Source organism: Dromiciops gliroides, chromosome 4 (assembly GCF_019393635.1).
Source record: "Dromiciops gliroides isolate mDroGli1 chromosome 4, mDroGli1.pri, whole genome shotgun sequence".
Classification (NCBI taxonomy): Eukaryota; Metazoa; Chordata; class Mammalia; order Microbiotheria; family Microbiotheriidae; genus Dromiciops; species Dromiciops gliroides.
This window is the reverse complement of record NC_057864.1, coordinates 61,182,229-61,254,317: the sequence shown is the minus strand read 5'-3', so window position 1 is coordinate 61,254,317 and position 72,089 is coordinate 61,182,229. Positions and strand designations below refer to the sequence as shown.

The 72,089-nt window shown below is 41.2% G+C and overlaps 1 protein-coding gene across 3 annotated transcripts; it reads left to right on the top strand.

The window, feature by feature from the left end:
• Nucleotides 1-18,094: 18,094 nt before the first annotated feature.
• Nucleotides 18,095-58,804, top strand: SLC19A2 (solute carrier family 19 member 2). Of its 3 annotated transcripts, none has more exons than XM_043963652.1 (7): nt 18,095-18,516; nt 26,810-27,409; nt 38,029-38,070; nt 49,284-49,506; nt 52,475-52,667; nt 53,813-53,954; nt 55,687-58,804. In XM_043963652.1, the coding sequence occupies exons 1-7, from the start codon at nt 18,295-18,297 to the stop codon at nt 55,696-55,698; spliced, it is 1,434 nt and encodes a 477-aa protein (XP_043819587.1). In that variant the 5' UTR covers nt 18,095-18,294; the 3' UTR covers nt 55,699-58,804. The 3 variants fall into 3 exon arrangements, with proteins under 3 accessions (XP_043819587.1, XP_043819585.1, XP_043819586.1); XM_043963650.1 differs by having other exon boundaries at nt 55,626-58,804; XM_043963651.1 differs by lacking the exon at nt 38,029-38,070 and having other exon boundaries at nt 55,626-58,804.
• The last annotated feature ends 13,285 nt before the right edge of the window (nt 58,805-72,089 follow it).

The window sequence follows — 72,089 nt, the reverse complement described above, 5'->3', positions numbered from 1 at the left end:
TGGAGCATTCTGACCACCCCAGGGTATTCTCAGAGGAGCCCTCCATTCTTACTGCCTCTGGCCACAGAGCATTGCAAGCTACATATATCCCTAACTATGTCTGATTGTGTCAGGAGATTACCCTTCACTGATGCTGATTTTGCTGGGTGAGGTTGTTGGTACAATGACATTTTGTGCAGTTCTGGTGTCAAAGTCAGTTACTATAGTTTCTTATTGGATTCCTTCATTATTATTTGATCTGCTACAAACTTTAGGGTTTTGTTGTGGGAGCTGGGCAGCTTGCCTCTAATTCAGGCACCCATCTTGGTAGAAAAATATGAGTTCATCCCTGAGTTCTTTGTGTAGCCAAGTCTGTCTCTTTGTATACTTCCCACTTTTGTAGAAAAGGTACTGCCTTTGGTCTCAGAAGACCAGGAGTTCTAATCATGATTTTGCTATTTATTGTTCAGGTTACTTCACCTCTCTGTTCCTCAGTTTCTTTGTTAGTAAAATAAGAGGTTGGACTTCTCACATAGACTAGGGAAAGAGAGAGTCTAGGGAGGGCTGGAGTAGGGTCATGTTTGGGCTTCATATATAAAATAATACAAAGTAAGTTCAGGAGGGATAGGGCTTTAACAGGTACTGTGAGGTGGTCCACTGATGGAATCAAGAAAGACCCTTTTAAGAAGCGGTATCTGAATTGTTTTGAATAAGGCTCGGAGTTCTTTGAGGTGGGAGTAGAAATTAAAGTGTGAAAGAAATAGTCAAGAGGAGGGAATTACTGCTCCTCTTTCAATGTATCAGAGAATGTTGGGATGTTACATTTGGATACCAAGAAAGCCTTCAAGGGAAGAGGTAAAGCAAAATAGACTTTCCTAACTTTAGAAGTTTTTAATAGAGTCTGGATTTTTTTTAAAAGGTTGAAGAAGTTGGAGTAAAACTAGAGAAAATCAAAGAGAGGTCTGTCTAGACAGAGTCACGGTGATCAAGGAAGAAAAGCAGGTTAGGCAAGAATAAAGGTATTCCCTACAGATCTCTTAGAGTATGTAAGAAAAGGGATAATGTTAGACTTAAGAGAGAAATATTGTAATAGTGTTGAAAGAGAAACTAAGAATAGTGGACGAGTGCTTTATATAACTATCCAAGGTCAAGAAAAAAAGTATGGGGGTGGGGGACAAAGGATGTGAGTTAATGTCAAAGTACCAAAGGATTTTAAAAAAGGTGATTTAACAGCCAGGATCATAGGTCAGGAAGCAAGCACTACAATCAAGCTGGTGAAAAAGGGAAGTATCCTTGGGTTTAATGGCCTCCTCGCTGAGTTCAAGACTTTCAAAAATTTCCTAAGACTGTTAGCTACTACTTTCCATGGCACAAAGAAGGAAGAAGAAGAAATGATTGTACCATTGAAGAACTTAATATTTTAAAGGTGGTAGAAGGATAGCTATTAGAAGTCACTGGTTGGGGACAGCTAGGTGGCACAGTGGTAGAGGACCAGCCCTGGATTCAGGAGGACCTGAGTTCAAATCCGGCCTCAGACACCAGACACTTATTAGCTGTGTGACCCTGGGTAAGTCACTTAACCCTCATTGCCTTGCCAAAAAAAATCACTAAATGTGAGTTTTGCAGGAATTCCTAGAATGATAAAAGAAAGGAACAAGACACAAGATGTAGTCACAAGGGGGGTGGGAAAACTGCTTAGCATTGGGTTTGCTTAAGAGAAACCAGTGGCTATGTCAAAGGAATGAGATGAGAAAGTAAATGCTTCAATAGACAAACCATGATTTTCTCTTTAAAGTGGAAATATGGTAGTCCACATAAATTGCTGAATATATGATGACACTTTAAACAGTACAGCAGAGGAAACGCCTTACAAGTCCAGTCCCTATTTCTAATCCTATCCTATTATATATCATCATTATCAGGATCCCCACCTATGGGTGGAGAAAGAAATTAAAGCAATAAGGGGAATGACAGTGGGTTGCCCATGTGGTCCTTTAAATGAAATGTGATCTGTTGTGAATATCTGTATCCAATTTGAGAGAAAAAGAGCAGAAAGCTAAAAGAGAAATGGTGATAAACTTTAGGAAAGTGGTATTTTACTGATATCAATGAAAGAAGAGTCAAGAGTGTTTAAACCATATAAAAAACACATCAAAGAAAGCAAAGCAAAGAGTCAATGAAATTTTTTAAAGACATAAATAGGAGAAATGAAAGGAAATGCCAAAGGTATGAGGGTAGGCAGTAGGTCACTGGGAATTCTTCCCTTCTATAGCATCCCATGTAAGTAGTCATCCAGCCTTTACATAAAGACCCCCAGTTAGGGGGAGCCCATTATATATCAAGGCAAGCCATTCCATCTTTGTATATGTAGTTCTAATTGTCTGGAATACTTGCTTTACATTGATCTAGAATATGACTCCCTGAAACTTCCATTCATTTCTCCTAATTCTTCCCTCTAGGGTCAAACAGTACAAGTCAAATCTCACTTCTATATGTAACCCACTGTGTTGTTTCTTCTTCACCCTAAATGCCCATGGTTCCTTCAAATGATCCTTCCAATGAGATTAAACTGTCAATTCTCTGTAGACAACTCCCAGATCTATATATTGAGCTCCAGTCTCTCTCCTGAGTTTCATTTCCATACCCCCAATTGTCTGATTACACATGGTTGTCTCAGTGACAACTTAAACTCAACATTTCTCAAACTAAACTCATTATCTAGTCCTCCAAACTCTCTCTTCTTCCAAACTTCTCTGTTCCTGTCAGAGATACCACCATCCTTTCTTTCTCCCAGATTCATAACCTCAGTATTGTCCTGGATTCTTCACTGGCCCTTACACCATATATCCAATCAGTTGACAAATCTCACCGTTTCTACTTTCCAACATCAGATCCCTTCTCTCCACTTACAGAGCTACCACCTCCGTTCAGGCCCTCATCACCTCTTGACTAGACTATATACACAGCCTCATAACTGGTCTCCCTGTCTAAAATTTCTCCCTGCTCCAGACCATCCTACATACTGCTGCCAAAGTGATTCTCCTTTTACAAAGATCTGGTCGTTTCAGTCCTTTACCTAATGCCAGTGCTTCTGGGATAATATACAGCCTCCTCCATTTGGCTTTTGAAGCCCTGCATAACCTGGCCCAAATCTATCTTTCCCATCTCATTGAACATCACTCCTCCTCCCATACCCTGTGATCTAGCCCAAGCAGCTTGCTCTCTGTCATTTCTCTATGTCCCTCACACTATACTTCTCCCATCACCATGTCTTTGCATTGGAAGTGCCACACGCCTGGAATGCATGTCCTCCTTAACGCTATTTCAGAGAACCCTCTTCCTTTAAGACACAGACAATTCAACATCCTTTGCACAAAGCCTTTCCTGAACCCTCCAACTGCTTGTGCCCTCCCTCCCAAATGACCTTGTATGTCACTACTTTGTACATGTTTCTTAACTTTAGATTTCTTCTCTGTACATTTTTGTATGTTCTTCTTGTCTCCCCCATTATAATGTAAGTGCATTATAAGTAGAGAAAGTTTTATTTTTTGTACTTGTAGCTCCATCACTTAGCCTAGCACCCGGTACACAGTAAGAGCTTAATAAATACTGGATTGTTTGTTTGATTGATTGATTGTAATGACATGGACTCAAGGTCCTTCACTATCCTGGTTACCCTTCTTTAAATTCTCTCTTCCTTATCAAAGTCCTTCTTAAACAATGATACCCAGAACTGCACACAATACTTCATGCATGTCCTAAAATTAAATAGAGTCACTACTACCTTCTTATTCTTGGAAGATATGCCTCCCTTAGTGAAGCCCAATATCACTTTAGCTTTTTTGGGTTTTTTTGGCTGCCACATCACATCGTCCACCAAAACCCCAAGGTCTTCTTCAGATGAATTGCTGCTTAACTATATCTCTTCAAGGTTATAATTGTGTCCAACAATTAGCATAGTCCCTGGTACAAAATAGGTGCTTAATAAATGCTTATTGACTTATGGACTATTGTTCTTGTGCAGTTGACTTAATGTAAGTTTTTATCTTTTATCCTTATTAAATTTCATCTCATTTGATGAAACTCAGTGCTCTAGCCCAGAAGTAACAGACTTGTGGTATGTTGGATACAAGCGATCTTCAAAACTCCCTAGCACTGTGAGGACCAGATTAAAATGTAATTTGGGCAATGTTTAGCAAAATAAATAAAAATGCAATGCAACATAGATTATGTTAATCTGTAGCTTTCTAAGTCAATATATGGTCCTGCAGGGATGTGTTTCTATTTGAGTTTGACACTACTGCCCTAGTCTGTGAGGGTCAAGATCTTTCTGGATCCTGACTCTTTCTTCCAGAGCATTATTTATCTCTTCTGGCTTTGTGTTATCTGCAAATTTGTGCAGGCTCATCAGATCTTCAAATGACCCAAAGCTCATAACAAGCTAAGCAGCAGGAGACTGAAAAGATGACTGGAGCAAGGACCCCACTGGAAACTTCCTTCCAGGCTGACCCTGAACCATTAAGAACTATTCTTTGAGTCCAGTCTTTCAACCAGTCCCAAATCCATCTAATTATACCGTTGTTCTAGTTCAGGTAGATAAGATTCAAAGGCTATGACCATGAACCTGGGAGACCAAATGAATAGTGGTAGCACAGACAGGAATAATAGAGTAAGAAGCACTGCTATAGCAACATGATTGGGGAAAGGAGAATGATCAGGTGATTTTGTGGTACTAAAGTATATTAGACTGTGATGTCTTGAAGGAAGTTAGAGATGCAGGGCTGAAGTCCAAAATAGAGTGTTGGACTGGGATTGGGGATTTGGGGATCTTCGGCCTTGGAGTGGTCATGGAAGCTACGAGGGTGCCTGAGATTGCTAAGGGAGAAGGTATAAAGAAAGAGAAGGGAGCTAAGAATAGATAGCCCTTTGTGGAACTCCCACAATATGGAGCTGAGAAGAGTATGAGGAATCAGTGAAGAAGACAAAAGAGTTATTAATGAGACAGAAAGGGAGGGCAGAGAGAATGAGAATAAATATTAATGAGGTCACTGGATCCTTGAGGAGGGCATGTAGAACCAATGGGAGAGGGGGAGGAAGCCAAAGAAAAGCTGAGGCTGGGACTTCACTGATTTGACAATGTTTTCTCAGGCTGCCCTTAAGTGTAAGAAATTGGTATGGGGTTCTGGGTATATCCATGCTTATCTTCCTTCCACCACTGAGTTTTCTCCATCATTAAAAAAAACCCTTAATCTGCTCTTGCCATGCCCTCCAGTTATCATCCTATAACTTTCTTCCCTTTCACATTCCTAGAGGGAAAATATATTATATATATATATATATATAAATTTTTCTCTGCCGTGACTTTCCCACTCAGTTCCTTGTTATCCGCATTATGACCCCATGACTAGACTGAAACTGTTTTCTTCAAGACTAATAATCATACCATAATTACTAGATCCTTTTCTCAGTCCTTATCTTCTTTGACATTTCTTCAGCTTTTTATGCTACTGACTACCTTCTCGTCCACAGGCTCCCCTCCTTGAGTTTCCTTGACAGTGCTCTCTAAGGGTTCTCTTTCTACCTATCTAAATGTTCCTTTCAGGTACCCTCGGCTGGATCCATAGCCCACCTCCTAAGGAAAAATGTCACCCAATTCTCTATCCTCAGTCCTCTTTTTCTCTACTCTCTCTACAATCTTTCCCTTGGTAATTGCATAAGTGCCTATGGATCCACTTATCATCTTTATGCATATGGCTCCCAAATCTATACGAACTGTGAGGGCCAAAAATTGATATACGGAGTGCTATTTGGGTGACTCGCCTTAATATTGAGGTCCTGGAAATATGAGGGACCTTTGAGGTTCACCCTGCCCTCTGAGCTGCCCTTTTTAGATATTTCTCCCAGGCCAATAAGAAAGGAGCCTCTAAGCTTTAGTTCACAAAAAGATCAGATTTTACTATTTGGGAATTAATTCAACAACAAAGGTAAAACTAATAAAAATCAAAGATAAGGAAATAGGAAAATAGAAATACAGAGAAATACTCTTAACTCTAAACTTAACCTATGCACTCCCCAGGCCATTTCCAATTAAGCTAGTTCAAAGGAATTTGGGGTTTTCCTTAATTAACTCACCAACACCTGGAAGTCTACAGTTGCTCGTGCCACCCGGAAAAGCAGTCACCCGAGACAGAAGGTATACGCGCCACCACCAAAAGGGGAGAAGAAAAAGAGACTGCCAGACCGCTAGCATTCTGGAAGAACCCTCTGCCTCCCCTCAGGGAGCATTCAATCTTTCCTCCCCCAAAAGGGGAGGTCGTTCAAAAACCACCAATGGAGAGTTGTCCTTCTGACCTTAATAGCATATGTAACCTCAGAATGGGCCAGGTGTGGCCCATCCCAAATAAGTCAGCTAAAAACTGCAATATTAATCTTTACCACAAATAATTTTTACCACAATACCATTGTAATCCTTCTCTTGAACTCCAGCCTTGTATTGCTAACTAGCTGATGGATGTCTCCACTTGGATATCCTATAAGCATCTCAAACTTAACATATCTAAAACAGAGTTCGTCTTCCCCCATCCCTGTAACTTCTGCCAACAACTTCCCTTTCAATGTAGAGGGCACTACCAACCTCTTGATCACCCAGATTTACAAACTTTGAGTCATCTTAGACTTCTTTTTGTATTTCACCTTCTATATCTAATCAGTTGCCAAGTCTTCCTTCAACAACATCTCCCACATATACCCCTTTGTCTCTACTCACAGGACTAGCATCTTGGTTTACACCCTCATCACTTCTTATCAGCACTTATGTAATAGCTTCCATGTTTCCTGTCTCTACTGTCCAACCCATCCTCCACACAGCTATCAGAGTAATTGTCTTGAGTCACAAATCTGACCAAGTCACTCCTCTGCTCAGAAAACCTTTTGTAGCTTCTTATGACCTCTGGGATAAAATATAAACTCTTCAGTCTGGCATTTAAGAGTCTCCACAACTTGGCCCCAACCCACCTTTCTAGCCTTATTGCCCTTCATACTTTCCACATTATAACGAAATTGGCCTACTAGCTGCTCCCTGGACTTGGTATTCTGTCTCCCACCCCTATTCATTTGCATAAGATGTCTTATTTCAGGAATGCACCCTCTCCTTATCTGTGATGAATTCTCCTCTCCCTTCAGATTGCAGCTCAGGAAGCCTTCTTGTACTTTCTTTCTTCAAATCGCCTTTTACCTCTGTAAGCGGTATATCTTCCTAGTACAATATAAACCCCATGAGGACAAAAACTGATTCTCTGTCTGTCTCAGACTCTGTCTGTTTCTCTCTCCCTCTATCTCTGTCTGTCTCTGTCTGTCTCTGTCTTTCTCTGTCTCTGTCTCGCTCCTCTCTCTCTGTTTCTCTCTCATTTGAGATGTTAAAAAGTCTCCTCCCCCCCCCTTCCCAGTAGAAGGAAAGTGGAGAATAAGGTGGCACTGTGTGTTGTTGTGGGTTCTGGAGGAGTGTATGAGTGGGAACACCCTCTCCCCCATGGATTTCCAATGTCTAACACTGGAGGAAAAGCCTGGGTCTTTCTTTGGCAGATCTTCTAATGGGAATGAAAGAATAGAGCAAAATATGAAATTTGCAGTCTCCCCTCCAACCAAGGACAATATCCAATCAATCAATCAATCAATAAATCAATCATTTAATAAACAGTTAAGTGGCTACGTGCCAGGCATTGTGCTAAGCACTGAGAATACAAAAAGAGGTAAAAGCCTTTGAGGAGCTCACGATCTAATGGGGGGGGGGGTCAGGGGACTGACAACATGCAAACAAATATATACAAAGCAAGCTGTATACAGTATAAATAAGAAAGAATTAACAGAGGGAAAGCATTGGAATTAAGAAGGGTCAGAGAAGACTTCCCATAGAAGGTGAAATTTTAGCCTGGGACTTAAAGGAAGTTGGGAGGTCAGTAGTCTGAGAAGAGGGGGGGGGGGGGGAAGAGCATTCTAGACATGAAAGGCAGACATAGAAAATGTGCAGAGCCAAGAGATGGAGTGTCTTGTTCATGGAACAGGCAGGAGACCAGTATCACTGGATCAAAGAATACGTGTCGAAGAGTAAGGGGCAAGAAGACTGGAAAGGTGGGAGGGGGCTAGGTTATGAAGGGTTTTCAATACCAATTTGATCCTAGAAGCAATAGGAAGCCATAGGAGTTCATTGGAGGGAGAGGGGGGGTTGACATGATGGGACCTATGCTTTAGGAAAATCACTTTAGCATTGCTACAAGGATGATTTTAAGAGATTTTAAAAAAGTATTAATTAAGGGTTGGCATGTTTCTCACATAATCTTTTTTTCTTCTTCTTGAAGTTATCTGTGAATTCTTTCAATCAGTATTTCATTATCTGTGTTTAGAAGTTCTGGGTAGTTCTCTTGTATTATTTCCTGCATTATCATGTTAAGGTTTTTTGTCTTCTGGGAACCCTTCCAATCTTTAGGTTGTTTCTATGCATCCTACCTTTGCTTCGTTGGTTTTCTTTGTTGTTATTGTTGTTTTGTTTTGTTTTTCGAGGGGCAATGAGGGTTAAGTGACTTGCCCAGGGTCACACAGCTAGTGAGTGTCAAGTGTCTCAGGTCCTCCTGACTCCAGGGCCGGTGCTTTATCTGCATCTTACCTTTGAAATCAGTATTTTGCTTGCATGTTTTCTTTTCTTTCTTTCTTTCTTTTTTTTTTGCTTCTCTCCTTTTAGCTTATCCTTTACTTCTATATATTTTCATTCCCAATCTATTGTTTTCTTTTTTCTTTCTCTGGTGAGACTTGCCATCATATATTCCAATGTTCTGTTCTGCTTATTATTTTTGCTGTGTAGGCTATGAAGTCTGCTTTCACAATTCTCTTTTCTCTGTTGGACATTTTAGGAAAAGCGTGTTGTAGCTCTATGTTCACCTCACATTCCATAGGGCCCTTTGACTCATCAAGCATTGGGTCATTTTCCTTTGTTTTACAGTATTCATAGATGATTGAACTTGTTTATTAGATCTGGAGGTCATATTTCTTTCTGCTGTTAGTGTTTTCCCTTTTGATTTATTTGCTTATGTTCAAGGTCTTTGATCTTCTTCCAAAGAATTTTGGTAATTTTTTTGTCATTTCCACCCCCCCCCCCTCTCCAATTTTCAACTATTAACCTTCTGACTCTGTCTCCTTTGTTGGTGATTTCCTTGGAGGCTGGGTCTCAAGGAGGAGGTCTCAGTCCCCTCTGGTTCTGGGCAAGTCACAATTCACTAGCCTAGGTCTCTGATCATTAAGTGACTTTTGGGTGGTCAGCACTGGTCCCATCTTGATGCCGTTCCTTCCCTCAAGCTTAATGGAATGCTGCACCCCCTCCCCCCCAAACCTGCATACATGGTGTTATGTCCTGGTGTCCTGTCTGACCCCTCTGTTCTTTAGTTCTCTGACCAGAGCTGCCATTGCTGGTGCTGTGGACCACAGTCCAAGGCTTTGCAGTTCTGATGGTATTGGGCTGTGGCCTGGGCTGGCTTTTGCTCTTAAAGGGTTGCAGCCATATTGGCCATCTGCCCTGGGGAGGCAGACTTCCTGCAGACTTCTGCATCCTTGAGCCAGGGTACTGGAAATAGGGAAGGGGGACCAAGGTATAGGGCTGGGTTTTGTTGTAAGCCTGTGTCGGGTCCTTGGATCTGCTAGTTTAGGCTTGTTGCCAGTTATGGGGGAGGTAGGGGAAGGGTGCTGAGTGAGCTCAGCGTGAGAAAGCATCAGTTCATGGGTTTTTGTTTTTGTTTTTATCTTCTTTTGGATTCTGAGTATCCTAGACCATGGACCCTGTTTTAGAGAGGTCTGAGAGGTCATGGGAATCAGAGAAAATGTCTAGTCCTTCGTCTTATTGCTCATGTGTCCTTTCCCCATGTAATCTTCCAACAAACTACTTTTTGTATTTAAAAGCCAAGTCTTATCAGCGATAGGGAAATGGGGACACAGACTGTGTGGCCATATTGCTCAATATTTGCATACCTGACCAAGGCTCCCAGGAGCTAGAGGGAGCCTCATGGAGGCCCATTAAGCGGCCAGGACTCTGGGACAGTGGTGAGCCTAGCTAAGAATTTCTTGCGAGGTCATGTTATGGGAGAGCCTTTAGATGTCTACATAGAGATTGAAGCCGTGGGGTGCTGCTCAACTCTGGTGATTTAGGAATAAGGGTGGATTCTTCCCTCCTTATAAATCTTATTAGGGACTAGGAAATTTTATTCAAACTGTCTGAAGGATTTTTTTCCCCCTGAGCCCTCAGTTACATATGTCAAAGTATACTATGCCCTACCTAGGCAAAAAAAGGGATTGTTACCCTAGTCTATGGAGAAAGTGGAGATAGGGAGTGGGGAATTTGTTGAATAAATACATTCAATAAGTAGGACAAGGTTAGAGAAAGAGGGCAATGGTTAGGATCATATATATTTAACCTCAGCATGTCTTCTTTTCAGTGTCTGTGAGAATGCTAAAAACATAACTGAGGCTCATCCAGGCCAATCATGTCACCACAAATGAAGACTAGATGACAGAAATCAACACACCCTTAACTTAGCTTTTTTATGGTTTTCTAAACATGTGACTCACTTATACATGAGCCTGCATGGCCTGTTTGGAGGCTGCCATCAGCAACTGCACTGATCTATAATAAGGACATAAAAATACTTTAGGAAAGACAATGAGGCATTAATATGTATGTATATATGCTTTTATTGTGGGTATATTTTACCCACAAAAGAGTTTTATTTCATTATATTGTTAAGATGCATATTTATGAATAGGGACTTGGCACAGTGCCTGGCATATGGTAGGCCTTAATAAATGTTGATTGATTGAATGACTTGTGATTTCACTGATATAAGGAACTATTCCTACCAATGTAGACTGGCACCTTCAGTGTACCTTATAGTCTTAGAGAGTTGCTTAGGCTCTTTGAGTGTCAAATTCAAATAGAAACAATCCATGCCAGAAGATCTGAATTCAAATCCAGCCTCAGATGCTTACTATCTGTGTGACCCTGGGCAAGTGACTTAACCCCTATTTGCCTCAGTTCCTCATCTGGAAAATGAGGGCACACTGGAGAACAAAATGGCAAACCACTCCAGTATCTTTGCCAAGAAACAGGGGGTCATGTAGAGTCAGACACCACTGAACAACAGCAACGAAAACACAATGTATTGTATTATTATTTATTTTGTTAAACATTTCTCAATTACATTTTAATCTGGTTCAGGCAGGTTTCCCAGGAGTTTTGCTGGTCATGAGTTTTACACCTCTGCTGTAGAGCACTGAGGTGTTAAGGGGCTTGTTCAGGATCAAGGTCCCATATAGGAATAAAAAAAAAAAAAGGGATACACTGAAGTTTGACTACACCCAGCCTCTACTGAGTCATACACAGGCCTGACTAACTAGCTGGGTGACTGGGCTAAACTATCATCGTTACATGTCTGCTTTCTATAATGCCCTAGATAACTTGGGAAAACCCTGGGAACCCTCAAGGGCAGGCCTTGTACTCAAAGTCATATTAATGCACAACAAAATCTTTTTTTGTTGTTGTTTTATCTGAACAAGAGGGTCTTATTTCTTTTAAATTTTTTCCCTGAGTTACATGTAAATGAAAGTTTTTTACATTTGTTTATTACATTTTTGAGCTCCAAATTCTCTCCCTCTCTACCCTCATTGAGAAGGCAAGTGATTGTGCACAACAAAATTTTATAGCACCTGAACCCCTGAAAAATTATATTCCCATGAGTAAGCCTTTCCCATGGAGCACCAACTTTCCAAGCCAACCAAGCCACACTGGTTTTCACAACCCTCTCCCAATTTCTGTCAAAGTAACACAACTGTTAGTCCTAACCTGCTAGGGTTAAGGGAGACAGAGGACAGTGAGAATGCCAGAGGCAAGAGATGATGAGAGGTAAGGTTCAGGTGGCACAGAGTTATGACTGTACCCTCCCTCCATCTACATCCACACAGGCACACACTTCCTTTTTATTGACTGTCCTGCATGTCATACCCTGCTGGGAAGGGTCAATGGCCAAGGCCATTCATTGGGTGTTGGGAAATGCCTGACCACCTGTCTGCCACATCGAAAAGTTCCCCTTTCCAGTTTGCCTGGCGCTGTTTATTACTTTGGACAACTCATTTAACTTTAACCTGTCTCAGTTTCCTCATGTATAAAATAAGTACATTGGACTCAATTCTAATATTCCATTTTGTTCTTCAGCCTGTTTCTACTGGTTGTCTATACCTTCTCGACTGAATCAAGGACACATCATTTTTACATCACTCCCAGTGGATCAGTAAGCATATATTCAGATATTACCCACTCAGCAAATTCTCCAATATATCCAAATATGTGCCTGATCACAGTTGGAGTCTCATTTGGCTGTGTTAACCCGGAAATTAATGAAACAATCAATATAGGAGAAATAAGGCCCTTAATCAGGGCAGAGGAGCTGTAACTCCAGGTATCCCAAAGCAAGAATGCTAGGAATACCCAAAGATGGGGACTGAGGACAGGGTTTATATGGGGTAACCAAACAAAAGGAACTATAAGACTGCCCTTGAGTTAAGTATAGAAACTACTTAATTCTAAATAGAAACTACTTAATGTAAATGGATTCTTTTACATAATAACCTAAAGTCTGGGGGGAGTGAGGTGGGGAATCTTTGGGTGGGGATAGTTTGTTTGGGGGAGATCCATAAGACAATCAAGAGTCTAGAATTGGGGCAACCATAGATCTGTCATCCGGTGTTGAACTTATTTGTCCCACCAGACCCAAGTGAAATGAATGTTTTGGGGAATTTGTGAGCAATACTTCTCCAACACTCCCTGAAAGGAAGGAGGAGTAGGCAAGAGGCACACCCTCTACTGAGTACCTCCTTAGGGCACTCTCACAAAGGGTTATGTTGGTGTAGCAACAACTTGATTGTTCAGTTGGGAATTCCCAAACTCCATCAGCTTAGAAACCCAGTGGGGACAGATTGCTTCTAGGGTCTTACTCAGAGGTGATGCCATGATGACTGGGTATGCCCTTCTGGATCACACGTTGGAGAAACAGGATGGAAAGTCACTTGTGGGCTGAGTTGGCCTTTTCATAAATAGTCTGAAATTCATATGGTAATTTTCCTACTGTAGGGGCACAACTGGCTTATGTTTGTGAAATAGGTCATCTATTCAGAGCATTTTAGCAGCCACTGCTTGAAGCAGAATCAATCAATTTGACTCTGCTAATAACCAACCAAGAGAGTTGCTTGAGAAAGGTGACATCAGAAACAAGGGTTGTTTCTATTTTATGCCCTACAGCATCTATCATAGTGCCTTGCAGATAATAGTGAAGGATTTTTGTTGGCTCTGTGAATGAATGTGACCTTGAGGTCTCCCTGTGCCTCAATTATTCCATCTGTAAACTGGCCAAATTTAATATGTGCCCTCAACCTACCTTATAGGGCCTTTGTGAAGATTGGTGACAGAATGGAAATTTCTAGCTACATAAATGTGAAAGGTAGTGACCAGAATTGTGGAATTTTCTATAGTGATAACAAAGATAACATAGATGACATTCATACAGTTCTTTAAGGTTCATAAAGTACTTTACATATATGATCTCATATGATCCTAACAATAGCTCTTGTGAGATAGGTGCTATTATTGTCTCTATTTACACATGAAGAAACTGAGACTGAGATAGCATCAATGACTTGCCCAGGGTCATACAGCTAGAATCAGAGCAGGCAGGGTTCAAACTCATGTCTTCCTGAATCTACAGCCACCACTCTATCCACTATGCAACAACAATCAATTCAATGAAATGCTGTAATTGCTTTTTATTATATCTTTTTATGAACCAAAGTTCAAACTGGGCTGATGAAACACAATTCCAATTTCATCATGATAATCTGTAGGTGTCACTTAGCCTTTTTGAAGAATTATGACAATGACATGTATATATGTGTGTGTGTGTGTGTGTGTGAGAGAGAGAGAGAGAGAGAGAGAGATTAATAGGTAAAGGAAAGAGGACATTTATCTTGCTGAGTCTTTATTTCTTCACCTCAAACACAGGTTATTGGAGCAATCTATAAGATTCCTCTCAGCTCCAAAATAATATGATTTTATGAAACTAGCAGCTTTTTTTTCTAGTCTTCCAGAATGAATTAGAATATGCAGTGGCCAAGCAAATAATTATCATCTAAATGGACAGAAAATATTAAAATAAAAAATAAAATAAAAATTTCAGGACTGCCATGCTACCCATTGCTATCTCTATACATCATGCTTAGGAAAATGAATTCTATTCCTTGATAGCCAACTGGCTGAGATTCTTACGCTTTCCCTATTTATCTTTGCTATAGTTATTTAGAGCAAAGAATACAAGGTTTCAGTGTGTTTACTGTTTGTTAATTACAAAAAAAAAAAAAAAAAAAAAAGCACTCACATTACCAAGAATGAATGGCTTATTCAAGCAGTTGTAGAAAAAATATCTTAGGAAATGTATGATTGACTAAGGAGGTAGGTGGGTTATGTAGAGAGAATAAGAGGATGCCTCATGGATAGCTTGATAGCTACGTCAGTATCCACAAAGACTAAAGACTAAGAGGGAGGTTTCTAGCATTTGAGATGGGTCCTCAGGGGAGAACTACAGGAAGATCAGCACAGGATGAGAAAGTATAAATGGATCACAACTAATGACTTTTTTTTTTAAGTGAGGCAATTGGGGTTAAGTGACTTACCCAGGGTCACACAGCTAGTAAGTGTTAAGTGTCTGAGGCTGGATTTGAACTCAGGTACTCCTGACTCCAGGGCCGGTGCTCTATCCACTGCGCCACCTAGCTGCCCCACAACTAATGCCTTTTGAGAGAATACCTAAACAATGATATCATTGACTCTTGATGTATAATTACCTCCTATTGTCTGAAGGGTTGTCATATGGAAGAGTGCTCAAAGCCAGACCTAGGACCAATATGCACATAGAAGGTTCAGGGAAGCAGATTTTAGTTCAGTCTAATGGGTTTTCTAATCATTAGAAATATACAATGACAGAATGATATTAACTTACTACCATGAGACAAGACTTTCCTGCCTTCCCTATAACATGTGTGACTGTTATCTATCATTACTATGTCATTAAATATATGTTATTATGTGTCTTTATATTATGTTATTAGTGTTATATATTTTTACTACTCTATGTTATTAATGTTATGTTATACTATCTTCTACATGTATTGTTGTTGTTGATATTCTTCTTAGATGATGTCTACATAAACTTTTATTGCCTGCCAGAGATTGGAACTCAGACTATATGGATAATCTGACTTCATGTATCATTGCAGATCTGATATTCCTAATGTTTGGGTCTGTTTGTTTTTAATGTTGTGCTTCTCTCTGGTTATGTGAAGATGCATATACAGGGCTGGGATATGGAGCCCAATCCTGCCACACAGATATGCCCTGAGATACTACTACTGTTCATCAAGTTCATCTTGGCAGCATTTCAGCTAGAGGCCTTAGCCTCAGTCCTGGGATCCTCAGCTTTGTCTGCTCTTATTTTGCACCACTCCCTTCTGTATGGATTCCATCTGAACTGGCTCTCCTCCTGACTCCGTTTCCAGTGATTTCCTGACTCTGTCTTTGCTCACACCATTCCCTTTGCCAGGAATGCCCTCTCCATATTTTAACCTTTTGAAACCTATCTGTAATTTATGACCCTGTATCAATGAAAATTCAAATGATTTCCCCACTCCCCTTCACATACATATACACACACATACATACATGCCCTAGTCATTAATGATCTTAGAGTTCATAACATTTAGAGCTGAAGGAGATAATTTAGTACAACCCCTTCCTTATACTGAGTCCCAGAAAGGCAGAAGACTGGCCCAAGGTCATACAGCTAATTAGTGGCAGAGCAGAGACTTGGACCCTGGTTTCCTTCCTCCCAGTCTCATCAGGGGCCATGTGTTATTTCTCTGTGTAGCTCCCACAGCACCCAGCCCAGAGCTCTGCACAATCAATAAAGGCGGGGCAGCTAGGTGGCACAGTGGATAAAGCACTGGCCCTGGATTCAGGAGGACCTGAGTTCAAATCTGGCCTCAGACCCTTGACATTTACTAGCTGTGTGACTCTGGGCAAGTCACTTAACCCCAATTGCCTCACCAAATAAATAAATAAATAAAGGCTCATTAAAGTTGGCTGGATGGTGGAAAGGTAGATGAACCCCTCCTTAAGGTTCTTCACAAAGTCCACACCAGTGGGACAGTGACTGAGGCCCAAGCCACTCTGGCACAGCCTGCTCCTTCCCACAGAAGGAGTCAGCTGTGGCATCATGAAGGGTCAGAATGACAAGAGGATCCAGGCTCTGCCATTCCCCAGCTGCCTAATAGGGATGGCCCTGGAACAGCAGGGCACACTCATCTACAAAGCCCCTAGCCTGCACCGAGCACTATGCAAAATGCTACTGCTTCTACTAGAGGCATCTGAGAGGTTAACTGACTTCTCCGGCCCCCGACAGGATAGGAGGGCAGGGATATTGAGGGGAAGACCAGAACTCGGGTCTTCCTGGCTCTCTCTCCACTACACCATGCTGCTTCCACCTTGCAGGGAGAACTTTGGCAAAACGTTTGACTACGCAGTCTCCATTTCCTTGTCTCTACAATGAGTTTAGTAATAGCTGGACTGGCTTACCTTATTGGAGGAACACTTTCTCTAAGAGAAAGATAAATTCTGCAGTGCTTCCTAATCTCTACATTGACATATGTGTATACATGTGTGGATACAGGCAAATGCACACACACACACAAGTGACATGTGTGTACCTGTACATAGAATGATGTATATGAATAAAGTATACATCACAACATACACACGCACATATATATGGATACACACATATAACATGATGTATGTACACATACATATATCATATTATGTAAGCACATGACATAATGTGTATTGCAGTGATACATGTATACTACACGTGCATGCATATACATGCGTGCTGTGTCTACATGTATGTATATATAATGCACTCTTGGGATACGTGTGTATATACATAGACATGAAGTGATATGTGTGATCATACACACATATATAGTCACACACTTGTATATGCACAAATGTATACATAAAATGCTATATATGAACAGAACAAATGTATATATTTGTATATATGAAGTGATGTGTGCATATGTGTATGCATACATATGTGTATATGTTGTGGGTATCATAATAAAGCACATGCATCTACAGTTATACACAAAGTGTATATATATACATAAAGATATGTGTGCATACATACACATGCCTATAAAGTGATAGATGTATGCTTCCATATGATATATATGTATCTATGTTTTAAGTGATAGGTGTTTACAGGCAGCTAGGTGGCACAGTGGATAGAATGCCAGGTGTGGAGTCATCTTCCTGAGTTCAAATATGGCCTCAGACACTTACTAGCCGTGTGACCTTGGGCAAGGGGTTTACCTTCAGTTTCATTATCTGTAAAATGATCTGGAGAAGGAAATGGCAAACCACTCCAGCATCTTTACCAAGAAATCCCCAAATGAACAACAAACATATTTGTAAATCCGTCTGTATATAGACACACATTTTTGCATTATATATGAAGCAATATATGTGTACACGTACGTGTGTGCATACACATCTGTATGTATACACATATTGGGTGTATACACACGCATGTGTACAACATATGTTATCTATGTATATATGTATATGTTGGTTATTACGCAGCTGACTCCTGCAAGGAGTTCCCTCCAAGCAGGGGCAGCCCAGGACACTAAGCCCTGGAGGGGAAAACCTCAAGCTCTCCTAGCCTGGGCCTTCCCTTTGCCTTCCCCATCCCCCTGCCCCAGCTGACAGAGTTGCAATAGACCTTCACTCTGGAGGGAAGACGTTAGCCAGCGGCGCGGTATTCTCCCGTCTCTGATTTGCTGCTCGAAAAGTGGGAGTGTAGGCACAGACCAATAGGAAGATGAGAAGGAAACCTTCGCCCGCTTCTGATTGGCTCCGGGGCAGCGAGGGGATGACTCCTCCGGGCCGGGAGACTGTGACACGTGGGGGCCGCGGCAAAAAGAGCAGAGCTGCCCTTGCGAACGGGCTGTGGACCAAGCCGCGTGTAACCCCCCGGGCGGCGTGGCTCGGGAGGGGCCGCGACCTTGGGTCCATGAGCTGCGGCTGAGCCTCCGTGGGGCCGGAGGCGGAGCAGGAGCAGAAGCGGGAGGAGCAGGAAGGGGTCGGGCCCGAGTCCCCGCCCCGCCGCTCTGCGGATGGATGTGCCGGGGCCGGGGGCCCACCGAGCAGCAGCGGCGGCCACGGCCACGGCCACGGCGGCCACCATGCTGCTGCGCACGGCCCGCGTCCCGCGCGAGTGCTGGTTCCTGCCCACCGCCCTGCTCTGCGCCTACGGCTTCTTCGCCAGCCTGCGGCCGTCGGAGCCCTTCCTGACCCCCTACCTGCTGGGAAGCGACAAGAACCTCACCGAGAGAGAGGTAGCGGCCCCAAGCGCCCCGGAGGGGCTGGGGGGGACACGCGGGTCGGGGGGCCCGGGGGTGGGGGGCGAAGGAGCGCGCGCCGAGGGGCGCTGTGACCGAGCTCCCGGGGGCTTTTCCGGGCTGCTTTGGGTAGGTCTGGGCCAGGAGTCGGTGGGCTCGGCCACGAGGACTAGTGTGCCCCGCACGGGACTCAGCGCTGGGGACAGAGCAAGGCAAAAGCGGGGTCTCTGCCCTCCGGGAGCTCTCGGTGTAACGCGGGGGCGGGGGCGGGGGCGGGGTTGTGCGGACTGGATGGATGCGGCTTTGACCCCGCAAGTCTGGGAGGAGGCTGCGTCTGGCCACATCTCGATCGAATGGTAAAGACAATGGACTTCATTTCTAAACTTATAGGACTCAACTCACTACTTCTGAAAGTACTTTACAGCCGCTGCTACCATTTCCCTCCTCCCCAAGTGGGGGAGAAACCCAGACACCCACTTTGGGCTGGTCCTGGCTGCAGTGATGGAGAAAGCCCAGTGAAACGAGGGCAAGCCTGAACTTGATTGAATTGCCTTATTAAGGGGTTCCTAGGCACATCCTGATTTTTCCCCTTTGAGGCCCAACCTCAAATCACATTTTTCAATTAATTTTTCATTTAATTACATTTAATTTTTGTGTCCTTGAAGTTGTTTCAAGTGAATTAGATTCTCACCTCACCCCCAACCCCCATTAGCTTATAAATCCACATGAAGAGTACCGTGTTGTGTTTTCTACTCCTGGTCCTCACCCCCAGACCGGTTCAGAACATATAGTAGGCCTTGAAATAAGGACCTCTCCATCAAGTTCCTTGATAGGTGTGGTCTGGAAAAAATATGACCCAAAGTGCTTTCTTTATCCACCTTAGAGCCTGATGCTTTTATGTAGTGGAAAGATACTCTCAATTAACCTAATATTTAAATCCAAAGTGCTGTGGAAAGACTAAAAGGATAGAGGCTATGTAGTGTAGTGGAAGGAAGACAAAACTTGTAGACAAAGGTTGTGGATTCAGAGTTCACCTGTGTAACCTTGGACAAGTCACCTACTGTGCCTCAGTTTCCTGATATGTAAAATGAGGGATTTGGACCAGAATAGAATGCCCCCAAATTTCCCTCTAGCTCTAAATCTATAATCAATTAACAACCATTTATTAAGGTACTGTTTGGGGGGGGGGGAGGGCAGCTAGGTGGCGCAGTGGATAAAGCACCGGCCCTGGATTCAGGAGTACCTGAGTTCAAATCTGGCCTCAGACACTTGACACTTACTAGCTGTGTGACCCTGGGCAAGTCACTTAACCCCCATTGCCCCGCAAAAAAAAAAAAAAAGTACTGTTTTACTGGGGCACAGTTAATGGTTATGATGGTCTGAGAGGCTCCCCTCTTCCTCATCACCACCAGGTGAATAGTAGGGCCATAAAATCTCCCTACCCCCTTTCCCTCATTCTACTCCCCACCCCACCCAATCCTGGGATGCTATGAGATAATCTTCTCATTTAAACCTGGCTCTTCACTCCTGACTGGTCACCTCTTAACTAGAGATTCATTCACCCAGCACAACAGGTCAGGTCAGAAGTGGCACAACTAGGATAATTTGTAAATCAACAAGGTGTAATTACTCCCATTTATCAACAACCGTCTTCTTTGATCCATTCTTAGGGTCACCAAAGTGGGTCGTTTTGCTGTTTGCTGTTTGCTTTTAGGCATGTTTGAGGAAAGGAACATGAGAAGTTAAGAGTTCCTTGTGATCCCAGCATGAAAGGAAAATACAATATTTTATCTAAGACTCAGCCTCTGCCTCCTTGGAGCATACATCTCACAACCCATCATTCCCCTGAAAATAAGCTGTAAAAATCATTGCTTATCTTAATATTTTTTTTAAAAAATTAGATGAAAGGTGCCCATATTGAGATAGCAGGATAATGTATGTGAAACAGTTGCAAACTTTAAGGCACTATTTAATTTATGATTGTAATTATTACTGTTATTATTATTGCTTGAGGAGTCAGCATTTTCTGCCCAGTATATTCACAACAGGAAGCCTCAGCTATGAGAGGCCTGTTCTGAGTCACTTGTCCCTGTTGAGGTAGAGGACCGGGGGATCCTAGATCTACCTGGGACTCATTTCCTAGAGACAGAACGTTTTGTAGTAGAAGGACCTCTGAGATCATATAGCCTGGTCTTCTAATTTTACAGGTGAGGAAGCTGAGACCTTCAGAGGCAAAATAAGCCTCATTGGGACCGGCTCCACTAACATCAAAGGTTTTCTTTTCACTTTCCCATAGGTTGCCATTCATTTCCTAGAGCCGCATGCTATTTTAGTGTGGGAGGGGCCTCAGAAATCGCCTGGCCCCCTCATGTTTCCTTCAGGTGAGGTGACTAAGACCCAGATGATATCCGGGAGAGCAGCTGTGGGATCAGCACTCGTCCAGGGCACCTTCCGTGTCAGAGATGTGTAGTGGGGGTGGGGAGGGGAAGTGTCCGGCTCTTCAGTGTTGATATTTGACAACTGATCTGTTGGATCACATGTGCTGGACCCGGGGCTGTTCTCTGGTATGCCATCATGCGGCCAATGTTGTCTCAGAGCTTCCTGGGGATAAGGAAGGCATGTTTGGAGTTGCGACTTCAAAATAGACCTGGAGTGCTGGGCACAGTCAGTGTTTGCTTATTGTGTAATGAGAGCACACCACTCCTACTGCAGAATGGACAAAGAAAGGAGGTGCAGGGTTTTTAGGGCCAGATGTAGCCGGCGGAGGGGAGCAGTGACTGCCTGGTGAGGAAGGTTTTCCTGGATCATTGAGTCATTTCTGTAATGACTGATACTGTCCTGCTCGGAGAGACTTTTCCCACCTGGGATTTTTGAATACCTAATAACTGAAATGAAAACAGAGCAATTCCTGCTCCTTCCTTCTTTCTCCCGTCTTTCTGTAACATGTTGTAATCACTAGATACGGGCAACTAAACAAACAAAAATGTTACAGAATTCCTAAGTAAAGGCATTTGCCACGATTTGTAAAAACTTGGCAATATCACCTTAAGAATTAAAGTGTACATTTCTTCCAGTTGATGGCTGAAATGCCAACGTGGATATTTAAAAATAAAACTATTATTCCTTTTGTCCAAAGGGGATAAAAAGGCAGGATTTACCTGTCATTTCATTAACCTCCAAAAAGTGACCTTTGGATGGTCAGACACAACCTGATCAGAACGTGTTATGTGGTCAAAGCCAACATTTCAAATGGAATAGTGCCCATCAGCTTAAGGGGAGACCTGGCCTCAAACACAGACTTCCCTGGGTAACTTGCTGCCCTTGTGATCACTTAATCTCCGTGTGCCTCAGGCCTCTGTTATGGAAAGTGAGGGGGTTACTAGATGAGTTCTCTGGTTATCTTCCAGTTCTAAAATCTGTGAACCTATAGAGTGTGAAGAATTCGTCATCTTTTCGAAAATATATTGTTTGAGATACCTTTAAAAGAACAATACACCAGACCTGCAGTTTTATTGGCGTAGTTGAGGAACATTGGTGAGGAGCTTTATGGAGCCAAATCAACATAGTCTTGGACAGACGCCTTAAGCCCAGAGAGGGTAAAACATTTGCCCAGCATCATGCAGCTGGTGCATGTCAGGAGATCCTCCGAGGCCAACCGTCTGTTCTCTAGGCCCAAATAACCTTGACTATCACATCTTTCTCTTTGGGGCATTGGTTCCTAGTTTGAGTTGGTTTGTTTTGTTTTTCCTTTCAAGAAGGACAGAACAATCTCCAAGAATGGACTCAAACCAGACTATCCTAAAACTAGTCCTCTAGCTTGCCTCGGTGTGTCTAGCAGAGAAGGGAGAAGACAAGCTTAGATCCATGACTTGGTGCAGGGAAAGGTAATTTCACTTGGTGTGGTAGATTTTGCCCCAGATACCCTGGTGGGGGAAGTGAGCCATGAAAGAAGAAGCTAATACAACTGGTACATTTTGCCTGGGGGAAAATTCCCCTCCCACTCTTACCTGAGATTCTGGGTCATCCTTCTAAAAGCAATTCCTGGTCTGAAGTCATTTTTTTCCTGGACACCGAAGGACATGAACTGTTCTCGACCACGCAGCTGTAGTAAAGCAGTTACCTTGGGCTCTGGAAGAAGCTTTTCCTCCTTGTTCCACAAAGGGCCCCCCCCCCCCCATATTACCTTACTTGTGAATTGCAGAAAGAGCAAGGCCAGGGAGATTCTTCTTCCCATGACCACTCTGGTAATTAATTAGCTTCCCGTGGTCAGGGTACATTAAAAGATGCCAGTCTGATTGTTTTATGTGAGTTCTGTTAGACTTCCTGCTTGGTCACACAGATCTGTAGCTTTTAATTGGTCCTTGCTTTTTCTTTCTAGCAGTGGTTATGTATATGGTGGTTAGGAAGGGAAAGGATTCAATTGATTCTGTCCCAAATCGATCAATTAAATCAAGCCTTTGGGGACAGCTAGTACAATCAATATACAATGTCTAGATCCCGAAGGGAGTGTTGGGAGTGGAGAACGTGAGAGGCTTGAGGTGAAATGGAAGAGGAGCTTGAAAAGGAACAAATAAATACTAAAGGATATTTTTAAAGGAACTTGATAGTGATCAGTGGTGGAAAGAAAGTTGAGGAAGATGTTTTGAAGGTAAAGAAACACTGAGTCAGGTGAAAGGGGTTATAAACCTGATACAATGTGAATTAAGTTCTTGGTCCAAAAGCCTTCTCATCCTGAAAAGGCTGGTGAAGCTACAGATCTAAACACTCCCAAAAACTTGGGGCAACTTTCACCTTCGCTTTCAGTGCCTTTACTGTCTTGGAGTGGTCTTGAGGTTATCCCTCCCTATTTTATTTTATTTTCTGCATTTTCAAGGGTGAGCAGTTTCCCAGTGTGGCATTATCAGTTCCTCATCTGCTAAAATTTCCCTGCTTTGGCCTGAAAATTGCAAAATTTTCTCAGTTATTCTTCTGCATTTTGTAAATTTGATTGACAAAACAGACAGACTGGTTCAGTAAACTGAGTATGGTTATCAGCCATTGCTGTTAAGCTCAGTCACAGATGTTTGGAATATAATGATTTTTATAACTACATAGGATTATACTTTTGTTTTTATACAAGCCATTTTTGCAGTCATTGGCTTTATCACGCCTTGATTTGAGATATGGTTTAGTTCTGTTTTATAGATGAAAGAACTGAGGCCCATGAGGTTTAAATAAAATTTTCCAGACTTTCCAGGTTGTTAAGCCACCTCTTGGAAAGAGCCAAGGTTCTTGTTATTGTCAGCATGATGCAGTGATGTTGGATTTGGCCAGAGAATCTGGACTCTCATCTTGGCTTTGCCACCTACTCCCACCACCTGTGTAATCTTGGGTGAGGCACCACTTCCTCATCTGTAAAATGAGGAGGTTGGACTGAATGGTCTCTAAGGACCTTTTCACAGTTCATGGCTTTGACTAGGAAATGAATTCTTAACCAAGCAAGAGAGAGGGGTGATTACAAAGAAGAAAATAAATAATTTCAGTTCTCTTAAATTGAAAATGGAAAATCTTGGCATGAACAAAATCAATGCAAATAGGATGAGAAAGGGAGTGGCTGACTGGGGGAAATCTTTGAATCAGATATCAGTGGATATCATTGATAAGGGTCTGATAGCCAGGTTACATATAGGTAACTGACATGTATGAAACCCAAAGCCATTACCCATTAGGTAACCAGTAAAAGGGTATGAACAAGCAAATGCTCAAAAGGAGAATTGTAAATTATTAACAGTCATATAAAAACATACTCCAAATCACTCATTATAAGAAAAATTAAATTAAAACAGCTCTAAAGTTTTACCTCTTACTCAGCAAATTGACCAAGTGACAAAAGAGGAAAACAGTCAATGTTGGAAGAGTTGAGAAAAGATGGACACGCTAATATATTGTGGGAACTATCAATCAGTCTAACCATCCTGGAAAGCAGTTTGAAATTATGAGAATAACTAAAATCGCTGTCCTTTTTGACCCAGAGATTCCACTGCTAGGTATATGCCCCATAGAGCAGTGATAAAAAAAAGAAATTGCCCATATACATGAAAATATTTATAGGAGCACTTTTTCTGGTAGCAAAGAAGTAGACACAAAGTTGGTGCCCATCAATTGGGGAACGTCTTCATAAACCATGGTACATGAATGTAAGGGACTATTACTGTGTTGTGAGAAACAATGAATACAGGAAATATGGGAAGACTTATGTGAACTTATGAAAAATGAAGCATGCAGAACCAGGAATACATTATGTACAGTAATTATAACAAAAGCAATGGAAAGAACCATGACAGGGAAACAAAACTGAATGGTATGAAGTGGGAATGACCCCAGAGAAGGGGTGAAAAGTCATATCATGGGCTGCTTTGCAGAGGCCACCTGAGTGGCTTGCAACATTACTGATAACATTAGACTTTTTCTAAGTCTAATGTGTTGGTTAATTTTGCAGGGCTTTTTTCTCTTTTATATTTCTTGTCATAAGGGATATCTTTTTAAAAAATGCAGTATAATTTTGTTCTAAAAATCAAGTTAACACGTACTTACTTAGACCCTTCTGGCTCTTGCGTGGCCTAGAGCCCTGCCAGAAGTTGGTATGGGCATGAAGAAACAAAACGAATACAGTGAAAACAGAATTGCTGCTTTGCATGTTGGGAAATTGGGGTCTGTCAGTTTGCACAGTTAACTGAGAGTTAGTTCGTGTCTCCGGTCATCTACCTCTTATGTTTCACTCTTTTTCTCCCCCATTTTTAATCACTTTTAAGTAAAGGAAATAGCCTGTCAGTAATGTAGGGATGCCTAAGTGTACCGAGGCCATAACCCCTCGCTACTTGGAGACTTTTCCTCTCCTACTCCCTCCCTGGAGCACCTCTGGGGCCAGATGAAAGAGCCGAATGTGGGGATTGTCAGGGCTCTGAGATGTTAGCTCTTCCAGCTTGTGTTCGATGTCCAGTGTCCTGATGGGTTGCTGCAGGAATGAAGGAATGAATGGTAACACACTTATTTGTTTAGTGTTAGTAGACCTTAAAAGCATCTAGTGCAACCTCCTCATTTTACAAGTGAGGAAACTGAGACCCAAAGAAGTTAAGTTGTTTGGCCAAGGTTATATAGGTAGTTATTTGCAAGATTTGAACCCAGGTCCTCTTACTTAAAAGGCAAAGCTCTTCTCACTGTACCACACTCAGTGCAGTCTCCCTCTTTGTCTTATCCTTTCCTGAAGGTGACCCCAGGTTCTCAAAGATTGTACCAGTGGAACACAAGCTCTGACAGGTCCTCCCAAGCTAGAAAGGCTTAGAGCACAGGCTTAATGATGGGCAGTGTTGTCTGCCCTTTGAACCAGGCCATCATCTGTTTGAAGAGGCTTATTACTAGGTTAACCTTACAGCGATTTTTTCTTTTAAAGGCATTAAGTACCTACTAGGTGCCAGGCACTGTGCTAAACACTTTTACACATAGTTCATTGGATTCTCATGACAACCTTGTGAGGCAGGTGCTATTATTATCCTCTGTTGTTAAAGTTGAAGAAACTGAGGTAGAGAGAGGTCAAGTGACTTGCCTAGCTAATAGGAATCTGAAACCACATTTGAACTTGGTTCTTCCTGACTCCAGGCCCAGCACACTATTGACTGCCCCATCTAGTTTCCTCTGAATTCTTTTGCTGTAGCAGCCCTCAGAGGTCCACTCTACCATATTGTAGGAGGCTACAGTATATGTTGGGGAGGAGAGAGCACCCACACTGCCAATCATGGATCCCCAAGCTTAACCCTAAAGAAGAGAGTTCTCTAAAAAAAATGTTCCTTCCTTCTTTTTTTGCAGAGATGGAGGACTGTGGTTATGGAACATTGCATATACTGACAGACCCAATTAATATGTTGGCTAGTTTTTGCAAGCTACCTTTTTTGGATCTTTTTTCTTTTTCTTTTTCCTTTTTTTTTTTTTTTTGTGGGGCAGTAAGGGTTAAGTGACTTGTCCAGTGTCACATAGCTAGTGTCAAGTGTCTGACGTCAGATTTGAACTCAGGTCCTCCTGAATCCAGGGCCCATGCTTTATCCACTGAGCCACTTAGCTGCCCTCCTTTTTCTTTTTTCTAAGTTTTGTTGCAGGGAATGGCCCCAGGTAGAGGAAAGGCTGTATCTAGAAATTATAAGGTATTAGTAAGAATTAAAAATAAGAGAAAAATCACAGATCCAGGGGGTATTGAAATTGTGATGACTAACCAGGGTCTGAAGATGATCATTCTGATTTCCTGTTGTTCTCCCACCAGGTTTTCAATGAAATTTACCCAGTGTGGACCTATTCCTATTTGGTGCTGCTGTTTCCGGTATTCCTCGCCACAGACTACCTCCGATACAAGCCTGTCATTCTGCTGCAGGGATTCAGCCTTATTGTCACATGGTTCATGCTGCTTTATGCCCAGGGGCTGCTGGCCATTCAGTTTCTAGAATTTTTCTATGGCATTGCCACAGCCACGGAAATTGCCTACTACTCCTACATCTATAGTGTGGTGGACCTGGGCATGTACCAGAAAGTCACCAGCTACTGCAGAAGTGCCACCCTTGTGGGTTTCACTGTGGGCTCTGTCTTGGGCCAGATCCTGGTCTCCGTGGCGAACTGGTCTCTGTTCAGCTTAAATGTCATCTCCTTGACCTGTGTATCAGTGGCTTTTGCTCTGGCCTGGTTTCTGCCCATGCCACAGAAAAGCCTCTTCTTCCACCATGTTGATTCAACCTGCCGAGGAGTGAATGGCATCAAAATCCAGAATGGCAGCATCAGGAACAACCCAGCCTCCGGTCATCTTCCTGGGTGGGAGGACATGGAGTCAAAGATTCCTTTAAATACGGAAGAGCCTTCTTCAGAAGAGCCGGTAGGTAGAACCTCTATTTTTAGGGCTAATATGTAGGAGACACACCTCTGCTGAGAAAAGCAAAGCTGAAGAGATTGTTTTGAGCTTTTTTTCCTTTTAATTTTGTAAATAATCACATATATACACCTTTGCCCACCTTTCCCTCATTGCTTCACTTCCTCTTACTTAAAAACCGTTGAGTAGGGTTGATGTTGATACAACTGGGACAGGAGATTGGGGGAAAAGATAGGAAGCCTGTTTGGCCAGGCCTAAGAATTTCCTTTCTTTTATAGCTCTTAAACATTTCCACATTAGCCCATCTTCGTATCACTCCTCTCCTTTGCTGCTAAACTTTTAGAAAAGTAGTGGGTGTTTCTTGTCTTCATTTGTCTCCTTACTCTCTCTCCACTCTCTCCTTAGTCGTGTGTGTGTGTGTGTGTGTGTGTGTGTGTGTGTGTGTGTGTGTGTGTGTGTGTGTGAGAGAGAGAGAGAGAGAGAGAGAGAGAGAGAGAGAGAGGCAGGCAGGCAATTGGGGTTAAATGACTTGCCCAGGGTCACAGCTAGTAAGTGTCAAGTGCCTGAGACCAGATTTGAACTCAGGTCCTCCTGAATCCAGGGCTGGTGCTCTATCCACTGTGCCACCTCGCTGCCCCTCTCTCATTCTTTTGCCACCAGGCTCCCACCAGTCTGCCAGTAACTGCCTTTTCCAAGGTCACCAGTGACCTCTTAATGGCTAAATCTCAATTTTTGTTGACAATACCCCTATTTCCCCAGGCTTGCAACTTTTGAGTCATTCTTAATGCTTCACATGAGATATTTGTCAAGTGTGCCTGGCACATAGTAGGTACTGAATAAATGCTTGTGTCCCCCCTCCCCTTTTCCACCTCTCTCTGTCCCTCTCTCACCCTGCGCTTTCATCCATCTGCCCAGTGCTTTGAAGTCTGCTTCCACCATCGCTGTCGTCCTTCCTCCGTTCTTCCCTCATGGCTGCCAAAAGATTCATCCTAATAGAAAAGTCTGCTCCCCAGAAAAGGGAAGGGCAGAGGGCCCGTGGCACTGCCTGCCTGATGGCAGCTTCAGCACGGACATAAAAGGTGTGCGTACAAGAGGTAAATGGAGTGGACAAAGAAAGTGGCTTGGGTTTGTTGACTGCACGTTTTCTGGACGAGGCCTGGGGAAAAGGGACATGTTTTTCCCCTCTCTGATCGCACGTCATGCCCGTCTTTGCAGATATGGAGTATTTAATAAAGCGATGGAGCTGCATAGCTGCACAGTAATCACTGAGAAGGTTACCAGCATCTCCCAGCTCCTCCCTCTGGTAGCAGAGCTCTGTGAGCAGCCTTCACCTTGGGCCTAACGGAATCGGTCCAGCTTTCTCTCTACAGAGCTGGGAAAGAAGCCTATTTACATTCCACCTATTTAATTGGACTCAAGTTACCTGCTATAAAACAAGCCTCCTGTCCTTGCTCTGGGCTGCTGAGGAGCCGGGCCCTGCTCCAGGTGCTCATCACCACAAGGTAGCCCAGGGCCGTGAGCTGGAATGTGATGCGTTGGTTTATCCACACCTTTCCCTTGTGCTGAACCTGCCTGTTTTCCCTTGCCCACTGCTGCTGGTTCAGATTCTAGCTGCAGTTGTCTGGTGCCTGCCCAGCGTGAGATGGATGAATCTTAGTCACTCACACCTTGTGAGAATATTAGCGCTTGCAGGGTGCTAGGGCTTCATTTTGAAGACCAGGAAACAGATGCCAGGCCAGCTGAAGTGATCCGCTCAAGGTCATGAGCCCATTATGCCCATCGTGAAACATCCTGATTGCTGGGCTGTGCACAGCTGCAGTCAGTTTGACAGGGGTTTGAGTGACCAGTGAAATTGAGACCTTCCTTCCGTTTGGTGATGGAGCCAAAGGTGGGGAAGAGAGCAGGGAGAAATAAATCAGACATCATAGGAGGGACAAAGACTTCCAGTTTGAGCTGTGTTTAGAACGTAGATCATGATTTGTAGGGGCAAGGCCTCAAGCAAAATGTGAGTCTCATACCAAAGGGCATACATTAAATACTGGTGCATTACTTGGGCATATTGGGAAGGGAATCCTTGTTTAAGTCTGGGTTGTACTGATCATGTCTGAGGTCTCTTTCAACTTCCTGAGATTCTAGGTTTTGAAATGTTATAGGGAATTAATAAGTAATTAGCATAGGGTGATTATAAATGACTATTGTTTAAATAAACATTACCATATTTACTTATTAGGTGTACTTTAAAACAAGCAAGTAAATAAATAGTGAGGCATCAGGCTCTGTCACAGGGGTTTGGAATATGTGGTTATAAAGGCACAAAATTATAATATAGTACTTGGTTAAGAATCATAGAATTAGAGTAGGAAAGACTCTAAAGGACCAAGAAAGGGCAAAAAATAGTTCGGCTAGAGGCCAGAAACCTGCCATTTAGTAGCTTGTGACCTTGGGAAGGTTGCCTGATCTGCAGACTTTAATTTCCTAATCTGTATCAGGGGAAAGGAGAGCATTGTAATGATAGAGTCCTCGAAATGAAATCGACCCTAGAGGATGAACGAAGTTTTTACTAAGCACTTATGGTGTACAAAGCTCTAAGCTAAGTGCTGGGGTTAGAATTAGGTAATTAACAGTCCCTGTTTTCAAGGAGCTCTCGTTCTAATCAGGGGATCATGCCTGTGGAATGTTTCATCACAGAATTGGTCAGTGACTTGTCCAAAGTCTCGTAGCTCCTAGACTTAGAATTGGAAGGGACTTGGAGTTCACCTAGTCCGGGCCCTTCATTTTGGAGAGGAAGAAACAGAGACTTAGAGAAATGAAGTGATTTGCCCAAGGTCATGTAGATGGTTAAGTGGGAGAGCTAAGATTTGAACTGAAGGCCTTTGATACCCACATGGAGCATTATTTCTACTTCTAGATAGGAGTCTTCCTCTTAAATAGAGTGGGTTGAGCTACATATGTATGTATATGCATACGTGTGTATATTATGTACATGTATGCATCCATACTTATTTGTGCATATACATATAGAATATAAGTACTTGTGTGTATACATACATTTGTATATGCAGACTTTAATGAGCATCCCTTGTATGTTTTTCCAAAGCTGATGGTCAACATAGGTGATATCTGTGCTTTCTTTCCTCCTCAGTCTGCACCTTGGCCTTTAGTAGGGGGGCAGAAATGCTCTGCCGGCCCCTTCTGGCCTGTTGCCTGCATTCTTTCTCTGGGCAGCAGGATTCTGCTGAACACGGTGTTATGTGTGCTTCAGTTTTGCTGTTGGCCCAAGGCTTTGGAGGAGGACTGCACTGATGTGAGTGAGGGATGGACAACTCCCTCAAGCGTTGCTGGGTTTCTCCCAGAGTTCATAAAGGGGATGGTGCCATTTTAAGAAGACAAAGCCTGGGAATTAACATGATTCCTTTTCACAACTCAAGTAGTGAATTTATCTTTGCCGATTAATATGTTGTTGTTGAGTCACTTCTGACTCTTCCTGACCCCATTTGGAGTTTTCTTGGCAAAGGTACCGGAGTGGTTTGCCATTTCCTTTTTCAGTTCATTTTACAGATCAGGAACTGAGGCAAACAACAGGGTGAAGTGACTTACCAAGGGTCACATAGCTATCAAGTGTCTGAGGCTGGATTTGAACTCAGGTCCTTCTCACTGTGAAGAGGAAAAGGGAGATTGGGGTGGGGTGGGGGAAGGTGTTGTGACCAAAAGGCAAAGTCTGAGTGGCCAAGACTCCGACACTGCCCGTCCCCCCTCCCCCCAGTTTGGGCAGAAGGAATTAAAGCCATAACCAGAGGCTTAGTGCTGTGGGTTCTTTTCTGAAGGAGCCTATTGTTTTGGGTACTTAAGTTTGCATTAAGGGCTTGAGGATTGGCTGTATGGAAGAGGGCTCCCTCTCTTCACCGAGCATCCAACTCAGGCACTTGTAGAACTGGCTTTGTGTCTGTGGCTTTTCAGTTGGGTCTTATCCCAGAGACCTAGAATTTTAGGGCTGGAGGGTACTACAGCAGCTCTTCTGAAAATAACCCCCAGGAGTCCTTTTTAGTAGTTCCTGTCTTAACACTTTTCAAAATGGAGAGCTCCCCACCTTTCAAGACAGCCCATTCCATTTTTAGAAATCTCTGCCAATTAGGAAATTCTTTATATTGAACCGAAATCTATCCATGGAACTTCTATCCCTGGTCCTAGTTCCTCCCTTGGAGCCACAGTGAATTAGTTTGATTCTTTTTCATTTATTTATTTTTTTTGCGGGGCAATGAGGGTAAGTGACTTGCCCAGGGTCACACAGCTAGTAAGTGTCAAGTGTCTGAGGCTGGATTTGAACTCAGCCTCCTGAATCGAGGGTCAGTGCTTTATCCATTGTACCACCTAGCTGCCCCCAATTTGATTCTTTTGTGGGGGAAAGGGTTTCAAATATTTGATGGCGGTAACCATTTTCCCCCCTTATCCCTCATCTGTCCCCATCAAGTCTTTTTTTGAGTCTGAACATCCCCAATCCCTTCAGTCATTATTCTTGTGAACAGATTTCAAGACCCTTCAGCATCCTGGTTGCTCTCCTTCCATTTTGTCAGTGTGCCCATGACTGACCCTACCCCAGACCTGAACCGACTGGTGTAAGAGTACACAGGACTGCCGGCCCCTTGCTTTCAGATACTTTGTTCCTATTGATGTAGCTTCAGAATATATTACCTTTTTTCTTTTGATGGGGCTGTCACCCTGCTGGATCACATTAGGCTTATAGGCAGCTTAAACACTGAAGTATCTTTCATATGAATTTATGTTGAGTCATTACTCTGATTCTGTCTGTCTTTGGCTGACTTTTTCTTTTTAATTTTAGTATGGAATTCAAACCCCAGCTTTTATATGTGTGACCTTGAGCAAATTACTCAAGTGCCCAGGCCTCAACCCCGTCATCTGTAAAATGAGGGGGTTTGGACTAGGTGGCCTGTAAGATGCCTCCCAGCCCTAGGTCTCTGGTCACCATATCTTATAAGGCAGTGAGCTTGTGATGTTACTTTATTTCCCCATCAGAATCCATTTTATTAGAATTGGTCCATTATCCCAGGCTTCTAAGACCTTTTTAGATCCCAGATGTGTTATCCAGTGTGTTAGCTCTCTCTGTCCTCCACAGATTTGAAAAGCACACCATTAAAGTCTTCATTCCAGTCCTTAATAAAAATGGTAAACCAGGTCAAGGGCAGAGCCCTATGACAGTGTCTCTTAGAAACCTCCTTCCAGATTAACCTCAAGCTATTAAGCAACTTTTTGACATTTATTCAGTCCTGTTCTAATTTACCTTGGGGGAAAGAATCCTGCTCACTTATGGTGGTATAGGGCATGTTTGTGAATGTATTTGATTTTGTTACACAGAATGATAGCAACAAAATGTACTTTGGAGGATTCTCCTCTGGGGAGAGAGGCCTAAACAGGGCTAGTCACTCATGACTTTGAGGTAGGGAAATGATTGGATCCTTGTCTAAGAACTAGTAAAAAAGGGCTCAATCTCTGTTGGCTCATGAATATGACCATTGGCTTAGCACAGCCATTCGAGTACCTGGAAATATAAGTTCAGGCTAAGGAAGCAGGTTAGTCTGTAGAGCTATTAGAGCACAAATAAGAAAGAAACAGACCCCATAAGGGCCGAAAGTCTCCAAAGGTCAGTTCTGGCTAGCTAGCTACAGAGCCATGTGACTTGAACTGAGTTAATACCAAGGCTTAGGCCAAGAAAACATTTAGGCAGGAGGGATTCAAGAAAGGAGGAAGAAAAGCAATGAGTGTTTGTTCAGCACCCGCTCTGCTCAAAGTTCTGTCGAAAACAGATTTAGAACACATTCTGTGTGCCTCTGTCTCCCACAGAGGAAATTAAAATGTTCAAAAAACTAGCACAGCCCAAATATTTTACAAATATTGTCTCATTTGACCCCTGCAATAACCCTAGCCCCTCGTGCTATTATTATCCCATTTTATACTAGGAAATTGAGTAAAAAAAGGTTAAGTGACTTGCCCAGGGTCATACAGATAATAAGTGTCTGAGGTCAGATTTGAATTTAGGTCTTCCTGACTGTAGGCCTAGCTCTCTCTCCATCATACCATCCAGCTGCCTAGGCAGAAAATGTGACTGGAGGACCAGAATTTAAAAATATCAAAACCTGATGGGGTTTGAGAGGTGGAAGGGACAGTGGAGAATGTTTCTTAGTATTGTTTGTTCTTCTGTGGTACTTCCTATGAAATACCCAAGAGGCAGATGTGCTCTTTGTCAATGGGCAGGTGATGGATTCTTAAAGAACCTCAACGTCAGCACTTGCACAGTGTTCTGCTGGGAGAGATGCAGTGACGTAGTGAGGAACGCTCCAGCCTTTGGAGCCAGGAAGGCCTGGGTTCAGGTCCCTTCTTTGATCTGTATTATCTGCCCCCCCCCAACTCCAAGGGGCTAAGACCCTCGCCTTCCAGTGCTCTGGACCCCTTTCTTAGTACAAAGTTACAAACAAGACATTTTCCTGTAATGGCAGGAGTTTTCTCACACAGGAGTGTCCCCTGGCTGTAATAACAAAATCAGGGGTCTATCCTCTATCCTTATCTATCCTTTCATGGATACAATTAGAAAGTTTGGAGACATAAGAGAACAAAGTGTCAATGAGTAAATTGACCAGGGAAGCCAACCCCACTTAATCTAGTTGGAGACCAGCTCCCTAATGTAGGAGAAGGCAGAGGGATGACAGTCCTCTCTTCAGTTGGGGTTTACTGCTAGGGACCCTGCAGTGGTGTGTGTTTGGTTATCAGATTTTGAAAAAGAGTTTAATGGGCCCAAAGGTATCTACAAACCAAACAGTGATTTTTTTTTTCAAGTCTTAATTTTAAAATTGAAAATTCACTGAACTGAAACAATTCTCCAAAGTACCAATAGCATGTACCAAGTAAAATCAGACTAAGTGGAAGAAAAATGGAAGTCATTGTTAAGCATCTTTAGTGATGAACTCCCCTACCCAGCATTCTTCCTGGGTCAGAAACAGGGAATTGAGGCCAAGTAGTTATTTCCTTTCCACCATCAGTTCATCATTTTGGTAGAGTCTATGATTGGTTTTCCCTCTTGTCATCTTCACCTATTTGGGTACCATTGACAGCATACGGTTTTTTCATTTTGTTTTGTTTTTTTACGTCACTTTAAGAGCTCTAGCTTCAAAGTTTCCTTGGAATCTTGGTTAAGGTGAAGGGTCCCCCCACTGCCGCGGTGTTAGAGCTGACTCTGTAAGGGTGGTCCCCACTTGGCTTCTTGGGATATGAAGGAAGAGCTTCCCTCTTATTATTGGTGCCTGGAGTCCCTTCTGGGATTCAGCCTTTCCTCCCTCTGGTTCTTATTTTAATGATACTGTTACTGGCCATGTTCTGTCGAAAACAGATTTAGAACACATTCTATGTGCCTCTGTCTCCCACAGAGGAAATTAAAATGTTCAAAAAACTAGCACAGCCCAAACTCCAATAATTAAGTTAAAATAGGGCATATTTAGGAAATGAAATGAGACTTCAGGGAGCTTTAGCCAGTTATTCTAAATGTGTCCAGTTTTGATCATCATTTTTAAATAGGTATCGTTTTGGCACCATCTGATTTCCCCCTATGAGTCATTCGAATGATCCTGCTTGGGCCTTCCTTTTCAAGGATGTAGGGGAGATGGAGTGAGGGAGAAGGAAAGGCGGGCAGACAGCCATATGGTGAGTGGATCATTTGGAGGGGCTGGGGGTTGGGAGTGGGGGGTGTTAGCCCAGGGAAGACTTAAGATGGACACACTTGATCTTTTCAAGTACATTGAAGGATCGCTATAGGGAAAAGGAAATCGAGCCCTCCTTGGCCCAGCGACCATGACTCGCAGCAATGAGTTGGCAGAGGCAGGTTTCCTGTCCATGTGTGGAGGATCTTCCTCATGAGAAGAGCTCGCCCAGGGGCCCGGCCTCCTGCAGGTTAGGTAGCCTGTTCGAATGTAAGCTGCTTGAGAGTCGGCTAGTTTCATGCTGTCTGTGTGTGTGCCTGGCACATCGGAGGGACTTCAGAAAGGCCGGTTTTTATGTTGATGATGTGTGTTCTGTCACCAGGGCTCAGTTTAGAAGGAGGAAAGGCCTAGGCCGAGATGGCTCCATATGGTCACAGAATGAAAACGGACCTTAGGGATCATTTAACCTGAGCCTCCATTTTACAGATGGAGAAGCTTGAGTTCCCAGCCAATGAATAGAGTGACTTCTCAGGTTATATTGTCCTGCTATGGACAGAGCTGGCACTAGGGAGCCATGCCTCCCATTTCACTCTTGCCCTGGTGCTCCCTACATGGCCCTACCACGGGCCAGAGAATCTAGAGGTGGAAGAGAGATCCAGTGGTTTGCTCAAGGGGCAGGAGCCCACGTTCAGTTTCTTTTCCCCTCCTGCATCGCTGCCTTTTATGTGAGCCCCGTCTTCCTGGCCCAGGCTCCCCTTGGCTCTAAGACATCTGTTAGCCAGCCAGTTACCCTCGTTCCATCCCAGGTATAAAAGAGCCATTGTCCGTTTCACTGCCCAGCTTGCTAATAGCATTGCTCTCCAGGTTCCCTGGCCACTGCCCTGGCCTAGACAGTTCCTGCTGAATTCTTTTCACCAGCCCACGACCCTCTTCCTTCATTAGCCGTTCTCCGTTCCCCTTCCACTAGGACACCTTTCATGTTGATTACTCTTGGTCCTGAGATTACTATTGTAAGTGAACCCACACAACCAGTCATTCAAGGTGTTCGACTCTAGCGACATCAAGGCTTTCAAGGTAGCCTTCTTCAAGGTAGCACATAAGACAGGCTCTCCCCTCCTGCATGTGGGGAAAAGGCAGTTATGGAGACCCTGGATGAAATCTGTCTTCTGGATGAAATCTGTCTTCTGAGAGCATTCAGGAAGCCAGAGGAGAGGTTATTAAAGCAGTCCGTAGCTTTGCATGAATATCAAGTATCTGTCCAGAAAGAGGGGAATCGGATTAATCTGTGCCAGAGAATTCTAATTTCTCAGTAATTAAAGTGCCTTATCACAGGACCTTTGCACTGGGATTCCTCCTTCAGGTGCTCTGAATTCAGTGAGCTTTGACTGTGGGGTTAAGGACCTGCTGTTCAAAATTCGAATCCCTTGCTTTCCTGGGAAAGGCCTTATTTCTCATTCAGCTCTATATGGTGTTCCCCTTGCGTTCCTTTTCCTTACCATACCTCCTACAGGGAAGGGATGAGGGGTCTAGCAACCTTGGAAAGGTTATTTGTACCATTTAAAAGTGTTCTGTGAAGAGCCTTGAGCTCTCAGAAAATGGAAACTCCTTAGATTTCTAATATGAGGGGATGAGCATTGTGCATGTAAGCAGCAGATGCTTTCTGGGTTTTCTTTTGAAGAAAGAGGAGAGGCCACATACCTAAGAGCCCTAGAACTGTGACTAGAGCCAGTTAATATGTTGTTGATTAATTCACACCGTCTGTAGTAGACACTAGCACTTTGGGTACACATGATGAGAGAATCAGACTCAGTGACACAATTTTGTCTGTGATAAGCTTGCTTTTTTTTTTTTAAATTTTAAAAAGCTATTTTGGGGGCACCTAGGTGGTGCAGTGGATAAAGCACTGGTTCTAGATTCAGAAGGACCTGAGTTCAAATCCGGCCTCAGACACTTGATACTTCCTAGCTGTGTGACCCTGAGCAAGTCACCTAACCCTCATTGCCCCACAAAAACAAACCAAAAAAAAAGCTATTTTAAAGTTAATGAAAAATCTTCCATTTCTTTATTTTTAGTGTGTGGTTTTAATGTAAAAGAGTGCTGCATTTTTTATTAAAGGTCTTTTCTCCCTGTTTTTTTCCCCCTCTGTTTTTAATATCTTCCAATGATATGATTTGTTATACTGATTGTTTTACTAATACTGAACCAAACTTGTATGTCTGATATAAATATTGGTTGATCCAACTGGATTTTTAATTCAGCTCAATAAGAATAGTTTCAATAAGGAATTATTAAGAACCTAATATGTGCCAGGAACTGGGAAATGCTATAGGAATACCAAGATAAAAACAAAACATCTACAGAGATAAATGTGAAACAAATGCAAATTAATTGGTGGGTAGAACACTAACTACTCGGTGGGGAATAAGGAGAGGCCTGTCACAAGAAGCAGCACACTCAAAGAGGCCGAGCTGGCCAGGGAAGGCATCCAGACATGGGCTGTAACCTGTGCCAAAGCTCTAGGCAGGAGATGGAATTTTGTGTACGGTAAACTCAGATAGGTCTCTGAGACCATAACAATGAGAATACATTAGGAGGAGTAATGAGGAATTAGTTTTGAAAGATAGGAGTCAGATTGCCGAACAGGACTTTCTGTTTTATCCTCCAGACACTTACGGGCCACAAAAGCTTCTTGTGGAGAATGACATTACCAGACCTGTGCTAAGACAGGCCAAGATCAGTTATTGCATTAAAGATTCTTCATTCCATTGTTCAGCAAATTAAATTGAACTTAGTAAATTTATTATTAAGCACTTACTTTGGCCCTCTATCCTTGTTTGCCAATATTTTATTCGATACTTTTGCCTTGTTATTCACTAATAATACTTACATATCTTTCTCTTTCTCTTTTTCTATTCTTGCCAGGTTTGGGGATCAGAACGACGTTTGACTTCTAGAAAGAATGAGGTAGAATATTATCCCTCACCCTTTTCTCAAATCAGTTTGTATGGAATAGAACTGAGTCTCAGAATATTTGAAGTAATTCATTTGTGCCTCAATCTGGCTCTAGTTCCTTTTTGCAAGACTTTTTATTAATGACCCATCACATTTTTTCTGAGTAGGACGTGTTTAGATTGTCTGAGTCTACTTTCAAAGCCTACTTTGACATTTTCTAGTTTTGTAAATATTTGCCATTTCTTTTAGAACCTCAGTTTTGTTTTCCTATAAGTAGGACATGGGCTAACTATGACTTAGAACACAGTCATGTGGCACATAGAGTGGCATGGTAGAAAGACCACTTAATGTGGAGTCACAGGACCCCTTTTTAAATTCCAGCCCTGCTCCTCGTTAACTTTATGAGTCACTTAATCTGAGCCTCAGTTTCCTTATCTTTGCAATCAAGGGGTTATATTGCATGAATGCCTGATGTCCCCACTAGCTCTAGATCCATGATCTGGTGGCCACTTGACGGTTTTCATTTCTTTTTAATTCATTGTGAACATCATTACTCACTTCTTTTCTGAGTAATTTGATTCCCCCCCCCCGCCTTCTTTTGATGAAATAACTTTTAAAGTTTTCTATTTTATTGACTTTTCAGCTTACTTTTAACCATTTCCTGCTTTGTGCTTGCTTTTGGTGTACTAATTTGCTGTTTTTCTACTTTCTTTGAACCACAAACAACTAATTTTCACTCTTTTTTAATGTGTTCAAGGGTATGACTTTGCCCCATAATATTGCTTTGACTGTATCCCATCAATTTTTAAAAATTCAACTTAAATTTTTAAAAAATTTTACATGGAAAGATATTTTTTTGAGTTGCAAATTGTTCTCCCACCCTCCCTTTTCTCCCCCCTCCCAAAGCCAGCAAACAATTTGATATAGGTTATACAATACCATCATGTTAAACATATTTCTATATTAGTCATGTTGTAAGAGAAGAATCAGAACAAAAGGAAAAAAATTCAAGAAAGAATAAACAACGACAACAAAAAAAGGCAACAACAAAAGTGAAAATAGTATGCTTCAATCTGCATTCAGACTCCAAAGTTATTTTTCTGAATGTGGAGAGCATTTTCCACCATGAGTCTTTTGGCATTGTATTGCTGAGAAAAGCTAAATCTGTCACAGCTGATCATCACACAATGGTGTTGATACTGTGTACAATGTTCTTTTGGTTCTGCTCATTTCACTCAGCATTCATGTAAGTCTTTCCAGTTTCTTCTGAAATCCACCTGCTCATTGTTTCTTACAGCACAATAATATTCCATTACATTCATATACCACAACTTGTTCAGCCACTCCCGAATTGATGGGTATCCCCTCAGTTTCCAATTCTTTGCCACCATAAAAAGAGCAGCTATAAATATTTTTGTACATGTGGGTCCTTTTCCCTTTTTTATGATCTCTTTAAGAGATAGACCTAGTAGTGATATCGCTGGGTCAAAGGGTATGCACAGTTTTGTATCTCATCAATTTTGACAGAGATTTGAGAAAAGGAAACCACTTAGGAAGGAAATAAGGGGGTACAAGCATTCATTAAGCATCTTAAATACTATGTACCAGGTGCTGGCTAAGCACATTACAAATAGTATCTCATTTGATCCTCACAACAACCCTGAGAAGTAGGTGTAATGATCATCTTCATTTTACAAATGAGAAAACTGAGGCAGACAGAGGTCAAGTGACTTGCCCAGGGTCCCACAGCTGTTAAGTGTCTGAGGCTGAATGTGCCCTCCCTCCTCCCCCACCCTCTCCCCATCTCTCTCCCCCTATACTACCTGGCCTTCATTACACATGTTATTATGTTCATACTTAAAATGTACACGTTTGTCTCCATGATTGAACATAAGCTTCTTAAGAGCAAGTGCTGTTTCATTATTGTTCTTAATCCCCAGTGCCTTGTACAGTCAGGAACTCAGTAAATGCTGATGGATTTATCTAATCCAACACAAACATGAAAAAGAACCCTCATCAGACCGCCCTCAGCTAGTTGCCATCAAGCCTTTGCTTGAAAACCTCCAGGGAAGAGGAATCTACCCCCTCCCAAGGGCGCCACTTCTGGACAGCCCCGATTATCAGAAAGTTTTCCTTACATCAGGCCTAAATCATAGAAAATGACATTCTTTTTTTTCTCCCTAAACCTCTAACTGAAATTTAGCATTTCTTTCAATTAGGAAAACAGACAACAAGCCACAGCAGTATTGCTCTTCACTAGAGTGTCACAGGGGTTCCGAGGGATTTAAGTGGTCTCTGAGGTTCCCTTCACTTCCAACATTCTGTGATTTTAGGGGAATATACTCTTAACAGTCACTGGCTTGTCTGAACTTACTAGGAACCAGTTCAATGACCCCTTTCTCCATTATTTTTGCCTTCATACATGCCCCAATACACAGCTAAGTCCCAATTAATATGAATACTAAATTCCCCAGAAGTGTCCACATATGTATTTGAATTTGCACTATTTGAAGTCATAATTATGTAAAATATGGTCATTGATTGCAGAGCTATGGAAATATGCAGTGAGAATTTGATTCATGTTACCATTTCAGGAGATTCAATTGCATTAATTGGGACCTAGCTGCATAAAAATCTGAATATACAAAATAGATCATTTATAGTGGAGGTGGTATTCACATTACAAAAGGATCCACCATAGGGTTCCTTTAAATACTGTTTTCCTAACCGTTTAAAACATGATTCTATCTCATTCTATAACGTTTTAGAAACCTGTGTCCCTGCATCTGTCTTTCATGGGAGAGAGTCCTCAGATTGAATGTGCATTAAGGACCAGAACAGTTTTGTCTTTACTTGGAATTGGTTTAGCTCTGATGCAGAAGGGATATTTTCAAGATTCAGCTGTAAGGAGGGCCAGCCAGTTTATCTTAAAGTGATTTAAACCAATTCTTTGTGCTTGTCTGAGCTCGTTTCCTGGAAAGGTGATAGTAGATGGATGAACACAGTTGGTTAGTGTTCTCATTCACCATCAGGAAGTCTCTACTATTTTTCTGACCCTTTGCTTCTTACTTCCAAATTGCTTTTGCTCGGGGTACCTCTTAGTACATACTTTTTCCCTTAAGCCCACTGTCTTCAGGAACTATTTATGTTGTCTGATTCCCAGATGGCAAGCAGGCCTGGAGTCATAAGAATGACACTGAAGCCTCAGGGATTTCACACTTTATTGATACTTTAAAAAATATTGCCATCATGGGGGGCAGCTAGGTGGCGCAGTGGATAAAGCACCAGCACTGGATTCAGGAGGACCTGAGTTCAAATCAGGCCTCAGACACTTGACAACTTACTAGCTGTGTGACCCTGGGCAAGTCACTTAACCCTCATTGCCCTGCAAAAAGAAAAAAGAAAAAAAGATAAAATATTGCCATCACTTTCCAATGACTCTCCCCTACCACAGAACCCTTTTTGCTAACAAAGAAGTACAATTAAGTGAAGCAAATCAACACAGCTTTCTGGCATTATCCATCTCCTGCAGCAATGGTCCCCCACCTCTTTTCCAGTTGGAGGAAGGATGCTCCATTTTCTGTCCTAGGAGGTCATGCCTGGATAGATCAGAACTCTGGTGTTTTTCAGTATTTCCTTTACATTATTGTGCTCGTTATGTAAATTATTCAGGTTTTGTAACTTTGTTTTACATCAGCTCATAACAAGTTTTCCCAAGTTCCTTTAAGTTCTTCAAGTTTATTATTTCCTATGGTGCAACAATATGGTACATTCATGTAGCAGTATGTTCAGCCAGTTTGTTCATCATTTAATGGGGCTTTTACTTTGTTTCTAATTCTTTGCCCCCCAACCCCCACCCCCCACATACACATACACAATGCTACTATACATATTTTTGTACATATGGGACCCTTCCATTGATTTGTCCTCATGGTTTATGCTCAGTAATGATCTCTGAGTCAATAGGGTACATAGTGGTTTTTACTTTCCTAGTATAAAGCCAATTTCTCCCCCAGAATTATTGGACAAATTCACCAAACACTACATTAATACACTTTCTTCCTATAGCTTCTATTAACATTTTTTCCCATCATGGCCAATCTGATCCATGTGAGGTGAAACCTTGAAATCCATTTGATTTTCATGTATCTTAATCATTTGGAGGATTCTTTCATATGGTTGTTGATAATTTGCATTTCTTCCTTTTGAAAATGGCCCATTCAAATCTTTTGATAGCCAGCTCCAACATTCTGTGGTTTTAGTAATGGATAAAAATCTTATACTTGGGTTCAAAAAGTCAGCTACAAAGTCCTATGAATGAGATGTACTCAGAAAGCACCTAGGATTTTTGTGGACTGCACTGTCGTACAGAACAGAATGGGACACTGGGGTTGACTGACCCAAACTAAGGCAATGAAGTACCATGAATATTACAATATGTGTGGGATTAGATATATCCCAATCCTAGTGTGACTTGGCTTTCTGATTCCACAAGAAGGACCTTTTTGCCTGGTCTTCTTGGTTTCTGAGCTTTGAACAGGATGTAGGAAAGTTTTTGTCTGTAGATAAGTGGAACAGCTCTACATCTCGCTGCCTTGCTATAAGAGGGGTAAGTAGATAGCCTTTGTCCTTATATATTTGCATCAATTTCCTATACATCTTGCAAGGCAGAATTTATTAAATAGATTTGCAACAAAGATTTTTTTTCTTAATTGAGTTTCCTTTCTTATGCTAGTTATATTGATTTTTGTGCCATTTTTTAAAAGTTTATGTAATTAAAATTTTTTTTTTAGATCAAGTCTCCCGAAAGCCTTTGCTCTTCCTCTTCCCTTGAGCTGTCCTGGATAATGATTTAAAATGGTGAGGTACTCTCTTGATCCAGAGAACCCCACAAAATCATGCAAATCAAGGGGTTCAAATCTCGGGGTCCACTTCAGGAATACTCATGAAACAGCCCAAGCTACCAAGGTCATGCACATCCGCAACATTGTATCTCTCGATACAATGGTGGAGTCGGCAGGTGTGCCTGGGCTAAGCAGTGGGATTGGACACAGGGTCGTTGGCCCAAAAAGAGTGCTGAGTTCTTGCTGCATATGCTTAAAAATGCAGAAAGTAACGCTGAACTGAAGGATTTGGATGTAGATTCTCTTGTCATTGAGCATATCCAGGTTAACAAGGCCCCCAAAATGCAGTAGCGTACTTACAGGGCTAATAGCCGAATCAACCCATACATGAGCTCCCCATGCCATACTGAGATGATACTGACCGAAAAGGAACAAATTGTTCCTAAACCAGAAGAGGAGGCTGCTCAAAAGAAAAAGATATCCCATAAGAAACTGAGGAAACAAAAGCTTATGGTAAGGGAGTAAATGTGGCATTAATATGCAAATAAAAGTGAAAAGGTATTTATCCTTACCACAAAAAAATTGTTTTTTATAATAATCTCTATCCCTTGATTAAGAATTTTCCCATGCCATAGTTATACAAGATACATCTCCCCCTTCTCCTTTAATTTTTATTTATTTTAGGTTTTTGATGCTTAGGTCATATATGCGTTTGGAATTTATTAGAATATATGGTAAAAAAATATTGATCTAGATCTTACATTTTCCCACCAAACTGCTTCCCTGTTTTGCCCATAGTTTTGGGCAATAAGAACTCTTTACCCTAATAGTTTATCTTCTTGGGTCCTATGACCATTTTTTTTCTACAGCTATACTCACATTCAATATGATTCTTGATTATACCGCCATTCTTTGGGGCCTGCAGTATATTCTGTAGGTAAAGAGTTGGAGCTAAGATAAAGTGAAGTGTGTATTTCTATAGATTTTTACATGTAAATGCCTTTAAAAAAACTAAATACTTAGAAAAATGATATAGAATTTAGAGCTAGAAAAACTTTAGATTGTGTAGATATCTAAAGATATCTTATGGACTAGATATCTATTCCAGAGGTGTCCAACATGTGGCCCTTTCATTGGGCTAGACCCAGATTAAAATGTAATTGAGAAATATTTAATGAAATCAAGAAAAGTACAGTAAAACACAGTTAACATTACATTGTAAAACTAAGTCAGTATGCACCTACTGGGATCCTTATGTAGGGATTATTAACCCTTGTTTCTAAAATCCTTAATAACTGTCACAAAATTCATTGGGAATTTACTTAACAGCCATTAGTTTGATTCATTGATACTATGGCAGATGACAGTTAACCATTTTGAGAGAACAGATATTTATTAAGTGCCAATTATTTGCAAAGTATTGTGTTAGATACCGTGACTACAAAAGGCCAGACGAAACCCCAAATCTGTCTTGTCCTTAGGAAGCTTAAATTCTGCGTGTAGGGTTACATCATCTTCACAGATAAGGAAAAACAAGTAGAAGGATCTGAACAGACCCTTAAGGGAGGGGAAACCTCACTTAGGGGAAGCCAGAGGTTTCAAGAGGCAGAGGGAGTATGTAGAAAGAGCCTGTGCAAAATGGAATCCTGAATTTGGGCCCAATAGAGAATGTGGGAAAGTGAGTCATATTCAGTGAGTCCACAGAGATGGTCTGGAGCCAGATGGTTAAGGGCTTTACATGCCAGCCAAGGACCTTCCCAGGAGAACTGAAATCAAGAAAGGGCTATGTGAGTGGCAGGGTGGTACCCTAATGCTTAGAGTGTTGGAATCAGGAAAGACCAGAGTTCATATTCAACCTCAGATACTTACTAGCTGCATGACTCTGGGGAAGTCACTTAGCCCCTGTGTCTCAATTTCCTCATTTGCAAAATGGGGATATTAATAACACCTACCTCCCGTCAGGGTGGCTGTGAGAATAAAATGAAATCATATTTGTAAAGCACTTTGCATACCTATTATTAAATAACCAGACACACAAGCAGGTTGTGTTTGAAGCAACCAGGACTGGTAATATGAAGGAAGTGTTTAGTAAGTGTCTGCTATATGCAAGGTACCAGGCTCAAAAAAAGACATCGCTCCTGCACACAAGGAACTTATCATCTAATAGGAGGGTTTCCACTACGTACAGAAATAAGTATCGTTCAGGTTAGGATGTGATAAGAACTTGGAATATGTGTTTTCATTGAGGAGGAGGGAATTATCGGTGGCTTCAGGAAGGAGGTGGCACCTGAGCCCGGCCCTTTAAGAATGAGCAGAATTTCATCAGATAGAAATGAGGAGGAAGCTCATTCCATGAATGTAGGGCAACCTACACAAATACCTGGAGATGAGAAACTACAGAACTGGGTGAGAGAACAGCTGGAGTCCAGCCTGTCCTAAATGTAGTGTGTGAGTTGGGAGTAGAGTGGAATGAGTCAGAAAATGTGGTACCTCCATTGCTAAATGCAGGCTACTGTCCTTCAGCCTTCTCGCCTGTGTTGATATCACCCAATCCCCGTGGCTTCTGTTATCAACTCTAGGCAATAGATGCATGCACCTCTATGTTTGGCCCCAGTGTTTCTTCTAAAGTCTGGTCCCACATCTCCGTGCAGATTTTGTATATGATTGAGAAGTTTTGAGTTCTAGAACCCAGTCTCTTCATCTTGCAGATTAAGAAATGGACTCAAGAAGGTTAAATGATTTGTCCAAGATCACATAGGTAGTAAGGAGGGGAGCCAAGTTTCATACTTGGATTCCCTGATTCCAAATGCAGTATTCTTGATAGAATATGCCATGACGGTCTTCCTCCCACACACTTATCCACAAACCAACTCTTTCCGACATCCTGTCCAAAGCTCAGGAACCAGGCGGGCCAAAAGGCCCGTCTGTCATTGAAGCAAAGTGATGCTGGGAGTAGAAAACAGTCAATCCTGCAGATATTGGATGTTGCCTTTGCTTCACTGCTCTGGCTCCAGTCAGTCTGCTTCATTTTATCCATTAATAAAGTCATAATGTGTTACAACTGGAAAGAACCTTATTAGAGACCACCTAATGTTGAGGTTTTAACCTTTTGTGTGTGTATGTCATGGACCCCTTTGACAGTCTAGTGAAGACCAATACTACTGTGGCATGTTGCTTACATTCAGAATTAAAGGAAATATTAAATTTCCACTAGAGGCTGGTGAAAATAGCAATGTCATTTTTTTTCTCATCCAAGTTCATGATTCCCTTAAATTCCATACCCCAGACATCCATGGATCCCAAGTTAAGAACCCCCAGTCTAACAGATGAGGAAACAGACAGAGTGGTCAAGTGTCTTGATTATAACTGCTGGGTCCTGAGAGAGCTGATACTAGGACCCACATCTCATGATTTCCAGTGTGATTCTTTTTCTGCTATGCTGCATCACCTTCCCTGCTTTTACTGCCCTGTGTTGTTCTCTCACTTAGAAATGAACGTTTGTTTTCCTTTCCCTCAGCAGAGTGCATATAACAGGAATAGCTACTTCTCGGAACTCCTTCCAACAATGAATCTAGGATACTTTCCTAGTCAACAAATATGCTCCTTATAAAGGACAACGGGGACCATTACAGTCTCATTTAAGAGCCAAGAATCACACGTGTTAAACAACTGCTATTTTAGTGTTGTAGTTTCATACATAAAAATTGTCAAGATGTGCAGCCTTTATTGCCTGATATTATTGATGATGTAAAATTGTAGTTAGAAGTGAGAGAAAGAGAAAAAGTCTACCACCAGAAAAATGCTGTTATCTCAGAAAATGAGACAGGGAGGGAGTGAGTCTGGGTAAGAAAGGAGGATTTTAGAAAGGGGACCTCAAGGCTAAAACACAGTCTTGCAGGTGCCTAAAAGTAGATATAGAAGAGAACTCCAAGGCTAGTAGTCTAGCTAGTCCAAGTGTGCCAAAGGTTAAAGCTAGTTTGTACTGCGCTTGCTTAATTAGCTTATGCATTGCATATTAACTGCCAATACCCCAAAGGCAGAGACTGCCTCCATTTTCAAACATGTGATGTATGTCACGGAAGCGGGGGACATGTTACGGGGAAATATGTCGAGGTGTTCCAGGAAGATTGTATACTTCTTAGTCCTCAACCAATGAGGTAAAGAGGGGAGGGACCTTTGTGATAGGATTTGGGCCAGGCAGACCCAGGTTTAAATCAAGCCTTGGATACTTAATAATTGTGTGACCATGAGCAAGTCTCCATTTCCTCAACTGTTAAATAGGGGTAATAAAGGTACAGTCTCTGCTTCACAGAATTATTTCGAAACTCAAAGGAGATAATATGTGCAAAACTCGTTGCAAAGCTTAAAGCCTTATACAAATGCCAGTAATGATTTATTTGTTATTATTATCCAAAAATATCTCAACAGGCTAGAACAAAAGACTGAAATGAATTATATGAAATTCAATAGGAAATCAGTATAAAATCCTATACTTGGGTTCAAAAAGTCAGCTACAAAGTACAGGAAGAGATATGCTCAGAAAGCCATTTCTACAAAAAGGGCCCAAGACTTTTAGTGGACTATAAGTTCAGCATGAATTCGTGGCCATGATAGATACACTTTTAGCCCACAAAGCTGAAAGTATTTAGTATCCTTCCTGAATGTGACATTGACATACTTTGGTCAGGTCAGGCCAGAGCATTGTGCCCAAATCTGGGATGGCACAAAGAGATACTGAAAAGTGAGAGCACAGACAGGAAGGTGGTGGTGAGAGCACTGGGAGCTTTGTCATGACTCGTCCAGTCAGTAATTCTTTAGTAGGAATCTGCTGCATGCATGATATGCCTCTAAAGATAGAGATTACAGACCAAATGAGAATTAGCCCACCCCTTTAAGGAGCTTCTTTTCTATTGAGGAGAAGGGGACAGAACGGATACATAAACACAATATTTGAAGAAGAAGAGAGCACTAGATAAAGTAGGGAAGCGGAAGGGGGGAAGACTTCCCATAGAGTCATGGATTTAGAACTGGAAGAAAAACCTTAGAGGCGGTCTAGTCCCTGGTTTAACAGGTGAGAATACTGAAGCTTATCATTCCAGTGGTTGAGCTGGCATTAGGCAGCATGTGATGGAGGCTCCAAGGAAATTGGATGGAGAGGGAGTCCAGCCCAGATGGGAGAAATAACCTATGTAAAGACATGGAGGTGGGAGATGGAATTCCAGGTTCAGGGGACAGCATGTGCATAAAGGGAATAAAGGGCCAAGATCCTGGAAAAGCTGGCTGGAGCCAGATTGTGAAGGGCTTATGGGTGCCAGAAAGCTGGAGATCGGTTGAAGGAACTGATGTTCAGCTTAAAGAGGACAATTTGGGTGTGAGCTGTATTAAAACATTTGGAAAGTTGGCTTTTGGCTTTACAAGACAGAACTAGCACCTACGCTAGGGAAGTTAGAAGATGACAGATTTCAGCTCAACTTAAGAAAAAACTTATTTACCATGATAGCTCTCTAAAAAAAAATAGAATGAGCTAGTGGGCCATCCCAAGGAGCAATAAATGCCCTAAATCCCCATATGTGCACACATGTACATGCATGCACACACATCTTATCTAGAATGCCATCATAGGAATTCAGGCTTTGAGTGGGAGCTGAAATAGATAAGCCTGGGGGCAGCTAGGTGGCGCAGTGGATAAAGCACCGCCCTGGATTTAGGAGGACCTTCATTCAAATCTGGCCTCAGACACTTGACACTTATTAGCTGTATGACCCCGGGCAAGTCACTTAACCCTCAGTGCCTTCCCCCCCCCCAAAAAAAAAATGAAATAGAGAAGCCCCTAGAGTTTCCTAAGATTCTGTATGTTCCTGTCCCCTTTTTGCAAAGAGTACTCCTACTCTCTAAATTTTATATGGAAGCCTCAGTTATGGTGGGTTAGGCTGGCAACAGCCAGTATATCTGTCTGTCATGCAAGGACCGACTTGTTTACATTGGAAGAAATACATTTACCAAAAGATGCCTACCAGGTCAGGAAATGTTTTGGCCACAGCAACTCAGAACCAGTGTCTTAAGACATGGGGGATTTGTAATCTGCCTCTGTGGGAGAAGTACCCACCCACATTGATAAAGGCATGGATCCTTGAAGTATTGAAGTAATCATATCATGGTGCTTCCAAGCCCAGACTGTGGGAAGGATGGGGGACTGCAAAGTGTTGATCAGTATAATTGTTAGCAAGTGCTTGTTTCTAAGAACTAGACACTTGGATTTTACAAGCCAACCCAAAGCTCAAGGAAATGAGAAAACAGGGAGCTGTCACTGTGTAGGACCGCGCAGGGCTCATCATGTTGGCATCTTGTTTCTCGTTCTCCCTCGCCCCTTCGCCCATGTAGGGATCGAAGCCAGATCGCCTCCGTGTGCTGAAGGTCCTGTGGAAAGATTTCCTGGCGTGCTATTCTTCCCGTCCTCTACTGTGCTGGTCAGTGTGGTGGGCCCTCTCTACCTGTGGCTATTTCCAAGTGGTGAACTATACACAAGGTCTGTGGGAGACTGTGATGCCTTCTCGCAATGCTACCATCTACAATGGTGGAGTGGAGGCAGTTTCAACAATGCTGGGTAAGTCCATCCAGATTCCTACCTAGCAGCTGCTCTGCCCTTGTTTCCCAGCTGGTTCACACCGGTTTCTTCACACTTTCTTTATAGATGTCATCTTAATGTTCCCATCTTAAGGCCTTTGTTCATGTTCACCCTCCCTTCCCAACCAAACTTTTCTGTCTTTCAAGGCCAAACTCAACCCCTTCTTCTTTGAAGCTTTCTTGGCTGCTGTAGCCTGGGAAATTCCAATCCTTAAACTCCCATTATTCCTAGACCACACCTCAGAATTTCACACCAAAAATAGTCTCGTGTTATTCTCTAATATTTCATGTATAGCCATACGTCACTGCAATAGACAACCTTGATGCCGTTCTCATTGTCGCTGGAGGCATCTGGCAACATCACTAAAAATATCATGTTAAAAAGCATGAGAGCGAGCACACAGCCTTGCTTCACTCTGTTGGTGCCTGGAAAAGGTCAAGAGCATCATCACCCATTATCCAGAAACAACTCTGATACGCCACTCCATACCTATTGGCTGATGTGAGAGAAAAGGAAAATGACAAATGCCGAATGGCTTGTGGAAAAAGTGGGACACTCATGCACAGCTGGTAGAGTTGTGAACTAGTCCAACCATTCTGAAGAACAATTTGGAATTGTGCCCAAAGGGCTATAAAACTGCATACCCTTTGACCCAGCAATACCACTACTAAGTCTATATCCCAAAAGATAAAAAAAACAGGGAAGACCAACTTGTACGAAAATATTTACAGCAGCTCTTCTTGTAATGGCAAAAATTGGAGAATAGCTAAAGATTGTTTTGGAATACTATTGTGCTATAAGAAATGATGAGCATGATAGTTTCAGAAAATCCTGGGAAGACTTATGTGAACTCGTGTAAAGTGAGCAAAACCAGAAGAACATTTTACACAGTAACAGCAGTAATGTAAAGATGATCAACTGTGGAGAACTGTTAATCTGATCAAGACAGTGATCCAATACGATTCCACTGATCCCATGATGAAAAGTGCTGTCCACCTCCAAAGAGAGACGTAATGAACACTAAATACTGATTGAAGCATAATTTTGTTTAGCTTTATTTTTATTGTTATATTTTGCATTTTCTTTTGCTCCATGGCTAATATGGAAATGTGTTTTGCATGACATCATATATATATATATAATTGAAATCAAGTTGCGCATTGCCTTCTCAAGGAGAGGAAGGGAGAGAATTTAGAACTCAACATTTAAAAAAATGATTAAAATTTTTTTTACATATAATTAGGAAATATTTAAGAAATAAAAAATGATGTTTTAAAGAATGGCATTTAGGGGCAGCTAGGTGGAGCAATGGATAAAGCACCAGCCCTGGAGTCAGGAGTACCTGAGTTCAAATCCAGCCTTAGACACTTGACACTTACTAGCTATGTGACCCTGGGCAAGTCACTTAACCCTCATTGCCCCACAAAAAGTAAAATAAAATAAAAAAATAAAGAATGGCATTTAAAAAATAATTCCTATATGGATAGCTTGTCTTTTCAGTTAAAAACTTGAGGGCATGGGGCAGCTAGGTGGCACAGTGCATAAAGCTCTGGCCCTGGATTCAGGAGGACCTGAGTTCAAATTTGGATTCAGACACTTGACACTTATTAGCTGTGTGACCCCAATTGGGCAAGTCACTTAACCCTCATTGCCCCACAAAAAACCCCCCAGGAAAACAAACAAAAAAAAACCCCAAAATTTGAGGGCAGGAACTATGTTGTAGAGGCAGCAAGATCCTATCATGGTTAGAAAGCTAGACCTGGAGTCAGGAAAACCTAAGTTCAAATCCTACCTTAGACAGTTACTGTGTGACCATGGGTAAGTCACTTAACTCCTATATGCCTTAGTTTATTTATCTGTAAAATGGGAACAATAATGATAATACCTGCCTCGTCGGGTTGTTATGAGGACCAAATGAGAGAATATTTGTAAAGCACTTTGCAGATCTTAAAGCACTATGTGGTAGCTATTATTATACTTCCTTCGTATCCCCCACACCATAATCACCACGGAATTGGTGCTTAGGAAGTACTTTTTCACTGATCCATCTCTCCAGTTTCTTCCAGCTCTAGAATATCTCGGCGATAATAATGATGATGATGCTAACTTGCATTTATGTGGTGCTTTCGGGTTTCTGGAGTCCTTTATCAGCACTCTCTCTATCCCCAAGTGATAGGGGAGACAAGTGCCACCAGAATCATTGCCCCTTTCATGTAGAGGAGGAAAGAAACACGAGGTCCCCTGTTAACTTGCCCATGCTTACACAGCTAGTTAAGTGTCCAGATTGGATTTGAACCCAGATCCCTCCTGACTCTAATCCAGCACTGTTTCTACTACCTAATGCTTTGACAGGAGACAGGAACATTTCATTGAGGACTTTGATACCCTGAGACATTAAATGATTTGCTGTAGTTAAAAAAGTTTCTTCTCGACTGAAGTTTTGCATTCAATTCCTCTCCATACTACCAGTCTAGTATACCTTCTATCAGAACCTGTTTCCTTTGGTTAAATATTTTTCAAATATAAATTTATTTTAAAAAATAATTGTTGTATCTGGTTACATGTGAATTGAAGTTTATTAAATGTACATGTATTTAGTAGGTGGCTGAAGGAGTTAGAAGTGGATTTTTTTGTTTTTTGTTTTGTATTGTTTTGTTTTACCAAACCAATGGTTTGCTGGCCTGCAGATATAGGCCTAGATGTACCTAGAGAGGGATCGTGACACTGTTGTTCACTGTATCCTCTGGGGAAGTCAACCCATAGCTGGTCTCATAGAGTGTGTCTGCACCCCTTCTAGGCCTTCCCATGGACGTAGATAATGCAATTTTTTTCCCACTAAACAGTAAGCCCCAAGATTGTCATTTGTGTTTTGAGCTGAATTTCTAGGAATTGTGCTTTTGTTTATTTAGGAAAGTGATCGAGTTGCTTTCATGCCTTTGTTTTTTAGGGGCTGTTGCAGTGTTTGCAGTTGGTTACATAAAAATATCCTGGTCTACATGGGGCGAGATGATGCTGTCCCTCTTCTCTCTCCTGATCGCAGTGGCAGTGTATGTAATGGACAAAGTGAGTAACATCTGGGTATGCTACTCGTCCTACGTCGTCTTCAGAATCATCTACATGCTGCTCATCACCATAGCAACGTATGTATTCAGGTTCCCAGAAACTTGGCAAAAGGGCAGTGAAGTGGGGCAGCTAGATAGCACAGTGGTAAAGCACCAGCCCTGGATTCAGGAGTACCTGAGTTCAAATCCGGCCTCAGACACTTGACACTTACTAGCTGTGTGACCCTGGGCAAGTCACTTAACCCTCATTGCCCTGCAAAAAAACCCAAACAAAACAAACAAAACAAACAAAAAAAAAAGGGCAGTGAAGCTTTGTGGGAGACAAGTTGTGGAGAAATAGCATTCCCTTCCAGATAGTAACCTGTTTGTTTCTTTAAAAACTGGGGGTTAAAGTTAAGTGTCTTCTTTCAATACAAAAGAATAATAACTTTTACATTATATGCTACATGTGTGTCTGTGCACACACATATCCATCTTTATGTAAACATACACAAAACATATGCACACACCCTTCAGCAGAAGGAGCCCTGAACTGTGAGCCAGAAGGCCTTGGTCTGAGTCCTTGCTCTGCCACTTCCTGCCTACATGTGACCTTGAGCACTTTCAGGTTTCTTTTGAATCTGGTTCCTTGTGTATAACATTTTCCTCTCTCCCAGGTGATGTGAGAATAAAAAGATAAAATTTCAAAATAACTTTGAAAAGAATAAAGTGATCTAGAAAGGGAAGGTTATACACACACACACACACACACACACAATTTCATCTGCATGGTACAAATCATCAGCTGTTTTATAAGTCAGAGGCTTGAGAGTTGGGTAGGGCACTGAGAGGTGAAGACTTATGGCACTCACACACAGCTATTACAGGTCAAAGGTAGGATTTAAACCCAGTCTTTCTGAGGCCTGCCAAGGCCTTGCTCTCTGGTCACTATGTCAATACCATAGAGTATTGTGAGGCATAATTATATTGTTACTATTGTATACACAAAAGGAAAACCATTTATGATGTGCTCACTCAAGAATCCCTTATGAAACTTTCATATGTACATTTGTATGTAAACCCATATTCGTTTTTAGGTCTGTTCCTATATGGCCACAAAATATTTTTAATTTGGTTGGGAGGGGGATTGAAGTCAGAAGAAGCATGTTGAGAGTTAAAGTAAAAGTGTAATGAGCCAAGGAACAGTCATTTTTATTAAGTGTTTTTGTGCCCTGTTTCCTAAGATTCCAGATTGCTACTAACCTCAGCATGGAGCGTTACGCCCTGGTGTTTGGTGTGAACACATTCATTGCCTTGGCACTCCAGACTCTGCTCACTCTGATTGTGGTGGATGCCAGTGGTCTTGGCTTAGAAATCACCACTCAGGTAAGGCCTGCAGCTTCATTCTCAATGACGATGCTCCCATTTAGACAGAATAAGACTGCCAAAATGGCATATTGGCAGGTGGTTATATCTGGAACCCATTTTTCCTCATGCTTACTTGATGTTAAGGCTGTCTTATTTTCTGTTGAGGTTCTAAGTCAGCGGTGTCTAAAGTGGGCCTTAGTCAAAAGGTTATATTGTAGGGGCTGCCCTTCTTCCCACTCAGGCTGACTTATTGTTCACCCACTTCATTGATTATTTCCAGTCATCATTTTGCTTTCTCCATGTACTGCACCTCACACACAAGGAGGCTTTATAACAGCCATTTCCTTTTAAAGACCACTTGAAATTCTATCTTCTTCAGGAAACCTCTTCTGAATTCTAAAAGGCAAATGTGAAGACTCCTTAATCCTCCATTTAGACCATATGAATCTCTTGAAAAGAGGGGAAAAGGTCTGTGCAAATACCTGTGGATCATATAAATGCTTTAATTCATTTGGTCCTTGGCCTGGCATACACAGCCTATCCATCACTTGTTTGTATGCACACCTACCACATACATAGGCATATCAGAAAAATAAACAATCTCATCTCTGCCCCAAATATTTCCTCACCTATCTTTTATACTTCCTGAAGTTCTACCATTGTATGTATTTCTTTGGGTTGGTTCCCCAGTACATCACATTTTATTTTTTTTCCTGTTTTTTTTTCTTAATAGTATTTTATTTTTTTTCAACACATGTAAAGATAGTTTTGAACATTGATTTTTGTAAAATTTTGAGTTCTAAATTTTTCTCCCTCTCTTTCCTCCCCCCTCCCCAAGGCAGCAAACAATCTGATACAGGTTTATATATATATATATATATATATATATATATGTATATATATGTATATGTATATATATACAATCAAATACATCACATTTTAAATCAAAACTGCCCACAAGAAAGGCTAACCCTCCTTATTAGAAATTCACATCTTAGCGTGAATAAGTTTCTTAGCTGCATTCTTCCCTTGGAAGGCATTGTGGAATGGAAGGGAAGAAGATAAGGAAAATGAGAATTTTAGAACCCTGGGTACCTACCCAGGGAGAGAAGCTCTGGGTGGAATGTTATGGTGGACAACAAAAGGCCCCTGTGCCTGAGGAGAATCAAGGAACAAGCATTAGCAGCTCAAAGAGGTAGAAAGACACAGACCTGGGACTTCAAAGTAGGCTTTCTGATTCTAAACTTTGGACCCAATTACTACTCCACCCTGCCTGGAGGGGAGGCCAGCTGGTCCAGTCCCCTCATTTTACACATGAGCAAACTGAGGATACACTCACTGGTAGTCAGTTTCAGAGCCAGGATTTGAACCTGGCACTTCTGACTCCATTTCCAGTGCAGCACAGGGGATGGATAAACATCCCAGGGCCCGCGAAGGGGGTAGGAATGCTGTGTCCCATGGAGTCGCACTGCAGCTCCTCTGTATTCAGGTGCTCAGTCAGTGAGCCTAGATCCTGGTGATGTTGTCCTCTCTGCATAGAGGTTGGCTTACACTTTACTGCCCTCTGTTGGCAAGACCTAGCCAGCTCTGGTTCCTGTCCTTAGGGTGGTCAGGCTACTGCACCCTCTTTGCTTTGTAATGTTCACATGTTGTGTTTTCTTTTGTCACCGGGCTTTTTTTTCCCCATAGTTCCTGATCTATGCCGGTTACTTTGCACTCATTGCCATAATTTTCCTAATTAACGGTGCAGTCAGTGTTATGAAGAAGTACAGAAGGCGGCAAGATACAGAATCAAGCTCTCCGGTGACCACTGCGTGACCCGCGACCAAGGAGGGACTGACGCCTTAGAAGCCGAGCGCTGCTTTACACAACAACGGTGCCTCGACATGGAGTTCATCGTGTTTTCCCTAAGTTATAGGCATATATTTATGACAGTGTTTGAATGTGCATTTCACTGCTTCAGAGCAGCCACTTGTAATCTGTGTACTCTGTGTTCATTGACCCAAGAAGAAATGCTGATTTTATAGACTATTTATGTGAGATAATTTAAGGATGACTTTTTTTTGCTCTCTTTTAAAAAAAGTCCACCTGCTGACATGAAAGCATGGGATTGAGGCAAATATGGACCAGGAGGGGAAGTTCTGCATTTAATTAGAAAGCAAGGTTAAGGTTTTTAACTAAAAGTCATTCCCATCCCTATGCCCTGTGATAAAGGCATGGGCCCCATGGGTCAGCAGCACTCTAGACAGGATGGAGGTGTGCTGGCCACGTGCTGCAGCAGTACTTACCTCTCTACTATTTGGTACCAGTTGCATGTTTCTGTGTCTACATGTTTGTTCGTGTCAATGATTGTTCCTCTCACAAGTGAGCAATATTTGCTGTGGTTCTGTTTCCTAAGGAATGCATGTTGTATGATTATTTTAAATTATTGTTTTCAACTCACTGTAAGTGTTCTCTTGTGTGTGTGTGTGTGTGTGTGTGTGTGTGTGTGTGTGTATACACGTACTTCTGCCAGTACATTACTCATTATGCTTCCCAGAGAAGCTCATAGGAACAAAGAACAGCAAGCTTGAGGCCTGCTAACTGGCTAAACTGTTCATTGCCAAATGGACAGACCTTAGCAGAAAACTTAAGGGATGCTTAATTCTTTAGTGCGAAGGACTCTGTTTTTATGTTGAAACCTAGAATTAATTGTGGGCTGTGGCTACAACTAGCCCATCTAGCGTTTGCAGTCCCTTTAATGCCCTAAACAAGAAGAAGACTGAAAAACACTTTCACTTCCTTTCTTTTTTTTGTCTTCCTCTTATCCAAATTAAGATGGGCACATAAGACCATTCCAAGATTGCGTTTTTATTTTGTTTTGCACAAATGGGACCACATAATTTGCAAGGTAGGACTGGGATTGACTGTTGGGTTCCTTACCTTAATTCTGTCTTTAAGTTTAGAATGGATCATCTTAAAGATTTGATTAGAATTAGATTTTTATAGTGGTTTCTTTTTTCGGGTTACATGAAGGAAAAAAAAAATGTTTCCATTTCATCTTGAAATATCTCCTATGTGGCTGCCAATGTGCGTGAAACATGTTTGTATTTGTCACATTTTGAGAAGCCAATCAAACTGCGATGGCATTGCCTTACTCTGGCTACTTCTGGGTAGCGGCTCTTACCTGAGCAATGTTTGTTTTTTTGTTTTTGTTTTGTTTTTTTAAAGAAGGACATAACTAAACCACATTAGTGATGGGGGTGGTAAGTGGCAGCTTTCCATCTGCTTTGATTAGGACATAAGCAGTTTGATGAGGATAATAGGTCTATTCCTTATGCCTTTCTTTTAGATGAAGAGGATGGGCAAGAACAAGCTAGGGGAGAAAGGGGGAAACAATTCCTTTGAAGTTACAGCTTCTGACCACTGCATTTGGGGGTTTCTTAAATTATTTTCTCTTGTGGGAATTGTTCACTCTAAAACAAGCCAGTTTGTTGTCACAAAGTGTTTCTGGTTATTTTTTTAAATGATGAAATAGATTATGACATAATCAAAATGTCTGGCTACCAAAGCATTATTTCCCTATTCTCTGAATGTCAGGTAGACAACATAAACCTTTAGTTATATAAGAAAAGAAGGTCTTACCTGTGCAGTGAGTTTTTAAAAAATCCAATTTGCACAGATGAACTTATTGTATATGGTTTTGCAAACAAGTGGAAGTTATCTGTTATATGTTTTATTCACTTCTGTATAGATTATAAAATTATTTTTATCAAATAAATATTTTATAGTATGTTTTCCTTTTTTGATTTAAATATTTAAAAATCTAATATATAGAAAATAACTTTGTAATCACATCTTTAAATCTATTGTCTCCAGTTTCAGATTCAATTCTACCCCTATTCCAACTTTACTAATTTTTAATTTTTCTACCAGTTTCTCATTTAAGATCTTTACCTGCCGCTATGCCTAACTTATGTTTTTTCTCATTTTATCTAGCTCTCTATTACACTATTTAGTATTATCCAGCTGTGTATTACTCTACTACCATTGTTTTTCTTTCCTATACATTTAAAAAAATAACTAGTATTATTAATCTTACTATTAAGCATTCTTGAAGCCTTAACCTACATCTGGATGGATCTTCTCTCCCCTGTGCTCGTTCCCTTCTAAAACCTGATTGATTAAATGCATTCGTTGACTTATGATCACCAAAAATTTGGTTAAAATTTGATCTGAACAATTGTTCTTTGCCTACTAGTTCTGTGGTTTTTGTGTCCTTGTTCCCTCGCCCCATACACTCCCATTCTCCTTCTTTAGATTGTAAGCTCTTCAAGTGGAGCCGTTTATTCCTTTGTCTTTAATTGCACAGCCCGTAATAATAAAGATAAGTGGCTGGTGTGTAGGATCAGTTCCATCTACTCATCTGCCAGTACTATAGCAAAAACGCCCATCCTTTATAAGATAAATTGAAATCAGGTGCCAATGAACTTGAATCCAGTGAATACTTGATTCCAATTGACCCCCAGATGGTGTGGTCTGTTGGTCGAACTTTGGTGATATCTATTTATTATTGAATTTGGGAGACACACTTTCAGTGATGCAGGTTTGTATTATCAGTTCCCTAAGACAGAATATCTGTGAGACTTTTTATCTTCAGACAAGTACCCCAAATTTCCTTTACATAAGCATTAAATCCCATTGTAAGGGTTTATATTGGGGTGATGAAGGGAATTGAAACATTTTCTTTGATCGGTTTAATAAAATCAGATGAAGACCAGCAGGCTAAATTTTGTTCCTGACTCCGCATGTCCAGTGGGAAATCAGTAGGGTTGGAGGAAAAAAATATCCCTTTGTCTTAGGGTTGAGATGTTTTCTAATAAAGTCTGAAACTGGTTTATATGTAAAGAATCTGGATGTCTTGAGAGAAATGTGAGCCAAAGTCAGTGAAAGTAATAGCAAATGGGAATTGGAACAATCACCCGTAAGTGCCACTAGCACTGTTTTTTGTTGTTTTAAATTTTAAGTCGGTTTTGACTTAAGTTTAAAGGATTCAGACATTTATCCTAATAGCCACACCTTCCACCACAGCAGATATCCACCATTCTCCATTGTAGTGGAAAGCCTTAATGAGGTTCCCCTCAAAAATCTGGTTGTGCCCAATCTTCTTGCCTTTCACGATCCCCTCCCAATATGGGACAGCCGATCTGCTGACTCCCAATAACTGACTTGATATGTTCTATCTTGTAAGACCTGTGCTTTGCTGCCATAGTGAGAACCCATTGTTGCTTCCATAAAATAATGGATTAAGGGTAGAATGATAGTGAACATAACTACTATAAGATAATTCTTTAACCTTTTATAATAGTGTAGGGCTCTATCTGTTGACACTGCATATAGTTTTTCTTATACACATTAGAGGAGCAGCATAGATTAGTGGATAGGGCACTAGGGTTGGAGCCAAGGACACAGGTTTGGCTTGATTACTTCAGGCACTTATTAGCTGTGTGACCCTGGGAAAGACACTTAGTCTCTCTGTATGCCCAGTTTCATCTGTAAAATGAAGGGGTTGGACATACTGGTGTTTCAGTCTTTTCTAGCTCTCAATCTATTATCCTATAGTCTAATTTAATCGTTTTCAAAAGTCCACATGGGGCAGCTAGGTGGCGCAGTGGATAGAGCACTGCCCTGGAGTCAGGAGTACCTGAGTTCAAATCTGGCCTCAGACACTTAACACATACTAGCTGTGTGACCCTGGGCAAGTCACTTAACCCCAATTGCCTCACTAAAACAAAACAAAACAAAAAAACCCAAAAGTCCACATATTTGGAATGTTTGTGTTTTACTTGGATGTATTTCATTTCCAGGCTAAACAAAATTAGAGTGAAAGGTTTAGTAGAACCTTTCTAATGGAGTACTATTTTCATTAAAATAAGTAGAAAATAATAGCCGCTCCTCAAATGATGAACAGTTTTAGGCCTATACCTCAAAATGTTCATGGAAGGAGGAAAAGGACCCAGATGTACAAAAATATAGCAGTTCTTTTTACCGTAGCAAAGAACTGGAAACTAAACAGGGCCCATCAGTTAGGGGTATATGAATGTAATGGGAAGGAGAAAGCACTTATTAATTGCTTGCTACAAACCAGGCACTGGGCTAAGGCTTTCACAGATGTTTAAGACACTTTATCCTCACAGCCATCCTGTGATATAGGCGCTGTTATTATCCCTATTTTACAGTTGAGAAAACTGGAAGGCAGAGCTTAAGTCACTCGCCAAAGTTCATACAGGTGGGATCTGCCTGAGATTTGTTTTTGAGGCAAAGTAATCGATCTGCTATGTCGCCCAGCTGGATACTGTTGTTCCAGAAAAAAAATGAAAAAGAGGACTGTTTTAGTGAAATCTGGGAATTCTTGCATGAACTGGTAGGGAGTGGAATGAACAGAACCAGAACATTTAACATAATAAAAACACCACTTTGGAATAAAACAACTTCAAAAGACTTAAGAATTCTAATTAATGCAATGACCAACCATGCTTCCTGCCTACCTCCTGACAGAGAAGTAATGGACTCAGGGTGTAGAATGAGTCATATTTTTTGGATACAGCCAAGGCAGGAATTTGTCTTGCTTAACAAAAACGCATATTTAGTGCAAGGATTTTATCCCCCCCCCCCCATCAATGAATAGGGGTTGGAGTATGAAAGAGAAAATTGATTTTTGTCAATTGGAAAAAATTAAACCAGGGATTTAAGAAACAACAACAACAAAAAGTAGAAGTTGAAAAAAGGCAGGGTTGATGTAAAGAAAAAGATTAGAACTGTCCAAAGTGGGCTACCTGGATAGATGGTGGATTCCCCCTCACTGGAGGCTGGTTGACTTTGGCCACATTATAGAAGTGATTCTTGGTTAAGTAAAGGTTGAACTCAGACCATGGAATTGTGGGTGACATTCTCTGGAGGTGGATGAGAGGTAAAGAGTGAGTGTTTTAGAGGTTACCAGTCATTTTATTCACATTGCACAGAGCTATATAACCCAATTACAGATAGTACCCACTGGCCAAAGTTTGATAAAGGCATTTCTCTGTGTATCGTTTCCTAAGAAGGACACACACACACACACACACCAGGTAAGAGATTTGACTACTCTTCCCCCCCCAAATCCATACTGAGGGATTCTGAACCTGGACACTTTAGCTAAGTGGTGGTGAAGTGAATAGAGCACTGGGCCTGGAATTAGGAAGACATCTTTCTGAGTTCAAATCTGGCCTCAGATACTTGCTGTCTGTGTGACCCTGGACAAGTCATTTAGCCCTCTTTGTCTCAGTTTCCTCATCTGTAAAATGAGCTGAAGTAGGAAATGGCAAACTACTCTAGCGTCTTCATCAAGAAAACCTCAGGGGGCAGCTAGGTGGCGCAGTGGATAAAGCACTGGTCCTGGATTCAGGAGTACCCGAGTTCAAATCTGGCCTCAGACACTTGACACTTACTAGCTGTGTGACCCTGGGCAAGTCACTTAACCCCCATTGCCTACCAAAACCAAAAACAAACAAACAAAAAAAAAACTCAAACTGGGTCATGAAGAGTCGGACACGACTTTAAAATAACAAGAAGACTAGTTAAAGTAGATGTAGGCTCCCTCACCAACCAGAACAGGAGGTTCACTGAGTAAAGTTTTAATTCTATCAGGAAAATCTGGACTTACTCCAGATTTTCTGATGCTAGCATGAGAACTCTCACTGTCCATTGATTGATTTATACTTTCAGGAATCGGAAGTTGAAGATAATGACAATACCTCTAATATGTGCATAGACTGAGAAGTGTGGCCAGTGTGTGGAACTTGTATTTCAAGTGCTCGCTTCATAACATTGAAAGCACTTAAAAAAATTAATACCTAGATAAAGTGTGGGATGGTGAAATTTAAAATCTTGTTATAGTCTGACTAGGCAGAACCGTAACATTTTCATGAAACCAAAAACAGGCAGAGATTAGATCACACAAAGGTACACTATGATGAAATGAAGTATACATGGGCTGGAGAAGTGCCCAAGATAACTGATTTTAGTGCTTAGCATATAGCATCTGGCACATAGTGGGTGCTTGATTAATGCTTGTTGATTTCGCAACAAAAGAACTGCAAACTTAACAACTATCATGAGATATGGATTCAGATCACTAATTTTTTTTTTTTTTTAGTGAGGCAATTGGGGTTAAGTGACTTGCCCAGGGTCACACAGCTAGCAAGTGTTTAAGTGTCTGAGGCCGGCTTTGAACTCAGGTACTCCTGACTCCAGGGCCAGTACACTCTCCATTGCGCCACCTAGCTGCCCCAAGATCACTAATTCTAAAAAGGCAAATCAAAATAATTCCAAGGTTTCACTTCACACCTAGCAAATGTTCAAGGAAGCCAAAAGTTGAGAATAGTCATTGTTGAAGAGGTTGTGAAGACAGGTAAATTAATAAATACGTTGTTGGTAAGGAAATGAATTGGTCCAATCATTCTGAAAAGCAATTTGCAATGATTCTAAGAAACTGACTAAAATGCCCCAAACCTTTCAACGAATAGATCCCATGGGGAGGCAGACACCCTTAATGTCAAAGACAAAAACAAAGGTCCCATATACATGTAGGCTCATAGATTTAGGACTGGAAAGAACTTCATTAACAGATGAGGAAAGTCAGGTCCATAGAGATAAAGTGGATTGTTTGCCCAAGCTCAAATAGGCAGTAAGTGACAGATGTAAGATTCAAACCCAGGTCCTCTTCTTCAAAGCTTATGTCCTTACCACTCTACATGGAACCTCTCAAAAATATTTATAGCAACACTTTGTAGTAACAAGGTAGTAAACAAGCAATATCTATTAGTTGGTGTCAACTATTAGAGAATGGCTAAACAAATTATAGTGTGTGAGTGTAATAAAATATATTAATAGTGCCTTTGATCTCCTTGGGGTATATGTTTACACTGTAAGAAAAAATGAAAAAGAAGCTTGTAAAGAAGCATGGGAAGACGTGTTGATACAAAATAAAGTAAGCAGAACCAGGAAAACAATATACACAATGACCATAATTATGTGAATGGAAACAACAGCAACAAAAAACTGAAAGTAAATGCTGTGAAATTATAATGACCAAATTGACCCTAAAGAAACTCCCTCCAAAAAAAGGAAGGGGGGTCAGCTAGATGGTACAGTGGATAAAGCACTAGCCCTGGATTCAGGAGGACATGAGTTCAAATCCAGCCTCAGACACTTGACACTTACTAGCTGTGTGACCCTTGGGCAAGTCACTTAACCCTCATTGCCCTGCCAAAAAAAAAGAAAAAAAGAAGAAAAAAAAAGAAACTCCATCCATTAATTACAAAATTTTGGGGAAAGGTAGAGGGACTAAGGATGTAGAAATTGCATATATGAGACTTGGTTATGCTAATTATTTTTTCTCTTTTTTATCATTCCTATAGCCTCTGGGATTAAAAAAAAAAGGTCCTGGAATAAACCCTTACCCAGCATGATTAAAGAAAGAGGAAAAAGACTCATATATACAAAAATATTAGCTCTCTTCATAATAGTTAAAACTGGAAAATAAGGGGGGGGGTGCTCACCTATTGGGAAATAGCTCAACAAATTATGGCATATGAATATAATGGAATGTTATCATGCCATAAAAAAGAATGGCATCTGCAGGTTTCAAAGAAAAGCAGGAAGACCTCTATGAAATGATGCAGAGTAAAGTGAACCAGGACAATGAAAACTATTATAAAGAAGAAACATTTTACAATACTCATCAGTGCAATGATAAACCTTGAGCCCAGAGGACAAAAAATACAACACCTACCTCCTACCAGACAGATGAAGAAGAATGAGACATACATTTCTGGAAATGGGCAATGTGGAAATTTGTTTTGCTGAACTAAATATATTTTTATGATGGTTTTATTATTCTTTTTTATTGTTCAATTGAAGGGCATTAAAATGGAGAATACTTATAAAAAGTAAAGAACTGATTATTTTTAAAGTAATCTATTAACTGTTAAAAAAAAGAAACCTGCCCCCAAACTCGAAACCAGAATGAAGCTCAGTTATCTAGACAAATACCCGTTTGATTTCTCCTTAGCAAGATGGCATGCAATGCATGGGGAGATCTTGGGAGAGACCCCCAAATTACTCAAGGAAGGGAATATTTAAACAGCCAGGTCACAGTTTTAGAGAGTACAGTTAAGGTTTATAGCCTTGTTTGTTCCTGATAATCAAGATGTCAGTACTGTGCTAATAACAACAAACACTTGGGTTACTCATTCTATTCCCAATCTAACAGTTCAAGCCTTGAACAAAGACAAAGGTAAGGGAGGGGTCTCTGTAGATCAGCTGATATGAGGTGGAGCTGCTTCAGAGAGTCCACTCTTGGCCACCAATGGATTGTTGATCTGTTCTCATTCAGTCCTCTGGTTACCTGGATAACTGAGGGGTACCCTTATTTTTCTACATACCCTAAATAAAGAAAATGTTGGCATTCCAAAGGTTTCCATGTTTGAGTTGAATCAGGCCATGGAACTATCTGATGTCATAGCGGTATTGAGGTTGTCTGGTTCTTCAGGATGTTGTATCAATTAGCTCAGGTTGAACAGTAATGGAAGATACGGCAGTTAGATCTTGTCTGGGGAAGCTTTCTTGGAGTAGATTTGATTATTGTGAAATGAATTCATTATTATTATGTAAGTTACATGAAAAATTCAGCAAAACTCCTTCTGATCCTTGGAGTAGTTATTTTTTTGAATAACAGAGATCTTGAAGCACTACAGAGTTCCCAGCATTCCAGGGGATTGAGATTATGACCCAGTACGCTGCTCAGGATACACCAGTGAGTATTAAAGATATTCTCAAATACAACAGGAAAGTGTAGCCCCAAAGGGAATAAGGAACCAGTAGGCAGATCCTTCAGTGTTCATGGAGAAAAGCAACTTGGGATTCATGTACCTTAAATAGATAAATCAGCACTTGGGATCAAAAGATTATGAATACAATTTTCTGAAGAATAGCTAACCGTCAGTTATTTGTAGAAAAAGAATGGAAAAAAATGTAGACTTGGAGGTTGAAAGAAAGGGAAGTCTAAGTTGAAGCAAAATGGAAAGAGACGATCCAAAGAGTGTAGTTATGCTCAACTGAGTACTTCCTATGTATTTTACAAATTAATCAATCAATCTACATTTATTAAGCACCTACCATTGTGTTAAGCCCTAGTGATACAAAAAGAGGCAAAAGACAGTCCCTGTCCTCTAGGATCTTACAATCTAAAGGAACTACAGATGCTGAGAACTCCTTATGGGGTAATTAAATTTTCATGATAATCTATTAAAAAGGTTATAGAATTTAGAGGGTACATAATCAAAACACCATCTTATGGCTAAGAGAGAGAGAAATAGAGAGCTATTAGATTCTGTAACTATCTTAACATATGACAGTACCTGTGCTGAATCTTGAATATGCTTGGGAATCTAAAATTCTGTCTACACACTTATAAAAAGCCTTATTAATTCAAACCCAGTATAAGGTAGGCTTTAATTTATGATATTAAAGATAGAAGAAAAATAATTTTCAAAATGAAATGCAAACAAATTTATGTAGCATGTAATTTTCTACTGAAAGAAGTAGCTAGGTAGAGCAGTGGATAGAAAATTGAGCCAGGAGTTATGAAGACTTGAATTCAAATTTAGCCTCAGACACTTACTAGCTGTGTGTGACCTTGGGCAAATCACTTAACCTCTGTTTGCCTCAGTTTCCTCATCTATAAAGTTGGGATAATTTGAGTTGTGAGGATCCAATAGATAATAATTTTAATGGGCATAGCACAACTTCTCGCACAGAGTAAGCACCACATAAATAAATGTTTGCTGTTACGATTATTATTGTAGTGAGCAAATATGAAGGAATTAACTCTTAACAGGTCTCAGGCACACATAAAAGTCTGCATTTGTGGGAAGTGGATGGCAGTGAAATTTGGTGAAGACCTCAGTTTAAAATTGATAATACTTTTTAATACTGCTATCACTTAATCAGTAGTGAAATGGGAGAACTCCAGTTGCTATCTTTCATTCAATATTGTCACTCACACAATTATAAACTTTTCTTTTAACCTCTAGGTTTCTCCCCCTATACCAAACAGTTCTGACTTAGCTCCTCTAGCTTCCCCTCATGAGTCTTACTTATAAATTCCCTTTTAATACTTTTTATTTTAAATTAAATGATATTAAAATATATTTTAGGGAGCAGCTAGATGGCACAGTGGATAAAGCACCGGCCCTGGATTCGGGAGGACCTGAGTTCAAATCCAGCCTCAGACACTTGACACGTACTAGCTGTGTGACCCTGGATGAGTCACTTAACCCTCATTGCCCAGCAAAAACAAATAAACTATGTGTGTGTATGTATGTATGTATGTATGTATATATATGTATATATATATATGTATATATATACACATACACACACACACACACACACACACACACACACACACACACATACAAACTTCTTTGGATTCTGTGGTCCAAAGTTGTGGGGACCAGAAATGGTCAGAAATTGAAAAGTGGTTTTAATAGTTACTAGCAGTAGTAGAATCTTTGGGAACTTGCTAAGTGTATTCAAGGAAAAATCTTAGGTTTCAGTTAGGTCTTCTCTGATCAGTTTGTCAACTCTAGAGAATAATGGAATCTACTTTTTCCCCCCTAAAAGCCGAGGAATATTTAGTTTAGCTGAAAGGAAATGTGAATTGGGCTCTCCTCTCTTGGCATTAAATTTTTTTTAATGTTGACTATTCTCATACTAGTTATTTTAAAAAGCATGGATGAATGTCTCAAAATAATTTAAGTAAAATGAAAGGAACACTGTCTTGTCTGTTTTTGCCATAGATGCTGAACTGTCCAAATATTTGTAATTTCCCTGGCTTATTATATTCATGCTATATTTCTTTTCTTTCTTTCTTTCTTTCTTTCTTTCTTTCTTTCTTTCTTTCTTTCTTTCTTTCTTTCTTTCTTTCTTTCTTTCTTTCTTTCTTTCTTTCTTTCTTTTTGCGTGGCAATGAGGGTTAAGTGACTTGCCCAGGATCGCACAGCTAGTAAGTGTCAAGTTTCTGAGGCCGTATTTGAACTCAGGTACTCCTGAATCGAAGAACGGTGCTTTAACCACTGTGCCACCTAGCTGCCCCTCATGCTACATTTCTTAAGGACTGAGGACTAGACCTGTGGTTTCAACGGGATGTTGCCCTGCAACAAAAAACAACCCCCCCCAAATCACAACAACAAAAGAAAATACAATTAAAAATCAGCTGATGGTATGACATCATATTTGGAGAATGAATCAGATGTGGCAGATGTGGTAGTTAGTGCTTCCAAGATGGGAACTGACAAAATAGTCAGAATGTTGGCACATCAAAAATAACTGCTCAGTAAAAGCTTTGATTGACTTTACTGCTTTTGAGTATTTCTCATTTTCTGGAAGTGTTTATTCCCTTTACCAATGTAGAACATGGACACTGAACGTCTTAGGAGGTAGTCATTGAGGCATATATATATATATATATTTTTTTTATGAAAAGAGCATTAGATTAGGAATCAGGTAACTTCAAATCCCAGCTTTACTACTTGTCATTTACATAACCTTGAACCAATCCAACAACATCCATTGGACTCCATCCCCCTTGGACATAAAAATGGCCTTCGTGGATGTTATTTCATATTAACAAGTATGGTCTAACTGTAGCTCTTACCCAGAGTCATAGCTCATAGAAAAATATAGGTCTACCACATTTGGGGGCTAAAATTAATAACAACTAAATGGTGTGGAACAATGGTATCATTAAAGTCTGAAGTCCTAATCCTTTTGGGAATTCTACTTGTTCAATGTTTCTTTTATAATCTCTATATAAAAGAGACTGAGTCTTTAGTTAAAGTGTATCACTTGATTTTGCTCACCCCTCATCTTTCACCTGCTTTTTGTTCAGCTTATTAATACTTTGTAACTACTAAATATTTTTTGGTTTTTTGTTTTGTTTTGTTTTGTTTTGCGGGGCAATGAGGGTTAAGTGACTTGCCCAGGGTCACGCAGCTAGTAAGTGTCAAGTGTCTGAGGTCACATTTTAACTCAGGTCCCCCTGAATCTAGGGCCGGCACTTTATCCACTGAGGCACCTAGCTGCCCTGTAACTACTATATTGGGGCAGCTAGCTAGTAAAATGGATAGAGTGCCAGGCCTGGAGTCAGGGAAATTCATATCTGGCCTCAAACACTTTATTAGCTGTGTGACCCTGGGCAAGTCACTTAACCCTTTTTGCCTCCCATTTCCTCATCTATAAAATGAATTGGAGAAGGAAATGGCAAACTACTTCAGTATCTTTGCCAAGAAAATCCCAAATGGGGTCACAAAGAATCCAACATAACTGAAACAAAAGAACAATTCTTTAAGTAAAGAAGGAGAATACAGGAAACTTGAACAAAACTTTTGATTATTTCCTTCTTGCATTCTTTTAATGTGTATAACTTGTTTTATTTTGTGGAGCATTATTTTGTGTAATTCATCTTTTCCAACCCCCTTAACAGTCAAGGAAAGTGGGATGCAGAAAGGTTAAGTGTTTTGGTGAAGATCATATAGGGAGTAAATGACAGAGCCTAGATCTGAACCTTCAACTGATTTTTTTTGGGGGGTGAGGCAATTGGGGTTAAGTGACTTGCCTAAGGTCATACAGCTAGTAAGTGTTAAGTGTCTGAGGCTGAATTTGAACTCAGGTCCTCCTGAATCCAAGGCCAGTGCTTTATCCACTGTGCCATCTAACTGTTCCCTTCAACTGATTTCTGACGGCAAACTCAGCACTCTTTTCATTATATCTCCATATTGCCAGCCAGACCTGCCCTGTCTCCAAAATGCCCTCTTTCATCATATCTTCAGTCACTCAGGTTAGTAACCTTAGAATCTCCCTCGACTCTTCCCCCTACCTTATTGCTCCTCCCCTATATCCAATTAGTTGACAAGAGGCAGCAGGGCATAGTGGAAGGAACACTAAACTTGGAGTCAGAGGACTTTCATTCAAATCCCAGTTAGACCACTGACCTGTATGTCTTTGGAAAATCACAACTTCCCTGGACCTCAATTTCATCATCTTTAAAATGGGTGTGTTGTACTAGATGACTGCTAAGGTCTCTTCCAGTGCTAAATCTGTCATCCTATAACCTACTATTACAAATATATCCTACCCCCATGTCCCTAAAATACACTGATTTTTGCCTGCATAACAAAACACTTACACCTGTCCCCTTCTCTTTATTCACCCAGCCTCTATTGTTATACCCTCTGTAATCTGTCTTCCACATAGCTGCCAAAGGAGTGTTCCCCTAGGTGCTGATCTGATCCTGCCACTCCCTTACTTAATATGCTCCAATAGAGCTCACCTCTACGATGAAATATAAATTCCTCTATTTTACATTTACAATTCTTCCAGCCTTTCCTGTGTGCTACAGTCTAGCCAAACTAGTTTGTTGTCCCTTACACATAACAATCCGTCTCTCTTCCCCATGTCTTTACTCTGGCTATTGCTGTAGCCTGGAATGCATTCCCTCTTCCCTTTTGCCTCTTACTTATTATTTTATTTATTTATTTATTTAGCCCAGCAATGAGGGTTAAGTGACTTGCCCAGAGTCACACAGCTAGTAAGTGTCAAGTGTCTGAGGCTGCATTTGAACTCAGGTCCTTCTGAATCAAGGGCCGGCGATTTATCCACTGCGCCACCTAGCTGCACCCCTCACCCCTTCACCTTTTAAAACCCTTCATTTTCTGGAAGAAAGCTCAAGTACCAACTTCTACGTGAAGTTGTTTCCTTTTCTGATAGCCCAGATCCTAGTGCCCCCCCCTCATATTAAAAAACTGCCCTATGTTTATTTTTTACTCAGGACTCCCATGGAGTGGGTTCAGCCCTAAAATATACTGATCCTCAAGCCTGTTCTTATGATCTCTGATTTATGTCTACTGAATGGGCTCCTTTACTCTTCAGTCACCAACCATCTTTGGCATAGCCCAAGTGACAAGGACCATGGGGACCAACCAGGATTCTCTGATTCTAACTATCTTTTAGCAACGGGCCCACTGGAAGAGACTAGGAGGGTAGAACCAACCCCATGCATGTCTCATAGCATGGTCCCTAAAGATGGCTGGCCACTAAATGACAAGATTTTTTTCACTCATGGTAACTGATTAAAGTCTACTAATATATGGAGGAGTCATTATCTGCATTGATGGGAGATATACTCACATAGTTGAAATCTTAGAACCTTTATTGAAATAGAGCTAGCTCTAATTCATGACCTTAGTACAGTATTTGAATCCATTTATTCTATACAGATTACATATTCTTTGACCATAAAAGACATGCATGGTCATGTTTTCTTCTGTTCTTGGCACATAACTGTTTGTCTCATCTCTATGCTTAACTGGTCTATATATTTACTTAACTTGAAATACCAATTAGGTATATATTTCATACTCTTGAAACCAAAGTATTATTTTCTAATGTCTTTATGCTATAGAAATGGGTGTATTTAATTTTGCACAAATATCTTTCATTGTTTATATGTTTGTCCCACCCCCCCTTCCTTTAGATACTGGACAATGGTGGTAATTGGAAGGAAATGTCTAACAACACACCTGTGAGATGTCACTTGAGATCACATCAATTATGCAACAGTAATAGAGGGCTTATGTGTGTGTAAAAATGTATACAAAGAAATATACAAGTAAAAAAGAATAGATTAGTCATGTGGTGAGATCAAGAGATTACCAATGAACAACCCACATATTTTATTGGTATCCTTGTAATGTTGAATGTGAGATAGGTCCCTGGCACATTGGGTGGACCTCCCTATGAGAAATTTATGGGAGTTTATGGACAAAACTGGTCAAGGATTGCTTTGCTAGCTGATACCTTCATATATAAGATCAAAGATTATAACATCATAGATCTAGAATTTGAAGGGACCTCAGAGTCCATCTTTTTCAATCCAATCATTTTACAGATGACGAAACTGAGGTCCAGGGGACTAAGAGACTCACCCAAAGTTACACAGGTAGTGTCAAAGGGAGAATCTAGTCCCAGACTCTCTGCCTCCAGAGCCAGTAATCATCCTTTGCATTGTTCCAAAGTCCATTTGAGTAGATGGATGTTTAAATCTAGTTGAAATTCTGACTGGGAAAGAATCAAGTAGTAGGAGAAACTATTCCCAGAAGAAACTAGTGATAACTACTAAGCCATTTGCAGCACAAAACAATCACAATCATAGCTTCTAGCTAGGTAGTGCAGTGGAGAGTGTGCTGGGCCTAGAGTCAGGAAGACTCATCTTCCTGAGTTCAAATCTGGCCTCAGACATTTACTAGCTGTTTGACCTTGGGCAAGTCACTCAAATCTGTTTGCCTCAGTTTCCTCATCTGTAAAATGAACCAGAGAAGGTATCACCAGAGGCCAAGAAAACCCTATATGAGGTTATGAAGAGTCAGACATGACTGAAAAGTGACTGAACAACAACAGTTAGTAATCAGTAATAAGTAATTAGGAGCATTTTTATGATAGTTTAGATTTCTTCTTTTGAAAAATGCCTATTCAAGGGCAGCTAGGTGGCACAGTGGATAGAGCACCAGCCCTGGAGTCAGGAGGACCTGAGTTCAAACCCAGCCTCAGACACTTAACACTTACTAGCTGTGTGACCCTGGGCAAGTCACTTAACCCCAATTGCCTCACCAAAAAAAGAAAAAGAAAAAGAAAAATGCCTATTCAAATCTTTTGGCCATTTATCAGTTAGAGAATGGCTTTTATTCATACAAATATATTTTTTTAAATTTTGTGGGGCAATGGGGGTTAAGTGACTTGCCCAAGGTCACACAGCTAATAAGTGTCAAGTGTCTGAGGCAGGATTTGAACTCAGGTACTCCTGAATCTATCCACTGCTCCATCTAGCTGCCCCTATTCATACAAATTTGAATCAGTTCCCTACATATCTTGGAAATGAGACTTTTATTAGAGAAACTTGGAGCAAAGATTGAATACTTATTTGTTTCCCTTCGAATTTGATTACATATATGTGTGTATGTAGTACATATATACACATGCATATTTTTAAAAATTGGCTTTTTTTAAACATTAAGA

Coding starts and splice junctions, on each gene's coding strand:
- SLC19A2 (XM_043963650.1), top strand. CDS start 18,295: ATGGATGTGCCGGGGCCGGGGGCCCACCGAGCAGCAGCGGCGGCCACG. Junction 18,517..26,809: donor AGAACCTCACCGAGAGAGAG/GTAGCGGCCCCA, acceptor TTCTCCCACCAG/GTTTTCAATGAAATTTACCC. Junction 52,668..53,812: donor CTGCTCATCACCATAGCAAC/GTATGTATTCAG, acceptor CTGTTTCCTAAG/ATTCCAGATTGCTACTAACC.